This window comes from Dendrobates tinctorius, unplaced genomic scaffold (genome assembly GCF_039654945.1).
Source record: "Dendrobates tinctorius isolate UK_male_01 unplaced genomic scaffold, ASM3965494v1 ptg000038l, whole genome shotgun sequence".
NCBI classification, from domain to species: Eukaryota; Metazoa; Chordata; class Amphibia; order Anura; family Dendrobatidae; genus Dendrobates; species Dendrobates tinctorius.
The window spans coordinates 22,170,838-22,242,926 of record NW_027361706.1 but is presented as its reverse complement, the minus strand read 5'-3'; the positions used below and the strand labels follow the sequence as shown (position 1 = coordinate 22,242,926).

Sequence of the window (72,089 nt, the reverse complement as noted above, 5' to 3'; positions counted from 1 at the left end):
TTTAGCATCTGTTTTTTTAGTATGAAACTGGGTAGCAATTCCAACAGTCCGCTCTGCAGGCACATTAATAGCCAGTCAGATATTGAGCTTTTCCATCTGTATCTGGAAGACTTAGGGAAGAGTATTGTGATAACCAATAACCCAATTTATGCCACCGTCACCTATTTTTCATATCTGCACATGCCACATGGAGAAACCTTGTGCCTGATTGAGGGAATATAGTGCCAGCAGGGATGCAGAAGTAGTTATATAAAATAGTTCTTTCTTATTATTCTGCCATGTGATTTGGTACAAGACATTGTCACACATAATGTCTGCATTTGTTTTATAGGAACATAAGTGTCACTTCTGGATGGGACACAGCGGGGGGTGCAGCACAGTCCATCCAGTACAAGTACAGGGTCAGTCGCCATTTCCATCAGTAGCTGCCGCCAATTTTACATACAGAGCACCATTCTCATTGCTACATATCAGGTAAGAGAAGTTAGTTTCTCGTTACTACAAAGGTAAGGCACCAAACTTTCTCTCCAAAAAAAAGCTCTTTTACTCAAGTGATATTTTGGCCATATACGGCTTTGTCAAGCAAAAGTGTGAAAATAAAAGACAATTTCTCAGATTTATCAAAGCAATTTCGACAGAAGTCTGGTGTAAATTGCTTTGAAAAGTCACAAAGTTTTGCACAACTTGGAGTTGCACAAAAAATGTTGTGAATTTTGTCGTTTCCACACCAAGTTTCTCACAGCTCTGCCAAAATCTGCGGAACCTTGGCAGGGTGGTGCACAGCGGAGCGTATATCCACAGCTTGTCTATTTCATGATGAGCTATGTTGTTCTTTACACCAGAATTCTTACTCCAGTCAGAGACTGGAATAAGATATGTGGAAAGTCACACAAAGGCATCTCTTAATGAATCAGGAGCGTCTGACTCCAATACATCAACACATCCACCCTCATCATGACCAGGAAGAAAATCTCCAGTTTTGTTGAATTGGGGATTGTTTTTTTTCACATTTTGGCTTTACAATGTTATCAGTTTTTTGACATGTGACCCCCCAAAAAATCACTGTATATGATTTATTAATGTTTTTGATTGACTAAAGGAATTCATTTTGGTGAATAACTCTAGGATTGGTGTAGAAGAACCTCTTGCCCCAAGGACTAAATATCCGGTAAGTATATACCTTACAGACATTTACCTTTTATTATGTGGTAAGAGTTCTTTCTGGAATATATGTGTTGCAGAGATGAATTATGTGAGTTACGGTGCAGCATTGCTATATCAGGTACAAACACGGCATGTACGAACAGGTTATACCTATCACAAGGTGAGCGTTTATATTCTTGCAAATGTAATTTTTTCTAATTTCTATATCTTTTGTCACCAAATGAGCAATATGTTTTTTACTTTTTTTTCCACAAGAACACCAAAAGAAACCCAGAATCATTTCACCAACCATTGCATAAAGATTAATGAGAGGATTATTAATGTGGAGAAGAGGAGAGATGGGTGGAAGAAGCACCAAGCAACAAAACTGCAGTCCTGACCTTTGGTGATGTATATTAGCTGTATAATCACATTTTAAAATATTATATTGTAATAGACGGTTACTAGAGTTGAGCGACTTTGGTCGGATCGGGTTTCATGAAACAAAATGTGTTTCAGATGAAACTGGTCCGACTAGGGCAAAAAAAGTCGGAGTTTCGTCCGAAACACGACCCCAATGCAAGTCAATGGGGAATAAAAGTTGGCATTTAGCGGATGACATTCATCCACTCAATGCCGACTTTTAATCCCCATTGACTTGCATTGGGGTCAGGTTTCGGACGAAACTCCGACTTTTTTTTGCCCAAGTCGGACCAGTTTCATCTGAAACACATTTTGTTTCATGAAACCCGATCCGACCAAAGTCGCTCAACTCTAACTCTTACAACTTTTCATACTTTTATCTTTTCCTAAAAAATATAACAGCTTCTTCTTCACACCTCCTGAAGAAGCTGCAGCATAATGCGCGTAGGGGCGGCAGGCCAGGGCAGCGTGATTCCACACTTAATGTAAGTTGTTCAAAGATATTGGCACTGTATTACTGTGTTTATTTAAGCACCTTATGCACTTTATTTGGTAACAGCATATATTAGCACTTTATCCCCTGTTTCCTTACTGTAGGTTTACATACCCATATTGGATTAAATTCACATGGGGGATAACTTATGCTTATGCAGGCTTGAGCTATTGTGTTATACTATATTCAGGCTCGGACTGGCACACAGGGTAACAGGGGAATCCCCCGGTGGGCCCCTGTGCAGATCTGGACCCCCAACCCCACTATATACTTGGCATAATTCACTTGATTCACTCTGTACAGTAAAAAAAGCAGCATCTCATTCATTATCCACACTACACAGTTTATTATTATATAGAGATATAGGTAAATTTGTGAAGTAGGGTAAAGGTACTGTCACACTTAGCGATGTACCAGCGATCCCGACCAGCGATATGACGCGGTCAGGATTGCTGGTGCATCGCTAAGTGGTGGCTAGTGAGCTGCCACACAGGCAGATCTCACCAGCGACATCGCAGGGGTTGGGGGTCGCTACTTATTTCTGTCTCAATGCAGTAGTACTATTGAAGAAAGGATGAATTCTGCTTAGTCACGGATGACTCCATGATTAAGTGTACTATGAGCACCTGAAACGCGTAGATGTTATGAGCATGAAGGTTTATGTATGTCATCCATTTTTGTACTTACACACAGAATAAAGATGATTGCTTGTTCATGGAGCTGGATTCATCCTTTCTTCATTAACCATAAAACACATGAGTGGGAAAGGACGGATGGAAAGGGGTCTTTAACGCTGTAAAAATGGATATGGAATGGATTTATAGTTAAGACAATCCATTTAAGATACTAGTTAATTTATCATTGGCCATAAACCATCCCTATTTGTTCTTCATTTTCACCAAATCTAAGGCCTGACATTCACATTATTGCCAACTGAACGATACTTCAGCTGATTGTTCATCGGTCAGGCATCTATAGCAGGATACAGATGGAATGTTTACCTGTCACTATTGTTGGTCAAGAAGTGGAGAAGGTCAAGAGTTAGTGAGGGCCTTAAGTGAATTTTCCAGCTTGTAGCTTTAGTTATTTTGTCTGCCAAGAAAATAATAGGTTCATGTTGGTTCCTCTAAGGCAGGGTTCCCCAACTCCAGTCCGCAAGAGCCACCAACGGTTCATGTTTTCAGGATTTCCTTAGTATGGCCCAGGTGATAATTGCAGTACCTGCACAGGCAATAATTCCATCAATTGGGCAATACTAAGGAAATCCTGAAAACACGACCTGTTGGTGGTTCTTGAGGACTGGAGTTGGGGAACAAGGCTCTAGGGTATGTGCAGATGACGTCTTTTTCAGATGGAAACCTACCATGTCAAAATGAATTGTTGTGTACATGTTCCGTCTTTTTGAGCTTCTTTTAACGGCTTCAGGCTTTGAAAATTGTGAAACTGTTGGAAGAAGTGACCTGACCTTTTTTAGCTGGCTTCCTCTCCATCTTATATATGAAAAAAAAAATTCTGAAAAACACACAAAAAAATCCGTCAGAAATGGGGCTTCAGAGGAAAAACTGCCAGCGTCTAAAAGACACTATAAGCAACTACCCTTAAGAATCTCTGGAATCAGAGACAATGTTCATGATTTTAAATTAAATTAACTCCAGTGATTGGCAATAATAGTTGATATAAACAAATCTAGAACCCCTGAATATTTGGGAATTCTGTCCAGATGTGTTACGTAGTCCCTTCACGACCACTTGAACACAATGGAGAAAATGATGTTCAGAATCGATCTCCAAACATAAATTCGGCACGAATAGGGTACTATTAATCCAGAATACCCACTGAACCCCTGAACCCTCATGCATTTCTCACCCTCTGTTTTTAATTGGTACGTCTGCTGAACCCCGCTTAATCCAGAATACCCACTGAACCCCTGAACCGTCATGCATTTCTCACCCTCCGTGTTTAATTGGTATGTCTGCTGAACCCCGCTTAATCCAGAATACCCACTGAGCCCTCATGCATTTGTCACCCTCTGCTTTTAATTGGTATGTCTGCTAAACCCCGCTTAATCCAGAATACCTAATGAACCCCTGAACCCTCATGCATTTCTCACCCTCTGTGTTTAATTGGTATGTCTGCTGAACCCCGCTTAATCCAGAATACCCACTGAACCCCTGAACCCTCATGCATTTCTCAACCTCTGTTTTTAATTGGTACGTCTGCTGAACCCCGCTTAATCTAGAATACCCACTGAACCCCTGAACCGTCATGCATTTGTCACCCTCTGTGTTTAATTGGTATGTCTGCTGAACCCCGCTTAATCCAGAATACCCACTGAACCCCTGAACCCTCATGCATTTCTCAACCTCTGTTTTTAATTGGTACGTCTGCTGAACCCCGCTTAATCTAGAATACCCACTGAACCCCTGAACCCTCATGCATTTGTCACCCTCTGTGTTTAATTGGTATGTCTGCTGAACCCCGCTTAATCCAGAATACCCAATGAACCCCTGAACCCTCATGCATTTCTCACCCTCTGTTTTTAATTGGAAAGCTTACAGCCTGCAATGGCCATTCTGCCGCCTCACCACCATCTGAGCTGCCGCCTCATCACCACCGCCTGAGCTGCTGCACCCCTGACCTTCTGTCTCTTCCCCACTATCCCGTAGAATGTAAGTCCGCAAGGACAGGGTCCCCTCCCATCTGTACCCGTCTGTCATTGTAAATTTGTTTACTGTTAACGATATCTATAACTTTGTATGTAACCCCCTTCCCATGTAGAGCACCATGGAATTAATGGCGCTATATAAATAATAATAATAATAATAATAATAATAATAATATGGCACGAATATGGCAAATTCAGATTCCGCAGCCGATTCCGAACATATTCACTCAGTTCTATAACAACTTTGACCTGGATTTCTTTTCTTATGATTGAACCTGGATAATTGAAATGGACCCGGATGTCTGTGCTTAGCCATACTATTAACCTTTATTGTTGTTAATTGATTAGGTTAAGCTAAGTTAGAACCTTAGAATGTTTTTCAATAAAAAATATTTAAAAGTAAAAGTTTTTGAATCGAAATCAATCACTGCATCGCTTTTTATTGCACACAAATCCACCCAATGCTGTATAAGGCCATGTCCTAAATTGGCACCGCTCTTTTTCTGTGAGCTAGAGGCAAATCAGAATGAGTTGGTATTACTAATAGGGACAGTAACGCTCCCTTCTACCTCTCCTAGACCCCCCTCGTAATCAAAGAGAGAGAAGAATAACTTACGTACCCAACCTTTTTGGAATGGAAAGAAGATAACTAATACTGTGCGGCATTGTTGAAAAGTATGCCTAATGCAAATTACATGCCCGCTTGGCCAAAAGGCATCATTTGGTCACAGCTGCCAGTTCTTTTAACAGGGTTGTGTCTGCAAATGACAATCTGGCCAAGGGCATTATTATTAGCATCTGGAGTAGAGTTTTAATCAAAGTCCTGAAAAAGAGTTCAGTGTGCTGTGCAGCATGTGCTGCAAATAAGTGTGCCCGTAAAAGTGTCTAAAAGTGATCCGCCTTCCTCTTGTTACCTAAGTTAAGTAATTATTACACTACTGTTCAAAAGTTTAGAGTCACTTAGAAATTTCATTATTTTTGAAAAAAAAGCACAGATTTTTTTCCAATGAAGCTAACATTAAATGATTCAGAAATACACTCTATACATTGTTAATGTGGTAAATGACTATTCTATCTGCAAAAGTCTGGTTTGTAATGCAATATCTTCATAGGTGTATAGAGGCAAATTCCAACAACCATCACTCCAGTGTTCTTATGGTACTTTGTGTTTGCTGTGTAAGAAAGCTAATGGATGGTTAGAATACTTGCACAAGGGTATGTTAGCACAGCTGAAAACAGTTTGGCTGATTAGAGAAGCTATAAACCTGACCTTCTTTTGAGCTAGTTGAGAATCTGGAGCATTACATTTGTTGGTTCCATTAAACTCTCAAAATGGCCAGAAAAAAAGAGCTTTCATGTGAAACTCGACAGTCTATTCTTATTCTTAGAAATGAAGGCTATTCCATGCGAGAAATTGCCAAGAAACTGAAGATTTCCTACAACGTTGTGTACTACTCCCTTCAGAGGAGAGCACAAACAGGCTCTAATCCAAACATAAAGAGAAGTGGGAGGCCCCGCTGCACAACTGAGCAACAAGACAAGTACAATAGAGTCTGTAGTTTGAGAAATCGACGCCTCACAGGTCCTCAACTGGCAGCTTGATTAAATAGTACACGCAAAACGCCAGTGTCAACGTCTACAGTGAAGAGGCGACTCCGGGATGCTGGCCTACCGGGCAGAGTGGCAAAGAAAAAGCCATATCTGAGACTGGCTAATAAAAGGAAAAGATTAATATGGGCAAAAGAACACAGACATTGGACAGAGGAAGATTGGAAAAAGTGTTATGGACAGACGAATCCAAGTGTGAGGTGTTTGGATCACACAGAAGAACATTTGTGAGATGCAGAACAACTGAAAAGATGCTGGAAGAGTGCCTGACACCATCTGTCAAGCATGGTGGAGGTAATGTGATGGCCTGGGGTTGCTTTGGTGCTGGTAAAGTGGGAGATTTATACAAGGTAAAAAGGATTTTGAATAAGGAAGGCTATAACTCCATTTTGCAACGCCATGCCATACCCTGTGGACAGCGCTTAATTGGAGCCAATTTCATCCTACAACAGGATAATGACCCAAAGCACACCTCCAAATTATGCAAGAACTATTTAGGGAAGAAGCAGGCAGCTGGTATTCTATCTGTAATGGAGTGGCCAGCACAGTCACCAGATCTCAACCCCATTGAGCTGTTGTGGGAGCAGCTTGACCGTATGGTACGCAAAAAGTGCCCATCAAGCCAAACCAACTTGTGGGAAGGGCTTCTAGAAGCATGGGGTGACATTTCTCCAGATTACCTCAGCAAATTAACTGCTTGAATGCCAAAGGTCTGCAATGCTGGAATTGCTGCAAAGGGAGCATTCTCTGACGAAAGCAAAGTTTGAAGGAGAAAATTATTAATTCAAATAAAAATCTTTTTTTTCGAACCTTGTCAATGTCTGGACTAGATTTTAAATTCATTTGGCAACTCATTGGATTAATAAAAGTATGAGTTTTCATGGAAAGCACAAAATTGTCTGGGTGACCCCAAACTTTTGAACGGTAGTGTATATTTATCACCTGTCCTTATTTGTATGTCATGTAATTTTATCCTATGCGATATTGTGCTGTGTATCACCAGCAAAGTACTGTTGCTAGGTGGAAGAAACTGTTTACGCAAAATTTTGAAGGTCAACAGAATGAGGTACTGACAATATTTGTATAAGATTCTCAACTGTATCCTCAGACGTAAATGTGCAACAGGCTGCAGATGAGATCGCTGGGTAATGTGTCAACTTGGATCAGCTCAGCATGCAATCTCACTCCCTCTGTACCACCTTAAGAAGCATGAAAGAAGATGGCCCCATCAGAGGCTGTTGAAGCTGGTTGTGAAAAGGAGGCGCTGAAACGGTAGACTAACAGAGTCTAACATGAAAGGGTCTGCTGAAAGATAGTGCTTCCATAAAGATATGGTCATGAGTGGAGTGGTGACCAACACAGTGAGTGTGTGGTGGGATGATGGTGTCAGGAGGTGGTCACAAATGTCACTGCATTGTTCAATTTAATCTACTGACTCATGTAAGAGTGTTGAAACCATCAGGCTTATTGTCTCATGTAAGTTTGTATAACTATAAAGCTTATTGCCTCTCTGTAAGTAAAAGGTCTTCAAGGTGAAAAAAAAAGATAGCAAGAACCCAGAAACTAGGGCTCTTCTACTACAGGATAGAGACTTTTCTCTTGGTGATCTTTCAACCTTCCAAAGTCATTGGGTGATACACTTAATTGACATTACTGTCATGATGGAAGCGATATCCCTGTGGCCCCAACATAACCATGGGATGAGGGATACTCTTAGTGTCTAGCTACACATACAGATAGACAGATACACTAGATGTACAAAATTATTGCAGTACCTACACATTACACCTAGAGGTGCATTAATATGGCGTTGGTTTGATCTTTGCAGCTATATCAGATTCTACTCTTTTGGGAAAGCTTTCTACCAGATATTGGAGGGTGCAGTAGAGCATTTATGAGCTCAAACACTGATGTTGGCCGAGAAGGTCGGGCTCACTATCTCCATTCTGTTTTTTCTCAAATGTATTGGATAGAGTGAGGTCCAGGCTCTGTGCGACCAGTCATGTTCTTCCACACCAAACTCACTCACCGATGCCTTTATGGACCTTGCTTGACACACAGTCATGGGGAACAGAAAATTGCCTTTCGCAAACTGTTCCCATAAAGTTGGAAACTACAATTGTACAACATATCTTTGTATGCTGAAGCATGAAGATTTCCATTCTCTAGAAATAAGGAAAATAGTCCAAAATCTGAGAATCAATCTAAAAGCATCATCCATCCTTCATAAAAACATACAGCTGGCATAATGCAATCAAGAAGGTAATGCTCTTCAGGCGTTCATCAAACCCAGACTCATCCATCAGATGCTAGATAGAGAAGTGTGATTCATCACTCTAGAGAACATGTTTCCACGTCTCCAGAATCCAGTGATGGTGGCTTTACACCACTCCATCTGACACTTGGCATTCTGTTAGGTGATATAAGGCTTGTACGCCACTGCTCAATCATGGAAACCCATACCAAGTTTTGAGCTGATGATTATACTAGAGGAGATTTGGAGGTTATTGAATCAGCAGAGCATTGGTGACTTTTATGCGCTATGCCATGCACTGTAACTTTATGTGGTTTTTAGCAGGTGTTGCTGTGGTTCCCAAAAGCCTACATGTTTAATAATATCACACACAATTGATGGTGTAATCTTTAGGAGGAAAGAAATTTCATAACCTGACTTATTACATCCATGACATTCTTGTTCAGGACCACAACACTATTAGTTAGCTCTTTAAAATGACCTATTCTTTCACAAAATTATATAAAAGGCAGACGGCACAGCAGGGGCTGGATTGTATACCCATGTGGCAATGGAACTGAATGAAAAACATGAATTAAGTGATTAAGACATGTGTCCCACTACTTTTGTCCATATAGTGTATAGTATTGGTGTATACCAGGGACGGCGGTACATCAACTTATCAATGGCAGCCAAAAGTGGTGTTCATGTAAGAGTGGTGGAGCTGATGGTTTGCTCCCTGACACTTTGAGGGGTTGAATGTGTTTTATATTCATGCTTGTTGTCAAGGGTAACAACTACTGGGGCTGCTGTCTAGCCTAGGCAAAGTTAACTGTAATGGTCGGCCCAATTTGGGGAGGATAAACTGAGAGTTGGTGCCAAGTTCAGAAAGTGACAGTTCAGTGCATGACAGTAGTGGGAAGTGACAGTAGCAGTCCCACGCAGGGTCGGACTGGGGTATCTGGGGCCCACCAGGGGAATGTACTCTAGGGGCCCACCTTACAGTTATATGCAAATATCTGTCAGTCGTTATCCCCATTATAGTGGAGCATCAGCTGTAAAGCACAGGTGGCTCCTACACATCTACTGTGCGTCCCCATAACTGGGATGTATAATTACAGTAGCTTACATTAATGGGGTTCTTTGGCTAAAACAAGTTATCACCGATCCATGGGTGGACTCCACAGGATAGGTGATCACTTAGGTCCGACCATTAGAAACTGCACCGATGGAAGAATGAGGAAGTTTTATCCCTGATAGGACACTTATCCCCATTTTAAAATGAAGTGGCAGGTGGGATATCTGACCAAAGCTCCATTCATTCTCTTTGGGGCTTCTTAAAAAAAAAACATGTGCAGCCACTGAGGGAATGAATGGATCAGTGATCAAGTCAGACATGTCACTCCAGTCTAATGGGGATAAAAGCTCCACATTCTGCTGAATGGGTCCAAGTAGTTAAACCCTTGCCAATCAATACGTTATCACTTATCCTGTGGATAGGTGATCACACTTTATTCCACAGGAAACCCCCTGTAAGTGCATCTCTGCCGCAGTGTACAAAGTATTTAATCTCTAATGGAAATAAAGAATCTTCTCCTAATATCAGAGAGAACAAATGACCGCCATACACAACACAGTCCCCTATACCAAGACCAATACTACCATATACAGGGAAGAAATACCACCACACCATGACCAGACCACATAGTGACCGAATAAAACCATATACAAGGGACCAATACTGCCACACCATGACCGGACCACATAGTGACCGAATAATACTACATACAAGGGACAAATACCACCACCCCATTACAAGACGACATAGTAAACAAATAAAACTATATACAAGGGACCAATACCGCCACATCATGACCAGACCACATAGTGACCAAATAATACCACATACAAGGGACAAATACCGCCACACAATGACCAGAACACATATTACCACCATAGTGACCGAATAATATAACATATTACCAGCATATAGGGACCAAATAATACCATATACAGGAGAAATACAGCCACACCGTGACCAGACCACAAATTACCACCACATAGTGACCGAATACTACAATTCTGATTATGAATACAAACCACAATACTAACAGCACTGTTATTACCACCAGTGACATTATACACATGAGCTCTGTACATATTATACAGTATATAGTGTAAGTGTACGAGTAACACACTGACTCACCGGTGACGTTTGTAGTTGAAGTCTTTCATCTTCATCCAGTGCAGACTGCCATCACTTCTTCCAGCAAGAGCTCATCTCTGCAGAAAATAACAGTTATCTATAGCTGATCGCTTCCAGAGCACATTTCCCACTATTTTCTCCGACTTCTACACTATGTCAGATGAAGAAAAAAAGACATAGTGCCACCCTGCAAAGTAGCAGGACCCCTTTTGTTCTCCCCATGACAGTAACCTGAAAAGTAAAGTACAGCAGTAATAATGTCCCCTGATTGGCCCCTACAGTAATTATGTCCTCACTTGCCACCATAAACCAATCATGTATGTTCATTATCCTTACCTCCATACAGTAATTATGTCACAGCTTTAATTAATGTCCCCATCCTGGACCCCATTGTCCACTTTAATAAGGTCTCTATCCAGTAATAATGTCCTCATCCTGGGCCCGTGTCCATTTTAATAGCGTCCCCTCCCTGGGCCCCTATGTCCGCCTTTATGGCCACTACCTAGCCCAATCACAGAGGGTGGGATTCTTCTCACCTTCTTGCGTTCCCCAGCATCCTCTTTTGACTTCATATTCACCGTGGTTGCTAAAATGACTGCCGACTGGACCTGTGACAGGCCGTTCTGCTCTGTGACAGGCCGCGCGCTGGCGTCACATACCAGTAACATTGAAAGGCTGCCAGCCTATCAAAGGTTGCAGGAGTCATTTAACAAAACTGCTATGTGACATCGACGAATGGCCTGTCACAGAGCAGAACACCCTGTCACAGCTGCAGCTGGCATTCATCTGGATGTGCGTTGTCACCAGGGTCAGCTGCAGGTTTTCATGGGCCTCGGGCGACAGCGTATCAATGGGGTCCTTTAACACATGCCACGATTCCTGATGCACAGATAAAAAAAATGCAGATATAGTACAATATATGAGCACATCGTTTTCCATACAGTATAATAAGCAACCACATAGTCCGCCATACAGTATTATGGGCAACCACATAGTCTGCCTGTCAAAGACACCACACTACACTTGCTCATAGAGCCAGTGCACGTGTCCTGAGTACAGAAGCAGTGCTAAGAGTTACCTGGGGAGCAGGGCAGCAGAGGTGACAAAGCGTGCTTCAACTAATAGTGTCAGAGAAGCCAGAGAACTCAGATTATGGCAAAGCAGAAGTCATGCACGGTACAGACCAGCGAGGTACAGGAGGGATAAACAGATGGGAGGTCAGACAAAGCAAAAGGTCATACACAAGATATCAGTACAGTACCAGGGAGGAGACAGAGCGGATAATCAGGGCCAAGCAGAGATCAAAACCAAACAGACATAGGAGGTACCAGGCAGAATCCAAAGCGATATCCAGGGAACAGACCGAGTCATACACAGAGAATCAAGCAACCAGAACACAGCACTAACACACTCAGGGGTCACCACACTATGCCAAGGGCAAGAGTATAACTGACAGGGATGGGAGCATCCTGAGGCTATAAGAAGCCTCCCCCAGAACCAGGGAGAGGCCACAATCATAGCCCCAGGTGTGCAGGTAAGCCTGCATCGGGATCACAACCTTTAACCCCAGAAATGCCAGTCATCAGCACTGGTTCCAAACATTAACCCCACGTGTGCGAGTCAAACCCGCACTGAGATCATGACACTGCCATACAGTATTATGGGAAACCACATAATCCGCCATACAGTATTATGAGCACCCACATAGTCCGCCGTACAGTATTATGGGCACCTCATAGTCTGCCATACAGTATTATGGGCACCACATAATCCGCCATACAGTATTATGGGAAACCACATAGTCTTCCATACAGTATTATGGGAAACCACATAGTCTTCCATACAGTATTATGAGCATCCTCATAGTCCACCATACAGTATTATGGGCACCTCATAGTCCGCCATACAGTATTATGGGCAACTACATAGTCCACCATACTTTATTATGGGCAACCACATTGTCCGCCATACAGTATTATGGACAACCACATAGTCCGCCATACAGTATTATGGGCACCTCATAGTCCGCCATAGATTATTATGGGCCCCATATAATGCTCCTCCATACAGTATTATGCAGGGCTGTGGAGTCGGAGTCGTGGAGTCGGAGTCGGTGCTCATTTTGGTGGAGTCGGAGTTGGAGTCGGTATAAAATGGACCGACTCCGACTCCTAAAATATATAATAAATTGGGTAGAGTAGTTCAATGCAGAATGTGCTGAATATTTTTTCATAGGAATTTGGGAAAGTTATGAAATGTCCTATAAATGACTGTTGTATTCCTGATCTAAGGCTACATTCACACACAGCGTTTTTCCTGCGTTTTTTGAGGATATGTTTTTCAGTTGCAAAAGCAGATCAGCTTTTGGAAAAACCGCATCACCTGAAAGGTTTTTGAGCTCATAGATAATGTTTTCAATAGCAAAAGCAGATTAGAAATCTGCTCTATCTATATATCCATTTATCCATCTGTCTATCCATATCATATCTGTACCAAAAAGAATGAAAGCCGGATAGCACACAGACTAACACTCCTTTTTTTTAGCACAAGTCAGGGACACCTCATAGCTGCCCAAAAGGACTCCCAGGACAGGCATTGCTCGTCTTCAGTAACATATCAACATCAATTGATAGTTGGAATAAATGACTGCATTCATCACTACATCTTCTTAAGGTGCAGGCTTTATTTTCAAGCGTAGGGGTGTGCAGTATGAGGTTCTGCAGCAGCTGAGGTGTGCAGTATGAAATTCTGCGGAACAGCATGAGGTTCTGCCCCCCCTAGGTTTGATCCTGGCTACGCCCATAGTGTGAATGTAGCCTGAGGATCTAGGCTTTGTCTTAGCTGAGATAAGTCATAGTGTGTGCGTATATGTGTATATATATATATATATATATATATATATATACATACACACAGTACAGACCAAAAGTTTGGACACACCTTCTCATTCAAAGAGTTTTCTTTATTTTCATGACTATGAAAATTGTAGATTCACTCTGAAGGCATCAAGACTGTGAATTAACACATGTGGAATTATATAATTAGCAAAAAAGGGTGAAACAACTGAAAATATGTCTTATATTCTAGGTTCTTCAAAGTAGCCACCTTTTGCTTTGATTACTGCTTTGCACACTCTTGGCATTCTCTTGATGATGACCGGAAATGGTTTTCACTTCACAGGTGTGCCCTGTCAGGTTTAATAAGTGGGATTTTTTGCCTTATAAATGGGGTTGGGACCATCAGTTGTGTTGTGCTGAAGTCTGGTGGATACACAGGTGATAGTCCTACTGAATAGACTGTTAGAATTTGTATTATGGCAAGAAAAAAGCAGCTAAGTAAAGAAAAACGAGTGGCCATCATTACTTTAAGAAATGAAGGTCAGTCAGTTCGAAAAATTGGGAAAACTTTGAAAGTGTCCCCAAGTGCAGTGGCAAAAACCATCAAGCGCTACAAAGAAACTGGCTCTCATGAGGACCGCCCCAGGAAAGGAAGACCAAGAGTCACCTCTGCTGCAGAGGATAAGTTCATCCTAGTCACCAGCCTCAGAAATCGCAGGTTAACAGCAGCTCAGATTAGAGACCAGGTCAATGCCACACAGAGTTCTAGCAGCAGACACATCTCTACAAAAACTGTTAAGAGGAGACTTTGTGCAGCAGGCCTTCATGGTAAAATAGCTGCTAGGAAACCACTGCTAAGGATAGGCAACAAGCAGAAGAGACTTGTTTGGCTTAAAGAACACAAGGAATGGACATTAGACCAGTGGAAATCTGTGCTTTGGTCTGATGAGTCCAAATTTGAGATCTTTGGTACCAACCACCGTGTCTTTGGGCGACGCAGAAAAGGTGAACGGATGGACTCTACGTGCCTGGTTCCCACCGTGAAGCATGGAGGAGGAGGTGTGATAGTGTGGGGGTGCTTTGCTGGTGACACTGTTGGGGATTTATTCAAAATTGAAGGCATACTGAACCAGCATGGCTACCACAGCATCTTGCAGCGGCATGCTATTCCATCCGGTTTGTGTTTAGTTGGACCATCATTTATTTTTCAACAGAACAGTGACCCCAAACACACCTCCAGGCTGTGTAAGGGCTATTTGACCAAGAAGGAGAGTGATGGGGTGCTACACCAGATGACCTGGCCTCCACAGTCACCAGAACTGAACCCAATCGAGATGGTTTGGGGTGAGCTGGACCGCAGAGTGAAGGCAAAAGGGCCAACAAGTGCTAAGCATCTCTGGAAACTCCTTCAAGACTGTTGGAAGACCATTTCCGGTGACCACCTCTTGAAGCTCATCAAGAGAATGCCAAGCGTGTGCAAAGCAGTAATCAAAGCAAACGGTGGCTACTTTGAAGAACCTAGAATATAAGACATGTTTTCAGTTGTTTCACACTTTTTTGTTAATTATATAATTCCACATGTAATTCATAGTTTTGATGCCTTCAGAGTGAATCTACAATTTTCATAGTCATGAAAATAAAGAAAACTTTTTGAATGAGAAGGTGTGTCCAAGCTTTTGGTCTGTACTGTATATAGGTAATCGATATTATACAGTGTAATACATATTTACAATTTATTACAGTTTTTTGTGTTCTAAAGTTGTATTCCAATAAATAGATATTATGTTCTACCGAAATATCTTGATTATTGGATCATAGAAATGATCAAATGTCTGGTGTTCACATTGTACTACAATAAATTTTTCACTTAAATATAAGCAATATATGTGGGAGTCAGAGTCGGAGTCGGAGTCGTGGAGTCGGAGTCAGAGTTGGAGTCGGAGTCGGTGTAAGGGAAATTGAGGAGTCGGAGTTGCAGGTTTGGCTTACCGACTCCACAGCCTTGGTATTATGGGGCACCTGCTCCTTCATACAGTATTCTGGGCCCCCTGCTCTTCCATGCAGTACATTATGGCCCCTTGCTTCTCCATGCAGCACATTATGGCCCCCCTGCTCCTCCATGCAGCACATTATGGCCTCCCCTGCTCATCCATGCTGCACATTATGGCCTACCCTGCTCCTCCATGCAGCACATTATGGGCCCCCCTGCTTATCCATGCAGCACATTATGGGCCCCCTGCTCCTCCATGCAGCACATTATGGGCCCCCTTGCTCCTCCATGCAGCACATTATGGGCCCCCGCCCCCCTACTCCTCCATGCAGCATACTATGGCCTCCGCTGCTCCTCTAGTCAGCACATTATGGCCTCCCCTGCTCCTCCATGCAGCACATTATGGGCCCCCCTGCTCATCCATGCAGCACATTATGGGCCCCCCTGCTCCTCCATGCAGCACATTATGGGCCCCCTTGCTCCTCCATGCAGCACATTATGGGCCCCCCTGCTTCTCCATGCAACATACTATGGCCCCCCTGCAGCATACTATGGCCCCCCTGCAGCATACTATGGCCCCCCCTGCAGCATACTATGGCCCCCTTGCAGCATACTATGGGCCCCCCTGCTCCTCCATGCAGCACATTACGGGCCCCCTGCTCCTCCATGCAGCACATTATGGGCCCCCTTGCTCCTCCATGCAGCACACTATGGGCCCCCTGCTCCTCCATGCAGCATACTATGGCCCCCCTGCAGCATACTATGGGCCCCCATGCAGCATACTATGGACCCCCATGCAGCATACTATGGGCCCCCTGCAGCATAATATGGCCTCCCTGCAGCATACTATGGCCCCCCTGCAGCATACTATGGGTCCCCATGCAGCATACTATGGTCCCCCTGCTCCTCCATGCAGCACATTATGGGCCCCCCTGCTCCTCCATGCAGCATACTATGGCTCCCCTGTAGCATACTATAGCCCCCCTGCAGCATACTATACCCCCTGCAGCATACCATGCCCCACCTGCAGCATACTATGGCCCCTCGCAGCATACTATTCCCCCCGCAGCATACTATTGCCCCCCTGCAGCATACTATGGGCCTCCATGCAGCATACTATGGCCCCCCTGCAGCATACTATGGCCCCCCGCAGCATACTATGCCCCCCTGCAGCATACTATGGGTCCCCATGCAGCATACTATGGCCCCCCGCAGCATACTATGCCCCCCTGCAGCATACTATGGGTCCCCATGCAGCATACTATGGGCCCCCCTGCTCCTCCATGCAGCTCATTATGGGGCCCATGTAATGCTGCATACATGAAGAAAAAAAATCAAGTACTCACCTTTCCTGTTCCCACCGCAGGTCCTGTACACTCAGTGTCTCTCCCAACACTGCCACACTCAGGACACAGAGGCTAAGCACGAAGTGATAACGTCATAGCTCCCTCTGCCCTGAGACGTCGCAGAGTCAGAGGGCACTGAAGACACTGCAGCTGCCGGAACGAGGAGAGGTGAGTATTAGAAGGGGGCCCCGATGCCAGCGCTGGACCCCATGCTGCCTGTCCCACTCCCCGTTCGCCCAGGGCCCCCAGCGCCTACCTGGTTTGTCGGGTGTTGGTCCTGCCGGCCCTGGTCCTAGCGGTGGATCGGGACAGCGTGCATGCACCTGAGCGCGCCTCTGCCTAATCCGTTTTAAAGGGCCTGCGTCCTTAAATTTTTTTTTTCTTCCTCCTGCTCTCTGGGGCCCAGAGGCCTACTGGGCATTTCACCGGTATCCCGGTGGGCCAGTCCGACCCTGGTCCCATGCATTGGACTGCTAAGGACAACTTGGGCCTAATACTCGAGGCAGTGCATAGCCAAAAATACCCTTCAGTGTGATTCTGTTTACCAGCCTGGGGAACCTCAAATTTGACTTCAGGGGCCTTGGATGCACTCAGCCTGTTAAGTTACAGGGAAAGCTGGACTCAAACTCTATGAGGCGGGAGGTGATGCAATCCGGGTGCACTGCTAGTGGTGAAGAAAACTTCCTAGTGCTAGTGAAGATAGCCAGAGGAACACTCAACTTATATTGAGAATCAGGGCTGAAGTTGTGTCTAGTACCTGTGGGAAAGACGACAACTCGTTGGGCCTTATCCTATATGCCTGTTTGAAAAGACGGCTAATTATCCAAAAAAGTTTGATTGTTTTTACAAAACCTGAAAAAGGAGCTTGATCAGCTCTGAAACACGTAGCATTAATAAAGTTCACCCATATGATAATCCCCCAGTGGTACCTATTTGTTCCATACCTTTGGCAGCGCTATCCAGATCCCCCGGGTTCTCTCACTTCTAGTTTTTATTTCCGGATCCATGGATGGGATCCAGCAGGTGGAGCAGCAGCCATCGGAAAGACGTTATTGCCAATCCCAGTGTTGTGCCTGGAGCCGCACAACTTTCCCACGTGAGCCACTGCGATTGGTGTTGTCCCATTTGACCTACGCTAGGAGCGCTTTCTGACTTTTTCTTTCACTCTTGTGATTAGTGGGGGTCGTGATGTCAGACTCTCAGCTAGCATACATTAGTGGTATATACTGTGAAGAATTGACAAGTGTTGTTCATGGGTTAAACCTTTCAGTAATTTGCTTTTTTGACAACATGATTGTCCATATTTAATGGTTTTCTGCTATATTAACTAACGATGGTCACATATCGACTACTAAAGTCTAGTGGAGCAACTGTGGCAGACTGATAGGTTTGTGGCGTTCTGTGCTTCTAAAAATACAATACACTGAAAGCAGAAGGTCATCCTTCAACTCATTCCTGTCATTTTATTACATACCATAGTGTATTATCAGCCTGTGATGACTGAGAGCAAGACATTTAGAGGAGTTAGCATTTCCTTCCTGGCTCTTTTGAACATTAGATAAGTCTCAAGTATTGGAGTAATTGAGTCGTACAACTTGCATCATTACTGACCTTGAGCGGCAACATTCAGCAAAGGTAAGGCAAATGGGAGGTCCGATGAATTAGAACATCATTTAATCATAGTCATTAAGCTATTTTTTCATTACTTTTCATTTTTACTTAACAGATGACTTTTACAGAATCTGATATATAGTTATGCCAATTTAATGGAAACTGCCCCAGTGTGCCTGTGTGGATGGCTCGTTGCAAGCAGCAAACAAAATAGTTTCCTATTAAATGACAGCAAGCAGAGATGCTGAAAAAAGTTGAGAATTTGATGCAGAAAATTTATTGTAAAATAATCATTATCATAACTTATCATTATATAAATAACTTTTAGTTGCTGAAACTGTAATACTCGCTCTACGCAATATAATATTGGGCTTTAAATATATATCTGAACCTGAATTGTAAATATTGGTATCTTGATGTGGTTATGAAAACCAGATTTTATCATATAATTGAATATATTCCGCAACAATATCGGAATTAAATAAAGGACAGATCAAAATTAAAGCTGCCAATATTTATTTTTGTTTGGTAGCACCCATGCTCTTTCTAAATGTGGATCTAACAAACAATAATTTGCCTAGAAATGTACATTCAGATTTGGAAAGAATTAGTTTTAGTAAATCAGGGCCGATGCCACACGTCAGTGGTGGATACATAAGGGTCTAAATTTTCTCATTCTATTTTATGCTCTATTCATCTTCTCATTTTCTTTTTCTTCTTTTGTGAGTTTTTCCATCAACCTTTTATCTTTTATAAGAATCTAAACCTAAAAAAAAAATGATCTGGAATATAAATTGGTATGCTTGCAGAATATAAGCATGTTCACATGGGCCATTAAGCAGACAAAACTTCAGACATGAACAAAATGAACATATACCCTGATGTAGGCAAATAAGTAAAAGCAAAAATGCATACAAATAAATAGGGTATTTAGTAAATACTGTTTTTGATTTAACCCCTTAATGACAGCCAATACATCTTTTTCCTGACCTGAGATATAAGGGAATATCATCCCCATACAGGTGACAATCCAGCAGCTGATAGCTGTACACTATAGCTTACAACTTGCTGTATCACAAACGATCAGTGTTGGCACCGTCCATATCTGTTTAGCCCCTTAGTTGCTGCTGTCAAAAGTGACTACATTGGAAAAATGGCTAAAAGATTGTAGGAGCTTCCGCTTTAACCCCTTCCTGCCATCCGACGTACTATCCCGTCCATGGGACCTGGGCCCCTATGCCCATGGACGGGACAGTACGTCTCAGCGATCAGCGGCGCCCACGTGGTGAGCGCCGCTGATCGCGGCCGGGTGTCAGCTGATTATCACAGCTGACACCCGGCACAATGTGTCAAGGGCGGTCACGGACCGCCCCCGACACGTTAACCCCTTGCACACCGCGATCAAACATGATCGCGGTGTACCGGGAGTTAAAGGGAAGCATCGGCAGGGAGGGGGCTCCCTCCGTGCTTCCCTGAGCCCCCCACGGCAGCGCAATGTGCAGCGCTGCTGCAGGGGGCTCCTTTCCTGCAGGCCCCCGAATCCAAGATGGCGACGGGGCCTTCGGGGGCCTGCAGGAAGCTGGCTTCCTCAGTGCCTGCAAAGCGCAGGCATGAGGAAGCCTTCGGCACTGCCTGTGACAGATCGCTGATCTGTCACAGTGATCTGTGATATGACAGATCAGCGATCTGTCACAGGACAGTGATGTCCCACCTGGGACTATGTAATAAAGTAATAAAAAAAAGTGTAAAAATAATTTAAAAAAAATCGCCAAATAAATTAGTAAAAAAAAAAAAATATTCCCCAATAAATTCATTTTTTGAAAAAAAAAAACAAAAAACAATAAAAGTACACATATTAGGTATCGCCGCGTCCGTAACGACCCCTTAAAAAATAAAAATAAAAAACTAAGCAAAAAATAATGATTTATTATCATACCGCCAAACAAAAAGTGTAATAACGCGCGATCAAAAAGACGCATATAAATATCCATGGTACCGCTGAAAACGTCATCTTGTCCCGCAAAAAAACGAGCCACCACACAGCATCATCAGCGAAAAAATAAAAAAGTTATAGCTCGCAGAATAAAGTGATGCAAAAATAATTATTTTTTATATAAAAGTTTTCATTGCATAAAACCGACAAAACATAAAAAAACGACCTAAATGAGGTATCGCTGTAACCATACTGACCCGAAGAATAAAACCGCTTTATCAATTTTACCGCACGCGGAACGGTGTAAACGCACTCCCCCAAAAGAAATTCATGAAACGCTGGTTTTTGTTCATTCTGCGCCCCAAAAATCGGAATAAAAAGCGATCAAAAAATGTCACGTGCCCGAAAATGGTACCGATAAAAACGTCAACTCGTCCCGCAAAAAATAAAACCTCACACGACTCAGTGGGTCAAAATACGGAAAAATTATAGCTCTCAATATGTGGTGATGCAAAAACTATTTTTACAATAAAAAGCGTCTTTTAGCGTGTGACAGCTGCCAAACATAAAAACCGCCATAAATAGTAAATCAAACCCCCCGTTATCACCCCCTTAGTTAGGGAAAAACAATAAAATAAAAAAAATGTATTTATTTCCATTTTTCCATTAGGGTTAGGGTTAGGGCTAGGGTTAGGGTTAGGGCTAGGGTTAGGGCTAGGGTTAGGGCTTGGGTTAGGGCTAGGGTTAGGGCTGAGATTAGGGTTAGGCGTGTGTTGGGGTTCGGGTTGGAGTTAGAATTGGGGGTTTCCACTGTTTGGGCACATCAGGGGCTCTCCAAATGCAACATTGCGTCTGATCTCAATTCCAGCCAATTCTGAGTTGAAAAAGTCATATGGTGCTCCTTACCTTCCAAGCTCTGCCCTGCGCCCAAACAGTGTTTTACCCCCACATGTAGGGTATCAGCCTACTCAGGACAAATTGCAAAACAATTTTTGGGGTCCAATTTCTCCTGTTACCCTTAGGAAAATAAAAAATTGGGGGCAAAAATATCATTTTTGTGGAAAAAAATGATTTTTTTATTTTCACGTCCGAGCGTTATAAACTTCTGTGAAGCACTTGGGGGTTCAAAGTGCTCACCACACATCTAGATAAGTTCCGTGGGTGGGTCTAGTGTCCAAAATGGGGTCACTTGTGGGGAGTTTCAATAGTTTAGGTACATCAGCGGCTCTCCAAATGCACATGACACCCGCAGACCATTCCATCAAAGTCTGCATTCCAAAACGTCACTACTTCCCTTCCGAGCCCCGACGTGTGTCCATACAGTAGTTTTCTCCCACATATGGGGTGTCAGCGTACTCATGACAAATTGGACAACAACTTTTGGGGTTCAATTTCTCCTGTTACCCTTGGGAAAATAAAAAAATTGGGGACTAATTGATCATGTTTGTGGAAAAAATGCGATTTTTTTATTTTCATGCCCTGGCATTATAAACTTCTGTGAAGCCCTTGGGGGTTCAAAGTGCTCACCTCACATCTAGATAAGTTCCTTAGGGGGTCTAGTTTTCAAAATGGGGTCATTTGTGGGGGGTTTCCACTGTTTAGGTACATTAGGGGCTCTCCAAAGGCAACATGACACCCGCTGACCATTCCATCAATGTCTGCATTCCTAAACATCACTACTTCCCTTCTGAGTCCTGACGTGTGTCCATACAGTAGTTTTCTCCCACATATGGGGTATCAGCGTACTCAGTACAAATTGGACAACAACTTTTGGGGTCCAATTTCTCCTGGTACCTTTGGGAAAATAAAAAAATGGTGACTAAAAGATCATGTTTGTGGAAAAAATACGAATTTTTTATTTTCACGCCCGGGCGTTATAAACTTCTGTGAAGCACTGGGGGGTTCAAAGTGCTCACCACACATCTAGATAAGTTCCTTGGGGGGTCTAGTTTACAAAATGGTGTCATTTGTGGGGGGTTTCCACTGTTTAGGTACATCAGGGGTTTTCCAATCGCGACATGGTGTCCGATCTCAATTCCAGCCAAAAACGTCAAATGGCACTGCTTCCCTTCCGAGCTCTGCCATGCGCCCAAATAGTGGTTTACCCCCACATGTGGGGTATCAGCGTACTCAGGACAAATTGTACAATAACTTTTAGGGTGTTGTTACCCTTGGGAAAATAAAAATTGGGGTGAAAAGATCATTTTTGTGGAAACAATATGATTTTTTAATTGTACCGCTGTACGTTCTAAACTTCTGTAAAGCCCTTGTGGGTTCAAAGTTCTCACCACATATCTAGATAAGTTCCTTGGGGGGTCTAGTTTCCAAAATGGGGTCACTTGTAGGGGGTTTCCACTGTTTAGGTACATCAGGTACTCTCCAAACGTGACATGGCGTCCGATCTGAATTCCAGTCAATTTTGCATTGAAAAAGTCAAACGGCGCTCCTTCCATTCTGAGCTCTGCCATGCGCCGAAACAGTCGTTCCCCCCCACAAATCAGGTATCAGCATACTCAGGACAAATTGTACAATAACTTTTGCAGTCCAATTTCTCCTGTTACCCTTGGTAAAATAAAAAAAATTGAACCTGAAGTATTTTTTTTGTGAAAAAAAGTTAGATGTTCATTTCTTTTTAAATATTCAAAAAAATTCCTGTGACGCACCTAATGGGTTAATAAACTTCTTGAATGTGGTTTTGAGCACCTTAAGGGGTGCAGTTTTTAGAATGGTGTCACTTTTGGGTATTTTCTATCATATAGACCCCTCAAAGTGGCTTCAAATGTGATGTGGTCCTAAAAATAAAATGGTGTTGTAAAAATGAGAAATCGCTGGTCAACTTTTAACCCTTATAACTTCCAAACAAAAAAAAATGTTGGTTCCAAAATTGTGCTGATGTAAAGTAAACATGTGGGAAATGTTAGTTATCAAGTTTTTTGTGTGCCGTATCTCTGTGATTTAAGGGCATAAAAATTCAAAGTTGGAAAATTGCGAAATTTTCAAAATTTTTGCCAAATTTCTGTTTTTTTCACAAATAAACGCAAGTTATTTGAATGAAATTTTACCACTAACATGAAGTACAATATGTCACGAGAAAACAATGTCAGAATCACCGGGATCCATGGAAGCGTTCCAGAGTTATGACCTCATAAAGGTACAGTGGTCAGAATTGTAAAAATTGGCCCGGTCATGAACGTGCAAACCACCCTTGGGGGTGAAGGGGTTAATCTAATTGACACACCAAGATCATGATTGTGTGGTCCTGATGTTTGCCATAGCAGTTCGTGGCCAAATAGCGGCCTTAGAGTCTGCCGGCTATAGTGGTCAGTTCAGAAGTTAGGGTACCGTTACACCTAGCGATGCACCAGCGATCCCGACCAGCGATATGACGCGGTCAGGATCGCTGGTGCATCGCTAGGTGGTCGCTAGTGAGCTAGCGACATCGCTGGGGACGGGGGTCACTACTTACCTGTCAGACGCGGCGATCCTGCGTCCTCCCGCCCGGCTCCATGCGTCGCTCGTCGTCACAGCAGGAAGCCCCGTAGGAAGTGACCGACGAGGAATGGTCCAAGAGCTTCTTGCGCGATCAGCGATTACCAGCGGGGGAGCCGGTCGGAGGTAAGTATCACATGCAGCGATATCGCTAGCAATATCGCTGCAACGTCACAAAATCGGTGACTTTACAGCGATATTGCTAGCGATATCGCAGTGTGTAACGGGGGCTTTAGTGACATTTAGGGGGTAAACAAACACTTTTTCATTCCGGCTATACCACTTTGCATTAATTCCTGAAAATCACCTGATGGGTTAATAAACTACCTGACAGCAGTTTTCAATATGTCGAGGGGTGCTGTTTTTGAAATGGTATCACTTTTTGGGGTTTTCCAATATATAGGACCCCCAAAGTCACTTCAAACCTGGATAGGTCCCTCAAAAAATAAATTTTGTAACTTTCCTTGAATAAAATGAAAAATTACTGCTACATTTTTAAACCTCCTAAAAGCCTAACAAAATAAATTAGCATTTTAAAAATGGTGCTGATGTACAGCAGGCATGAGGGAAATGTTATTTATTAATGATTTTGTGTGGAATGACTATCTGGATTAAACGAATAATTATTCAAAGTTTGAAAATTGCAATTTTTTTACATTTTTGTCAAGTTTCTGATATTTTTTTTATAAATAAACACAAAACATATCAACCTAAATTTACCATTATCATAAATTATAATGAGCCACGAAAAAACATTCTCAAAATCAATGGGATTTGTTGAAGCGTTCCAGAGTTATCACCACATAAAGTGATATTGGTCAGAATTTTAAAAATTGGCTCCGTCACTAAGGGGTTAAAAAAAAGCCAAAAAGCCATCCACCACCGTCAAGGTGTACCCAAATTTGGAATGGGCCTAACCTCTAGTATTAAAACCTTACCATGCATCATAGTGGACCACAATTGTCCAAATATCAGAAAATGGCACTTCCAAATGCATTCATCAATCTAGAGGACAGCTGTTAAAGAAGAAGCAAGCAGGCGAAATGCGCATCGGGGCGCAGGGGCTCACCACCACCAAAGTCGCACACTTCACCCTTATATACCCTGTATACCGATTATTTACTCCCTATTTGTGACTATTCTATGCCTCTTCCACATTGATATATTATATGCACAGCAACAAATTCAGGTTCCCAATAGGTTAATTTGAACTTTTCTGTGGTTGGTGTCCCCTATTGGGGTATGTTGACAGTGATTGTGTACAAGTAGCATTTTTATGGATTTTATTATGTTTCAAAATAAAATAATTTATTTTAAATAGTACATGGTTTTCTTCTTGTGTGGTGATAGCTTTAACAGCTGTCCTCTAGATTGATGCATTCATCATAGTGACCTCAGTGTGCTTAAGGGCCGAGCAGCCCTTATTCACACTGACATGTCTACAACATATGGTAAGGTTGTAATACTAGAGTTTAGGACCATCTCGTATTTGTGTACACCTTGACGCTGATGGAATGGCTTTTACCCTTTTTTTTTTTTATATATAAAAAATGGTTTTACTAAGTACCCTATTTATTTATATGCACTATTGCTTTTACTTATCTACTTACTGCAGGGTATTGATAGGGAAACCCTGATTCTATGGGGTCCCTTCATACACTCTTAGGGTCTTACTCTCCATACTTCTATGATATTAACTGTCAGAGGAGAGATCAACTCTCACCTAATCTTTGTTATTCTTGACTCTCACCTCTATACCTCTTATGATTCATGTAACTGAAGGACATATCACGAGTTCCACGTAGACCTAATGTAGATAATGAGTACATAGTCTTAGAACCAGATGAACCACCATAGATAAAGGGGCTATGAACCCATATTAAGACAGGTTAATGAGGCTAATGTTAGGGTATTGTATAACCAATACCTGTTTACACCTTTTTCTGGAAATTCCCGAATGTATCTAATAATTAACAGCCGGAGACAATATGATTGGTTACCGAATATGAATACGATTGGTTGGGACCATTTATGCTTACTGTTGAATAATCAACTGTCCAATAGAATATGATGATGTAATATAACCGCCTACTCAAAAGAGTATATAAACTTGATCTGATTAAAACAGCCGTGTGGCATTTGCAGATACATAACCTGCCTCTGTCCACCACTACTTGAGTAGGCCTCAAACCAATAACCTGGCAACCCTCTAGTATATCGATCTCCCATTGAGAGATAAAGATCAAATCAGAAACCCATCAGTATACAGTATGTACATTTTGTTTCTGTCTTAAGTTTTAACTCTTATAAGGAAGTTAAAACTTTATTCTTAAGTTGCTAATGGTATTTAGATAGGGACCATTTGCACACTGAGGAGTTAGCTTTGATGTCATGTTGTTTCAAAAGGTTGACTTTATAGGGGTTGATGATATGGATCTTCCTGCAAACAGACATACAGTTTCGTCCTGTGATTGACAGGAGTACAGGAGCTGTAAAATACAGACAGCTGACATCCGTCTCTTTAATACAGCAATTATTATAGAAGGGATCAAATTATCACATTGTTGGGTCCCATAGTGGATTTATTTTGCAAAAGTGTTTTTTTTTTAATTCAGCTATATGGTATTATAACACATATAATAATGTTAACATATTATTTAAAAACAGTGTAAGACATAAAAAATCGCAGAATTTGTTTTTCTATCCCCCAATAAAAATTAATAATTTATTTGTATCCTAAAATGGCTCTATTAACCCCTTAGTGACCAAGCCATTTCTGACCTTAATGACCAAGCCAATTTTTACAAATCTGACCACTGTAACTTTATGAGGTTATGGCTCTGGAACGCTTCAAGGGATCCCACTGATTCTGAGACTGTTTATTTGTGACCTTGAACCCAAACACAACCCTAACCCCAACACAACCCTAACCCTAACACAACCCTAACCACAGCTCTAACCTCAACCCTAACCCTAGCCCCTATCCTAACCCTAACTGCAAAAAATGGAAAAAGTAAAAAAAAAATAATTTTATTATTATTATCTAACTAAGGGGGTGACAAAGAGCGGTTGACTTACTATTTTTGTTATTGTGATCACTGTGACAGGATCTATCACAGTGATCAAAATTAACCAATAGGAAAAATCTCCTATTGAGTGCTGGGCACTGAGCATGTGCCCGCCATTTTCTTCCAGGATGATGACATGGAGGGTCACGGCCAGGGGATGGAACAGGAGGGTCCAGGGATAGCAGAGGTACTGGGGGAGCTTGGGGGCCGCAATTTCTCTCTACTCTCATATGCTAGATTATATTAGAGGAAAATCTGGCTTTTTTGTGATCGCTGTTATTCGGTAAATAACGGCGATCACTTCACTGGGGACGGTAAAAACTGACCCAAATCATGTTCTCCGGGGTCTCAGTTATACCCAGTAGCATAGACCCTGGAGATTTTCCAACGCTGGGGGGAGCTATACACTTATTTCTCAGTACCGTTAAAAAGCGGCGCTGAGGAATAAGGCCCCTTAACTGCCGCCGTTCAAAGGCATATCGGTGGTCGTTAAGGAGTTAAATAAAATAGTCACTAATTCCATAAAAATCAAGCCCGTACATGGATAAATTGCTGGAAAAATAAGGAAGGGATGACTCTTGGAATATGCCAACCTGAAAATTAACTATACAGTGGAAAAATGCTTCCAATATTTTTACGCTGTTAAATTCTCAGTGTGGGTCCAGGTCCTTAGGCCCCCAAGACTTTCTATTGAATCAGTACATCATTCTAAGGTCACTTTCAGAAGTTTAGTATTTGGTCAGGATTTTACATTAGTATTTGTAAAATAAAACTGGAAGTGGTGAAAAATGTAGAAGTTGTGCACATGTTTCTATTATCCTTTTCCTTACAAATCCTGATGTAAACTACTGACCAAATACATGAACGTAGCCTAAGAGAGAGACGCATACTCTTTCCCTAAACTGCGTGCTTTAGGGCAGTCTTAGGAGCGATCTGTGGGGTTCTCACGATTCAACCATTCTCCTTTCTCAAAAAAGTAATAAATAAATGATCAATAAATTATATGTAGCACAAAATGTTATTATTCAAAAATTACACTCATTCTTTTAAAAAAAAGCTATTAGAGCTACTGAAAAGGCAAAAAATGGCTCTTTGAAATCAGCAATGCTAAAAAATATTAAAATTTATAAGTACTGTATGGTACAACAACCTTAACATAATGCTTACCTAGCAATGGCAATAGGAATGCAGTCCGTCTCTGGTAAAGGTCATTTGAACGTTCACTCACCCTAAATGAACTTGTATTATGAGATTTAGTGGCCTGTTAAGACAGCTTTTATTTGATCGCGGAATGATCTAATTTGAAAAGGACATTTCGTTTCAATTAAGACTCCATAACAGTTCCTAATGAAGTTGACAAAATCAATTTTATGGGAGATATTTCTCAGACAGACTATTAATTCAAACTTGGGTTTAGAAGTTCTTCAAAAGTTGCATTGTTTAATTAGAAAGGAGTCGGAGAGATATGAAGCAGATAATATAATCTACGGCGTTCTCCCTACCCACCTGTTTTTTATAACTCAAAGATCCATTAACGTGAAATTCGCCACATTTTTAAATCTGACACAATGAATATTTGAGAATTCACTTCTGCAATAATGAGACAAAATTATAATGATCTTTACGCAATATGGAGAAAGTACTCTGTTTCTTAAAGCAGCAGCAGCAATGATAATATAGAATGATGCTATCGACCCTATTTCCTCAATACACAGGGAAAGTATTACACCATATTTCACACTTATCCTACAACTACTACACCTGACCAAACACACATCTACAAGGACTGACGTTGTCACGTATACGCGCCAAACGCCAGGATGCCAGAAGCGGAGCTGCACCTGCAGGGGATCGTATGAGAGGAAAGTATGAAAAACGTTTGTTATTTTTTAATAAAATGAATTATATGGGCTTGGGGAGGAGCAAATGATGATGAATTGTGGGTGTGGGATGGCGTACGTTGTATGATGATGTATTGAGGTGGATACAAATAATGCTAAATCGGGGGTGGGTGACAGCAAATGATGCATTGAGGGTGGGGAACGGGGGACAGCAAATGATGAATATAGGGTGGGAGACTGGGAACAGTAAATGGTGACTTGAGAATGGAGGGAGGGGATAGCAATTAATAATGAATAGAGGGTGGGGGTTTGGTAGAGCAAATAATGATATATTGAGGGTGGGGTACAGCAAGGGATAATGAACAGAGGGTGCGGAGAGCCAATGATTAATTGAGACTGGGGTATGGGGGACAGCAAATGATAATGAATTGTGAATGGGAAGAGTAAATGATGACATATTGAGACTGAGGGATGGGGGGACAGAAAATGATGATGAATTGAGCGTGAGGGAGAGTAAATGATGAATTAAGCAAGGGGAGATAAATGATGCTGTGTTGAGGATGAGCGAGACCAAATTATGATGAATCGAGGGTAGGGGTGGGACAGAGAGAGGACATGACATAATGAACTAGGGCGGAGGGGGGCATGTAAATATAATGAATCAGGGAGCAGGAGGTACAGAGTGGGGGGCATTGAGGATGCAGGAGTGTGACTGGTGTTAAATTGGTGGAAAGAGTACAGATGCTAATTAATCTATATATTTATTGGGTGGGGAAAGTGGCTATGTATAGTTAGTGGGTGCACAGTGGTGGATTACAATGTATATTTGGAATGGTTGGTTGCATAATAACTAATTATATATTAATGGTGTATTCAGCTGCGTAGTGCAGAAGTTGGCAAAAAAGTGGGGAATGTGCTCTGGAAGCGGCACTCTAGATAATTGTGTGCTATTTTCTGCAGAGACGAGTCCTGGGTGAAAGAAGTGATGGCGGTCTGTGTTTGATGAAGAAGAAAAGCGAAGATGAAGCACTTCAACTAGAGATGTCACCTGTGAGTCAGTGTTTTACCTATACTCTTATACTAAATACGGTATACTATATACAGAGCTCCTGTGTATAATGTCAATGATGATCACTGTATTACTTGTACACTACAGTTTAAACAGAGCTCCTGTGTATAATGTCACTGATGATCCCTGTATTATCTGTACACTGACACTATATACAGAGCTCCTGTGTATAATGTCACTGGTGATCCCTGTATTACCTGCACACTATACACAGAGCTCCTGTGCATAACTGCACTTACGGTAATATTAGGATTATGTTCTTTTTTATTAATAATCAGTATTATAATAGTTGGTCACTATGGGGTGGTAATATGTGATCTGGTCATGGCAGTATTTGTACCTTCCATGTGGTGTTAATTATACACTATCTGGTGGTAATATATGGTCTGGTCATGGTGTGGTGGTATTTGTTCCTTTTATGTGGTAATATTTGGTCCCTATGTGTGCTAATATGTGGTCTGGTCATGGTGTGATGGTATTTCTCCCTTGTACATGTTATTATTCGGGAAGCAGGAAAGCAAAAAACAGAAACGCAAAAATGAAAATGGGCTGTGGCGTGAAGGGGTTAATAGTTTATTTTTTATCAATTAACAAAATGCAAAGTGATTGAACAAAAGTGAAATCTAAATTAAATCAATATTTGGTGTGACTACCCTTTGCTTTCAAAACAGCTTAAAAAAATCAATTCTTTTAGGTACACTTGCATACAGTTTTTGAAGGAACTCGGCAGGGAAATAGTACCAAACATCTTGGAGAATTAGGCTGGGTTCACACGTAGCAGAACTCTTGCGGAAATTACCGTGAGAATTCCGGAATTCCATTCCATGGGAAAATCGCATTTTAAATTCCCGCGATTTTCCCGTGGAAAAACTATCATTTTGCAAGCGTAATTAGCTTGCAGAATTGCTAGCGTTTTTCAAGCGATCTGGAGCATCGCTTGGAGAACTGATTGACAGGTTGGTCACACTCGTCAAACATAGTGTTTGATGAGTGTGACCAACTTTTTACTATTGAGGCCGCCTATGCGGCTTCAATAGTAAAAGATAGAATGTAAAAAATAATAATAAAAAAAATATTGTTATTCTCACCTTCCGACGTCCTGCGCAGCCTTCCCGCCTCTCTCCACGCTCCTGGTCCCAGTAATCCTTTGCGACAATTACCGTGATGACGTCTGGTCTCGCAGTCATTCGCGATGACGTCGCTCGAATAACCGCAAGACTTCGCGATCCCGCGAGAACGGACGTCATAGCTCGCAAAGGCTTACTGTGACCGGGAGCATGGAGAGAGGCGGGATGGCTGCGTGGGACGTCGGAAGGTGAGAATAACAATATTTTTTATTTTAAATTCTATTTTTTACAGGGATATGGTACCCAAAGCCCGGAGGACAGTCTCCTCTCCTCCGGACCGTGGGTAGCATCCGCAACTGTTCTGCTTACTTTTCACATGGTGGGCACAGCCACATGCGGAAAGTAAGCAGAACAATGCATTCCTATGAGTGCGGGATCGCCGCTATTCCACAAAATTAATGAGCATGCTGCGTTTTTTACCGCGACGCGATTCCGCCGCGGTAAAAACCGCAGCATTAGCACAGCATTGCGGAATCCCATAGGAATGCATGGGATGCTTATTTTTCGCGACAAAATTGCGCGGTTAAAACCGCAGCGGAAACGCGAAAAAAACGCCACGTGTGAATTCAGCCTTAACCACAAATCTTTCTGACTCTGCATATAATCCCAGAAAGACTGGATGATGTTGAGATCAGGGCTCTGTGGGGACCATATCATCACTTGCAAAGCTCCTTGTTCTTTTTGCTAAGGATAGTCCTTAAGGACATTGGCTATATGTTTGGGTTCATTGTCCTTCTGCAGAATAAATATGGAGTTAATCAGATGCCTCACTGATGGTTTTGCATGATAGGTAAGTATCTGCCTGTATTTTTCAAAATTGAAGACATCAATATTCTTATAGCCAAATTTTCAATTTCACCTGATGAAAATCAGCCCCAAACTTGCAGTGAACATCAACCCCAAGGCTGACTACTTAGTCACGGTTCTCAATGTTGCCCTTTTTTGGTGTTTATAATGCTGAGACAAACAAGCAGATACTTATCCATCATGTAATACCTTTTAAACAGGAAACACAAGGCTCTTGTTCTGGTGTTTTGTGGGGTGTCAGCCATGAGACCCCTAGCTAAATTATAATTATAACCATCCTGTCAATAGGTGCTAAATGTTGTTAGTGAGCAAACCCTTTTTAAGCCTTTTGGGCAGCTCAGTGCCCAGTGTGAAAACACCCATTTTCTTAATTTATTAATACATGGAAAAATGTAAAATAAAAACATGGCAACACGTAAAAATCAAACATAAAAAAATAAAAAACAGACAAAAATGCAAACAGCTTAATTTAATTAATAAATAAAAAATCTCAGTTATAATATGTAACCTCGCGCCCTGACTGGTTGGAAGGGGCGTGACTAAGTAGCTACTTTGGTGTTCACTGGAGCCTCTGATGGTGAGGTCAGGCTTGAGCAGCAGGTAGCTGCCAGGTACAACTCCAGGGTGGTGTCTGGCTGTGGGTGCTGATCCCACTGGGGGACTGGACACTGATAGCCAGTGCGGGCAGGTACTGACAGGCATGACTGGTACTCTGACAGGCACGGCTGGCACTCTGGCAGGACAGGCGGGCATGGCTGGCACTCTGGCAGGACAGGCAGGCATGAATGGCAATTGTTATGATTGAGTCACCGTAGGAGGCAGACACAAAAATAGAAGCTACGTCCAGAGAAGTTGGCAACTATCAGATTGCAGACCCCTGAACCTATCAACACAACTAGCAGTAGCCATGGGGGGTTCCTACGATGCCCTAGACCCCTCGATCACAGCCGGAGCACTAAATAGCCTAAAGACAGAAAAGGAAATCTAAACTGCCCCAGAGCAGACCCCAAAGTAAAAGGCAGCCCCCAACATATAATGACGGTGAAGCAAGATGAAAAAACACTCACACAGACAGAAAGATAGGCTGAGCAAACGACGGGGCCCAAGCTAGCTAAACAGAACAGGAAAGGAAGGTTGCTGTCTGCAATCTGCCAAAACCCTATCAAAGACATAAGCCAACAAGCTGATATGAAAAAGACCCTGAAGCAGCTAGGCTTCAAAAACTAAATCAGCACTCATGTATTTTCAAAAGACAGAGCTAAAGGAATTCAGCACACCCCAGCAGGGAATGGCTGAAATCCAGAAAAACAAAGCAAAACAAAGTCTAAGCACAAATGCAAAAAGCCAAGCAGAAAATTTAGCTTTAGAGGAGCAGGAATTCAGACTGGTCTCCAAGGATCCCACAGAGAAATCACCTGCAGGGCAGAAGGGTGTCGGCAGCCTTATATCCAGTCAGTAACTCCACTCAGCCAGTCATCATGATCAGACTCAGGTGTTTGATAATCAGGCTCACTACCTTTCTTTACCAGAAGAGGGAGTTCCTCGGGCCTCAGTAGTGAAGGGGAAAATGAACTCACAACAGTACCTCCCCCTTGAGGAGGGGTCACCGAACCCTCAACCACACCACCAGGGCGATCAGGGTGAGCCCGATGAAAGGCACGCACCAATCTTTTGGCATGAATATCAGAGGCAGAGACCCAGAAATTATCCTCCTGACCATAACCCTTCCACTTAACCAAATACTGGAGCCTCCGTCTAGCCAGACGGGAATCCAGTACTTTCTCTACCTCATATTCCATGTTACCTTCAACCAATACAGGGTCTGGAGGTGCCACCCCCGGAACAACAGGTTCAACAAACCTCTTCAACAAAGATTTATGGAACACATTATGGATTTTAAATGTGACAGGAAGAGCCAAACGAAAAGAGACCGGATTAATAATCTCCAAAATCTTGTAAGGTCCAATAAATCTAGGCTTAAACTTAGGAGAAGCCACCTTCATAGCAATATTTTTTGATGATAACCACACCATATCACCAACCTTAAACTGGGGACCAATGGTCCTATGTCGGTTGGAAAACCGCTGGGCCTTTTCCTGGGAGAGAGATAACTTATCCACCACTTGGTCCCAGATCTGGTGCATTCTCTCCACCACAGTGTCAACACCTGGGCAGGCAGAGGGCTCCACCTGCCCTGAAGAAAATCGAGGATGAAACCCAAAGTTACAAAAAAAAGGTGACATCAAAGTGGCAGAACTAGCTCTATTATTTAAAGCAAATTCGGCCAAGGGCAAAAATGAAACCCAATCATCCTGATCAGCAGAAATAAAACATCTCAAATATGACTCCAAGGTCTGGTTTGTTCTCTCTGTCTGCCCATTGGTCTGAGGGTGAAAAGCAGAGGAGAAGGACAACTGAATTCCCAGCTTGGAACAGAAAGTTCTCCAAAATCTAGACACAAACTGGACTCCTCTGTCAGATACAATGTTCTCAGGAATCCCGTGCAAGCGAACCACCTGTTGTAAAAACAGGGGCACCAACTCAGAGGAAGATGGCAACTTAGGGAGTGGTACAAGATGAACCATCTTAGAGAACCTATCACAAATCACCCAAATAACAGTCATCCTTTGAGAGACAGGCATATCAGAGATGAAATCCATTGAAATATGGGTCCATTGCCTCTTGGGAACAGGCAAAGGCATCAACAACCCACTAGAGCGAGAACACGATTTAGACCGGGAGCACGTCCCACAGGACTGCACAAAATTCCTGACATCACGAGACAAGGAGGGCCACCAAAAAGACCGACTCACCAGATCTCTAGTACCACAAATACCTGGATGACCAGCCAAAGCAGAGCAATGAACTTCAGACATCACTCTCTTCTTCCACTGGTCAGGAACATACAACTTTCCACTGGGACAACGCTCAGGTTTGTCCTCCTGGAACTCTTCCAGAGCACGTCTCAAATCGGGCGAGATGGCAGAAAGAACTACCCCTTCGCCTAAGATGGTAGCAGGCTTGGTCACCACTGGAGAATCAGCAAAGAAGCTCCTAGAGAGGGTGTCTGCCTTGACATTCTTAGTTCCAGGAAGAAAAGAAACCACAAAATCAAAACGTGTAAAAAACAAGGCCCACCTAGCCTGTCTAGGGTTCAAGCGCTTAGCCGACTCTAGGTAAATTAAATTCTTGTGGTCAGTGAGGACCACGACTTGATGCTTAGCTCCCTCCAACCAATGTCTCCACTCCTCAAATGCCCATTTCATGGCCAACAGTTCCCGATTCCCCACATCATAGTTACGTTCAGATGGAGAGAACTTTCGGGAAAAGAAAGCACAGGGATTCATTTTAGATGTTACAGGATCCTTTTGGGACAAAACAGCTCCTGCACCAATCTCAGAAGCATCCACCTCTACCTGGAACCGAAGTGAGACATCAGGTTGCCGCAAAACAGGGGCAGAGGTGAATCTTCGCTTCAGCTCCTGAAAGGAAGAAACAGCATCCGGAGACCAATTTAACACATCAGCACCCTTCTTAGTCAAATCAGTCAATGGCTTGGCAATACTAGAAAATTTTGCTATAAATTTCTGATAAAAATTAGCAAAACCCAAAAACTTCTGGAGGGCCTTCAAAGAAGTGGGCTGAACCCAATCGTAAATGGCCTGTACCTTGGCCGGGTCCATTTCAATAGTTGACGGGGACAAAATAAATCCCAAAAAAGAAATCCTCTGTACTCCAAAAAGGCATTTAGATCCTTTGACATACAGGGAATTCTCCCTCAAGATCCGGAACACAGTCCGAATATGTTCCACATGAGAATCCCAATCCTTGGAGAAAATCAAAATATCATCCAGATAGATAATCAAAAATTTATCGACAAAATCTCGGAAAATATCATTCATGGAGCACTGGAAGACAGAAGGGGCATTAGTGAGCCCAAAAGGCATCACCAGGTACTCAAAATGTCCCTCCGGAGTATTAAACGCCATCTTCCATTCATCCCCATGATTAATGCGAATAAGATTATACGCCCCCATGAGGTCAAGCTTGGTAAACCAGCAAGCACCTTTAACTCTGGAGAATAGATCAGAAATCAGGGGTAACGGATACTGATATTTAACAGTAATTTTGTTGAGGGCACGATAATCAATACAAGGTCTTAATGATCCATCCTTTTTGGCTACAAAAAAAAACCCGGCACCTAAGGGTGACGAGGATGGTCTAATATGACCCTTCTCCAACGCCTCCTTAATATAGGATCGCATAGCCTCGTGCTCGGGTACAGATAAATTGAAGAGCCGACCCTTGGGAAATTTACACCCCGGGCTCAGTTCAATTGCACAGTCATAACTCCTATGAGGAGGCAGAGACGCAGACTCATTCTCACTAAATACATCATAAAAGTCCGCCAAATAATCAGGAACATCATGCGACTGAGGAGAGGTGGAAAACACCGGAGCCTCACTAAAGGCACACCGACAACCCCAACTCACCACAGACACAGATTTCCAATCCAAAACTGGATTATGAATTTGTAACCAGGGAAACCCCAGAACAATAGTATCATGCAGATTATGCAACACCAAAAATCTGCAATTTTCTTGATGGTCTGGGGCGACCCGCATTACCACCTGGGTCCAAAACTGAGGTTTATTTTTAGCCAAAGGAGTAGCATCAATCCCCCTCAAAGGGATAGGCGTCTGCAGAGGTGTCATTGGAAATCCACAACGTTTAGCAAAATCCAAGTCCATTAGGTTTAGGGCTGCTCCCGAATCCACAAAAGCCTTGGCGGAAAATGTGGACAGGGAGCAGATCAGAGTAATAGCCAGAAGAAACTTAGGTTGAACACCACCAACAGAAAACGTGTGTGCAAAGCGTTTCTCTCGTTTAGGACAGACAGAAATAATATGAGAGGCATCTCCACAGAAAAAACACAACTTATTATGCCTTCTGAACTCCTGACGCTGCTCTCTGGAAAAAACTCTATCACATTGCATAGGTTCAGACATTTGTTCAACAGGTGGCAACACCTCTCGTGCAGCTCTGCGTTCGCGCAAACGCCGATCAACCTGAATGGCTAATGACATAGAATTGTCAAGACCAGAGGGAACAGGAAATCCCACCATAGTATCTTTTACGGCTTCTGACAACCCCTTCCGAAAGAGAGCAGCCAAGGCATTATCATTCCAGGTAGTAAGTACTGCCCACTTTCGGAATTTTTGACAGTACAATTCTGCAGAATCACGACCCTGGTTCAATGCCAGCAGGGTCTTTTCAGCCTGATCAATGGCATTAGGTTCGTCATACAACAACCCCAAGGCCTGAAAAAATGCGTTCACATTAGTCAGAATAGGATCATCTGGTTTCAAAGAAAACGCCCAATCCTGGGGATCGCCACGCAGCAAAGAGATGACAATTTTAACCTGCTGCGCGGAGCTCTCTGATGAGTTAGGCTTCAAGGCAAAAAATAATTTACAATTATTGTTGAAATTCAAAAATTTAGACCGATCCCCAAAAAATACATCAGGTGTAGGAATCTTTGGTTCAGCAGCATGTGAATGAGCAAGGTAGGCGGAAATTCCCCGCACTTCCGCAGCGAGCTGCTCCACATGATCAGACAATTGCTTTATCTCCATTGAGAGAAAAAAAAAATTCCCCCTATGGCCTCAGAGATATAGAGGAAAAAATATACACTTTTTTTTATTTTTTTTTTTTATACAATTCTTTCCTGCTATTGAGTACCCTAGGATCTGCGGTATGGCGGGTGATTCTGTTATGATTGAGTCACCATAGGAGGCAGACACAAAAATAGAAGCTACGTCCAGAAAACCAGAGAAGTTGGCAACTATCAGATTGCAGACCCCTGAACCTATCAACACAACTAGCAGTAGCCGTGGGGGGTTCCTACGATGCCCTAGACCCCTCGATCACAGCCGGAGCGCTAAATAGCCTAAAGACAGAAAAGGAAATCTAAACTGCCCCAGAGTAGACCCCAAAGTAAAAGGCAGCCCCCAACATATAATGACGGCGAAGCAAGATGAAAAAACACTTACACAGACAGAAAGATAGGCTGAGCAAACGACGGGGCCCAAGCTAGCTAAACAGAACAGGAAAGGAAGGTTGCTGTCTGCAATCTGCCAAAACCCTATCAAAGACATAAGCCAACAAGCTGATATGAAAAAGACCCTGAAGCAGCTAGGCTTCAAAAACTAAATCAGCACTCTGGTATTTTCAGAAGACAGAGCTAAAGGAATTCAGCACACCCCAGCAGGGAATGGCAGAAATCCAGAAAAACAAAGCAAAACAAAGTCTAAGCACAAATGCAAAAAGCCGAGCAGAAAACTTAGCTTTAGAGGAGCAGGAATTCAGACTGGTCTCCAAGGATCCCACAGAGAAATCACCCGCAGGGCAGAAGGGCGTCGGCAGCCTATATCCAGTCAGTAACTCCACTCAGCCAGTCATCATGATCAGACTCAGGTGTTTGATGATCAGACTCAGGTGTTTGATAATCAGGCTCACTACCTTTCTTTACCAGAAGAGGGAGTTCCTCGGGCCTCAGTAGTGAAGGGGAAAATGAACTCACAACAGGCAATCTTGCAGGATAGGTGGGCACGGCTGGCACTCTGGCAGAACAGGTAGGCATGGCTGGCACTCTGGCAGGACAGGCGGGCACGGCTGGCACTCTGGCTGGACAGGCAAGCATGGCTGAGAGACTGACAGACAGGCACAGACGGGTACGAGTGGTATGTGGGAACAGGTAGGAAGCTGTTCACACGGGAGGTGCGAGAACTGGTTCAGGAAAGATGAAAATATAGACAGGTATGAGGGAACAGGTTTGGACCTGTTCACATTGAAGAAGCTGGTACTGACTAGGAACTAGTACAGACGGGTAGGACAAGGATCCACAAGATACGGAATGGAAGTAGAGCAGAACCGCAGGGTTGCAGAACAGAGAGGAACCGCAAGGCTGCTGAGAGGAGTTGCAGCAAGAGGTTCTGCAGCAGCAGGAGCGGAGCAAAGTGGAACCACAAGGTATGCGGAGTGGAACTGCAGCAAGAGGTTCTGCAGCAGCAGGAGCTGAACAAGCGGAACCGCAAGGAATTCAGAGAGGAGCTGCAGCAAGAGGTTCTGCAGCAGCAGGTGCGGAGCAAAGCAGAACCGCAAGAGTATGGAGCAAAAGGTGGAACTGCAAGAGTGCGGAGCACAGGCAGAGCTGCAAGAGTTGCAGAGCACAGGCAGAGCCACAAGAGTGTGGAGCACAGGCAGACAGAGTGGACACAAGGATAGACACAGCAGGCAAAGGAACCACAGACAAGGAGACCAACAGACAGAGGTTAGGACAGAGTTCAGACAAGGTCAGGAACAGGATAAGATACAGGAATAGGACACAGTACACACAAGGACAGACATGGGAACAAATACTGGATAAAGACACAGGCCTGAGTATGCAGCCCTCAGGTAGGCAGAGACATAAGTCACAAGCATACGGAAACAGATCTGGGTATGAAGCCCCCAGAGAAGGCAGAAACAGGTCAGGTCCTGGCACCTCAGCAGCAAGCCACTGACTGAGGGAAATAGTTGCTCAGGCATCCTCCTATGGGCGAGGATGCCTTAATACCAGAGGCCGCTTGGCAATTGGCTGGGAACACCTTAGGCAGGTGCACACTGATTCTACAAGAACCAGAGTGTGCCGGCACCGTTTCCCTATGCACACAGCCAGGAATTATGCAGAGAGCAGACAGGAGGCAAGAGGCATACAGCATGGAGCTGGCAGCAGACAGAACTCACAACATGGTACGGAGTAGTGACTAAGTCTGGTGGAGGATGGGAGGCCATGCAGTGATGCTGGCAGTGTTGTTACATAATAGACATATTGGCAGTAGTTTTACTTTATTAGACCTATGGCTGTAGAAATATTAAGGCAACATCATAACTAGGTGGAATCCGTAAAATACTCATCCAAATATAAGACATATACCTTTTTCATAAAATTATGTTAATACAGATAGGTTGCAGCCCTCCCAGATACCCATGGTACAATTAAAGCCCTCCATTAAGCTATGGTCTCTCCGCTCCCTTTTCTCAAGGTAAAACTCTAATTTAGCTGCAGCCTGTGTAATGTGCACAACCCTAATTTGCAATTCTTAGAGACATTTCCACAATTAAGTTTCAGTTTAAATATTTAATTTCTCATCTCAGCTTCCCAATGGAAATTATCTTAACTGGATATGGCATTAAAGTTACTGACTTTAATTTACCAGACTAGTGACACCTTCTGACTACGAAATCATGCCGAGTTTCACCTCATACATGCTCTACGTTTGTATGAAATTCATGAAACATCATTTCCATTTTCCCTACTACATTAGTTTTACACATTGCAAAAATGTTGGTGTTATTTGTTTTCATTTTTTTTACGGCAAAAAAATCCACTTTTATTAGATGTTCCGAGTCAGTTGGAGACTATGAAATACACTAAAATAGTATGTTTATCTGCGTGGTTTTGGTAGTGTGTGTATTTCCTTATCCTATACCGTTTGGTTGGTTGCTCCTGTTCCCTTGTTTTCCACTTTGTTGTTTCTTAGTTGTTTTTGTTTGATTGCAGTTTACTTTCATCCCAGTCTGTTACCCCTGTCTGTCCGGTTTGTGCTATCCGTTTGACGTCAGTCCCATACCTCCCTGTGTGGGTGAGGGTAAAGTTTCTGTGTGCATTCAGCAGCTTAGCAAGGTTGGAGACCCAGGCCTTTCTACCTTCAAGAGTACCCCTGGGACAGGGATAGTGAGGGTTCCAGCTCCAGGGACAGTTGCAAACTCTTTCTCCCTTACTTCATACTGGCACATTGTGACATAAGGTTCCTGTACACATCAGACAAAATATTACCAAAACCACCAATTGTGGCAAGATCGGAGGACCATCTAATGTGTATGGACTCTCCTCCGAAAAATTAAGTTGAAGGAGAGAAGTGTTCATCCAGTTGAATTTCAACAGCCAATCCTTTTGTTCAGCGCAGAGATAAGCAGAGTTGAGCACTCCTGTGTATGGGAGAGTAGGGAGAAATATCTATCTGCTAAACAATTGTTTGATCGACAGCTGTCTACAGTCATGGCCAAAAGTTTAGAGAATGACACAAATATTAATTTTTACAAAGTCTACTGCTTCATTTTTTCTAATGGCAATTTGCATATACTCCAGAATGTTATAAAGAGTGATCAGCTTAACAGCAATTACTTGCAAAGTCAATATTTGCCTAGAAAATTTACTTTATCCCCCAAAACACATTTCAACATCATTGCAGCCCTGCCTTAAAAGGACCAGCTAACATCGTTTCAGTGATTGCTCCATTAACACAGGTGTGGGTGTTGATGAGGACAGGGCTGGAGATCAATCTGTCATGATTAAGTAAGAATGACACCACTGGACACTTTAAAAGGAGGCTGGTGCTTGGCATCATTGTTTCTCTTCTGTTAACCATGGTTATCTCTAAAGAAACACATGCAGTCATCATTGCACTGCACAAAAATGGCCTAACAGGGAAGAGTATCGCAGCTAGAAAGATTGCACCTCAGTCAACAATCTATCGCATCATCAAGAACTTCAAGGAGAGAGGCTTCCTTGTTGCCAAAAAGACTCCAGGGCGCCCAAGAAAGACCAGCAAGCGCCTGGACCGTCTCTTAAAAGTGTTTCAGCTGCGGGATCGGGCTACCAGCAGTGCAGAGCTTGCTCAGGAATGGCAGCAGGCAGGTGTGAGTGCATCTGCACGCACTGTGAGGCGGAGACTCTTGGAGCAAGGCCTGGTCTCAAGGAGGGCAGCAAAGAAGCCACTTATCTCCAGAAAAAACATCATGGACAGACTGATATTCTGCAAGAGGTACAGGGAATGGACTGCTGAGGACTGGGGTAAAGTCATTTTCTCTGATGAATCCCCTTTTCGATTGTTTGGGACATCTGGAAAACGGCTTATTCGGAGAAGACCAAGTGAGCGCTACCACCAGTCTTGTCTCATGCCAACTGTCCAGCATCCTGAAACCATTCATGTGTGGGGTTGCTTCTCAGCCAAGGGAATGGGCTCTCTCCCAGTCTTGCCTAAAAACACAGCCATGAATAAAGAATGGTACCAGAATGTCCTCCAAGAGCAACTTCTCCCAACCGTCCAAGAGCAGTTTGGCGATCAACAATGCCTTTTTCAACATGATGGAGCACCTTGCCATAAAGCAAAGGTGATAACTAAATGGCTCAGGGAACAAAACATAGAGATTTTGGGACCATGGCCTGGAAACTCCCCAGATCTTAATCCCATTGAGAACTTGTGGTCAATCATCAAGAGACGGGTGGACAAACAAAAACCTTCAAATTCAGACAAAATAAAAGCATTGATTTTGCAAGAATGGACTGCTATCAGTCAGGATTTGATCCAGAAGTTGATTGAGAGCATGCCAGGGAGAATTGCTGAGGTCCTGAAGAAGAAGGGTCAACACTGCAAATATTGACTTGCTGCATTAACTCATTCTAACTGTCAATATAACCTTTTGTTACTCATAATATCATTGCAATTATATTTCTGTATGTTATCTGTCAGATAATACTCAGTTTCTTCCTGAAAATGATTGCAAACACAAATTCTTTGGTATTATTATCTTCATTTCATTTGTCTTAAATGAAAAAACACAAAAAGAATTGTCCTAAAGCCAAATTGGATATAATTCCACACCAAACATGAAAAAGAGGGTGGACAAAAGTATTGGCACTGTTCGAAAAATCATGTGATGCTTCTCTAATTTGTGTAATTAACAGCACCTGTAACTTACCTGTGGCACCTAACAGGTGTTGGCAATTACTAAATCACACTTGCAGCCAGTTGACATGGATTAAAGTTGACTCAACCTCTGTCCTGTGACCTTGTGTATACCACATTGAGCATGGAGAAAAGAAAGAAGACCGAAGAACTGTCTGAGGACTTGAGAAACCAAATTGTGAGGAAGCATGAGCAATCTCAAGGCTACAAGTCCATCTCCAAAGACCTGAATGTTCCTGTGTCTACCGTGCGCAGTGTCATCAAGAAGTTTAAAGCCCATGGCACTGTGGCTAACCTCCCTAGATGTGGACGGAAAAGAAAAATTGACAAGAGATTTCAACGCAAGATTGTGCGGATGTTGGATAAAGAACCTCGACTAACATCCAAACAAGTTGAAGCTGCCCTGCAGTCCAAGGGTACAAGAGTGTCAACCCGTACTATCCGTCGGCATCTGAATGAAAAGGGACTGTATGGTAGGAGATCCAGGAACACCCCACTTCTTACCCCGAGACATAAAAAAGCCAGGCTGGAGTTTGCCAAAACTTACCTGAAAAAGCCTAAAACGTTTTGGAAGAATGTTCTCTGGTCAGATGAGACAAAAGTAGAGCTTTTTGGGCAAAGGCATCAACATAGAGTTTACAGGAGAAAAAAAGAGGCATTCAAAGAAAAGAACACGGTCAGTCAAACATGGCGGAGGTTCCCTGATGTTTTGGGGTTGCTTTGCTGCCTCTGGCACTGGACTGCTTGACCGTGTGCATGGCATTATGAAGTCTGAAGACTACCAACAAATTTTGCAGCATAATGTAGGGCCCAGTGTGAGAAAGCTGGGTCTCCCTCAGAGGTCATGGGTCTTCCAGCAGGACAATGACCCAAAACACACTTCAAAAACCACTAGAAAATAGTTTGAGAGAAAACACTGGAGATTTCTAAGGTGGCCAGCAATGAGTCCAGACCTGAATCCCATAGAACACCTGTGGAGAGATCTAAAAATGGCAGTTTGGAGAAGGCACCCTTCAAATATCAGGGACCTGGAGCAGTTTGCCAAAGAAGAATGGTCTAAACAGAGCATTGTAAGAAACTCATTGATGGTTACCGGAAGCGGTTGGTCGCAGTTATTTTGGCTAAAGGTTGTGCAACCAAGTATTAGGCTGAGGGTGCCAATACTTTTGTCTGGCCCATTTTTGGAGTTTTGTGTGAAATGATCAATGTTTTGCTTTTTGCTTCATTCTCTTTTGTGTTTTTTCATTTAAGACAAATTAAATGAAGATAATAATACCAAAGAATTTGTGTTTGCAATCATTTTCAGGAAGAAACTGAGTATTATCTGACAAAATTGCAGGGAGTCAATACTTTTGGTCACAACTGTACATGGAGGCAAAGTGGATATTTGCTAAGCAATGATCATATTTTTGTATTTTTTTTTCTATTAAACTGCCATTCAAATTCTACCATTATTTTATGGTTCTGAAATCTGCAATTGACCGCAGTGACATAAGTCATCATTAGAGATGAGCTAAACTTTTGAAATCCAAATTCGCCAGCTTGAATTAATTTATTTGAAGTTTAATTTGCAGCAAATCAATTCGCAGTAAAGCGCAAGTACTCCAATTGTCCTGAAAAGTCATTTACAGCACTACGAAGTTCTAATAGGAATGTACGGAAGCCTTTTGAAGTTCTTTAACACAGCCTCATTCAGAAGTCCATTTTTCTGACGTATAAAAAAAAATAAATGATTATTTTATCAGACTTTGATCAGAGTGTTGGTCCGAGTGTCATCAGTTTTTCTTGCACGTGGAGAAAAATTTTTTTATGTCTCCTCGATTTATCATGGACAAAAAAAAAAATTGTGGACGTGTGAATGGCTCCATAAACTATCACGGGTAGGAGTACTATCTGTGAAAACCATGGATATCACTCATATACGAAAAACGGATGTCTGAATGAGGCCTTAGGAATATCAAAGTGACGTCTTGTGAGGCTGATGCAAATTTCTGATTTGTATAAAACGTCACTGCGCAATTTTTGATGATTTGCAAAGTCCGGAAAATTGAATAAAATTCAACCTAAATTCAATTTGCACCCTGACCCCCTGCTCTTCCTCCCACACAGCTAACGATATCAGGGGCGATTGACAAAACTGTCTGAAAAAAAATCTGTATTGCTGCCCAATCACAGAACAGCTTTCATTTAGTATTCTACTCTTGGAAAATGAAAGCTGCACTGTGATTGGTTGCTGTGGGCTTAAACATTAGCTAGATGTGCAGAACGGTTGTCATGTGTGACCTTTCTTTGGAGTCTTTGCATGCTGCATTGTTTGGCACGTGTGTAGCACTCTAGGCCTAATTTAATTTTAGTGGTATCCGCTATTCCTTTTTCCCCCATTATAATGATTGTGTCACTGATTTATAATTCTCTGCCATTAGACAGGAGCTAGAGAAAGAGAATCTGCCAAAGGCATCATGGGATGGGAAATGTAGTCTGCGTGAGGGGAGCAATATGAAAGGGAAAGAAGGAATCAAAATGGGAAATAATAAAAAAATGGCACATAACGTAAAACAAGTATACACAAGGCGTATACCAAAACCTCTACATAAGGCTAGGTAACGTTGCCATGCTAAAACACAGGTCAGTCATGCCCGCAAATTGCAGATATTGCAGGCTCCATAGTGTGCGAGCGCTATTCACATGCAGTAGCCTGGTCCGTACAAGGGACCCGACTTCCGCAGGCGGCTGTGATTTCCTTCCCAGTGATATTCGTTTGTTCATTTTTGTTTGATAAAAAAATTCTCACACAGAAAAAAACGTTTATGGTAAAAAATTGTTTCTTTTACTGAACTCATTGAGCTAGCGGGCGAGTCTGATCTGAGGAAATTAGTGCACAGGGAGGAGTCAGACGGCTGTATAACTTGGAAGAGGATCGCAATGCTCGGACTGGCCGGCCACTCTCCCGACCCGAGGTGTGACAGCTGAATAGAAATACAGTACATGCTGTCATGCTGTCATGCTACTGTCAGGAGAGCCGATGGCCAGTCCGAGCATTGCGCTGCGATCCTCGTCCAACTTATAATGCCGTCTGAGTCTCCCCATATTGCGATTTATTTTAACACACAGAACATGGGTCTGTTTGTAAAAGAACTAAGTTAAACTATCCCATTTACTTGCATTATTCCATGTGTTGTCTGTTTGCTATCCATTTTGCATAAAGACAGCAGAAGGATGTAACATATGCATGTCTGTACCAGTCCTTAAAGTGAATATGTCACCAGGGTTTTGCTACCGTTATCTGAGAGCAGTATGATGTAAGGACAGAGATCCTGATTCCAGTAATGTGTCACTTAGGCTGGTTTCAGACTAGCGCATTTTACATGCAGCGGACACGCCGCTAAGCCCCGCCCCCAGCCCGCTCTGTCCAGTCATTTCCTCCTACTATCGCACACGGCTGCATGCGATCTGCGCACCCTATCTTTAGCATAGGGTGCGCAGACCGTGCGCTGGCCGTGCGCTAGTAGGATTTTTGCGTGCGCTGCGCACTTTTGAAGGTGTGCCGTGCGTGCCGAACGGACCATGTTGCATTTTGGTGCACTCGGCGCACCTTCAAAAGTGCGCAGCGCACGCAAAAATCCTACTAGCGCATGGCCAGCGCACGGTCTGCGCACCCTATGCTAAAGATAGGGTGCGCAGATCGCATGCAGCCGTGTGCGATAGTAGGAGGAAATGACCGGACGGGGCGGGCAGGGGGCGGGGCTTAGTGGCGCCGTGCGCTGCCTGTAAATTGCGCTAGTCTGAAACCAGCCTTACTGAGTTGCTTCCTGCAGTTTTGATAAAATCACAGTTTTATCTACCAGTTCTCTGAATGCTCAGCTCTGTATAACACCACCCACACCACTGATTGGCAGCTTTCCGTGGTGAGGGCGGGGTTATACAGAGCTCAATATGGAGGACTACATGGCAGCAGGCTTAGTTGTCATCAAATAATTTTATGAAAACTACAGCAAGCAGTCCAGCTCAGTTTTCCATGTATTTTTCATTCATTTTTAACTGAATTATTGCTAAATGTCAATGCAAAGGAAAGTTTAGACCACGAACCTTCTTCAGTTTTCAAAAAGGATGAGGATATTAGACTGAACAGATGCAAACTGTTTTAATTTTAAAGACTATGGGAATCGGATAGCAATGGATGCTCAACCGTTGCGTCATCCTTTTAAGGTGTTCAGAGACACCTCTAGTAAAAAATGGATCCATTAAAAAGGAGCAAGAAGGGATGCCGACAGATACTAAATGGAAGCAAAAGTTTTTACATTGATTCATTTGATTTATTTGATTAAAAAAAACGTACACTTTGGGTTCAGTTTGGTATCTATTTACATCCATTTTGATGAATGAGCAATTGAAGTTGGATGCGTCAAGTTTATTAGGACACTTGAATTTGGGATATCTTTGATGTACACTAGTCAAGGACTGAAGAATATCCCTATCATAAATTATGCCACTTTTTTGGAGTAAATTATGATCATCAGCCGCCCTCCGTCATCTTTCCTGCTCAGCTTCACACATTTTTCAAAAAAGTCGGAAAAGCGGGCATAAAAACTTATAGTACCAAATAATTTTTTTTTTTCAATTATGAGTCACTCAAAATTTTTTCAACATTTCAAACTGTTTAACCCAGATCGCCGCCATTAGTCGGTGGCGGGGGGGGGGTCTGATCAGTGTCTCCAGCCATGGGCGATGCTATTGCAGCATCTGCCATGGCTGGATTGTAATATTTCACCAAATTTCATTGATGAAATATTACAAATGGCTCTGATTAGCTGTTTCACTTTTAACAGCCAATCAGAGCGATCGTAGGCAAGTGGGGGCTAAGCCACCCCCCCGGGGTAAACTATAAAGGGTCCTCTGTGTGCGGGTCGGGTGACCTTTCAGTGACCCCGGTCACCCGACCCCCAGGGGGGCAATCAATTCATGACGCCACATAGGCGTCATGGGTCGGATTGGCACCGACTTTCATGACGCCTACGTGGCGTCAAAGGTCAAGAAGGGGTTAAAGTACCAATTTTTTTTTTTTGCAATTATGAGTCGCTCAAAAATTTTGCAACATTTCAAACGGTTTAACCCAGATTTGTTGTCCTGTCTCCCTAGAAAAGTCTGCAGTCACTCTGTGTAACTGCAAACTTCTGATTTGTTACAGCGTGCCCACTGTCAGGATTTTCCAGTAATGCTAGCGAGTGCAGGCAGTTACATCTTTGCAAGTGTGTAATTTGCATTCTTCTGTATACATTCTCCTAGATGGGCTTGGCCTTGCTCAATTCACCTGGTCATCTAGTCGCAAGCATACTTATGGTCACGTGACCGCCTACTCTCGGCAGCAATACCGGACAATCCTGACAGTCTGCGGTGCGCACGCTGTCAGGATTCAGGAATCTGTAGTCACATAGAGTAACTTTATTATGAAGCTGTAGGTATATGGAGTGAAATTTAAACAATTTGTAAGTATAATTCAATAAATAAAAGCCTAAAGAAACGAACTGAAATATAAGTTGGTATAAATGCAATGTGTAGGCACATGCTCACAATGGCCACTAAACAGAAAAAACCTAAGATAAAAACAAAATGATCAAATACCCTGCAGTAAATAAATAAATAAATAGCAATAGTGCATGTTAGGGTACTTAGTTAACATAATTTTGATGAAAAAAGCAAAAAAGCCATCCCACCGTGTCAAGGTGACCCTATTCAGGACAGTCCCAGCCTCTAGTATTAAATCCTTACCGTATGAAGAACTTCTAAATGTCATTAAGGGCTGAGCAGGACCAAGATTATGAATAGGGTCACCTTGACGCGGTGGGATGGCGTGAACTTTTTTAATCAAAATTATGTTAACGAAGCTCCCTATTTTATTTTCCTGCACTATTACTATTTAACGCAGGGTGTTTGCTCATTTTGTTCTTATCTTAGGTTTTGATCATTTAATAAATGCATAAAAATAGTAAGAGAAAATAAATGACCTTTCTCTCATAATTCAAAGCTCCCAGCGTAGCATCCCGGTGACCGCAAAACAAGCGGCACCAATATGATAGCCACTAAATCCTACATTGTTTAATCCAAGGTGACCCCGTCTATTGAGTGCCAAAACCGGCTAACATTTCTTCAGCTCCTATATGTATTCAGTAATGCAAACACCTAGCTAATGGCAGCACGAATAAATAAATTATTATTTTTTTTTTCCAATTTCCAGGCAGTTTCATTGCAGCTGCAGAACTGTTAGCCTGGCACAAAGTAGAGATAAACTGTATGGGCAGGTAGATAAATTAGGATCCTCAGATGAAAAATTGATACTGAAGTTGAAAATGAATTAATGCCAGATACGACTCAGCAACTAAAAGATAATCTATAGCAATAATGTTTTGCTGCAAGGTGTTTGGAAAATAATGTATTGGGGATAATTCACTGCCCAGGAGAAGGAGCAATTCGAATTATGTGACAAGGGAGTACAAGGAAATATGGAGCCATTGAAAGGCTCTGCAGATCCCAGGCTGGCCTGATAAATGTACTGTGTTAGTGTATCACGACATTCCATCCTTGCTGAATATCGGCACCACAGGCACTAGAATTATGTGCCGCCTTCACAAGCATCCTTCAACAGCACAGCACCGGCTGCCCATATCTGACGAATGATTCCATTACAAGCAATGCATTATTCTTCACTTGACTAAACAAACAGAGCTCAAGCTTCTGGGTGCGCTGCGAAATACAAAGCCCAATGCGGAGACGTGCAGCATAAATTCTGCAAATTTTCCATCCAGATCTGCAGGTGGAAAAAACCACAGGGTGTTACAGCACCATCAACGTGGAAGAGATTTTAATAAATTTCATCCATGGGCTGTAGAGAAATAAATTGATATGTGTCGGGGATCATAAATCCGCCGTATGTCATTTCTTATTACGCATTTGGTCGCTGATTTTCCCTACTGAGTTTATTAGGGAAGTCCAAAAATCCTCATTCAAATTCGCCATAAAAAAAGACACATTTTTTTCCGTTGCAAAAAAGAAGCTCAAAAATGTCAGACAGCAAAAGTGAATTTTTCATTGAATGGAAAAGGCACAATGTAATACTCCAAAATTTGTATAATATGCTGATCATAATACTGGTGTTTGCTTAAGCAGCAAAAGGAAACCAAGGCACAAATTCAAAGGGGTTATCCAGGGCTCAGGACTCAGGTCTGCAGTCATTATGTAACTTCGATCTTCTGAATGCTTACAATATACACAGAGCACACTGTCAGGATTCTCCGGAGTTGGGGGTTAAGTGCCTGCACGTTTGCGATTTGCATTCTTCTGGCCTCATTCCGACTACACATGTCTGGCCTCGCTCAATTCACTTGTATTGAGTGGAGCCACACATGTCTAGTTGGGATGTGGCTGGGAGTATAGATATAACATACTTGCGGTCACAAGCCTGACTGCTTCCAGTGTTGGCACCAAAGAATCCTGACAACGCACATACCGCGTGCTGTGAGGATTCACAAGTCTGCAGTCACAGAGAGTATACCATACTGTATAAATAGTTTACAATTAGAGGCGACACATGGTCCTGAATGTCTACAGAGCGGTGTAGTCTGCAGCCTATAATCAGTGGTATAAGAAAATAAATTATTCTGACGCTTAACTTTGATGAAAATCTCCAACATAATGTGAACAGAGTCTTAGATGTGTATGGAAATGTCAGCCCGCATGGCAAAAATGTCAAGAGGTGAACAGTACAGAGATGCACCACATTACTTGTGCACTAGTTTCATTATAGGGAATCGGTCACTAGGCTTTGCTACCCCATGTGAGAGCAGCATATTGTAGGGGCAGAGATCCTGATTCCAGCGATGTATCACTTGCTCTGCTGCGGTTTTGATAAACTGTTTTATCTGCTGCAGATCTACCAGTTCCCTTAACTCTGAGCTCTATATAACCCCGCCCACACCTTTGATTGGCAGCTTTCTGTACATACTGTGCATAGGCAGAAAGCAGCCAATCAGTTGTGGGGGCAGGGTTATACAGAGCTCATTGTTATGTAGGACTACATGGCAGCAGGTTTACTAGTCCTCTAGTGATAATCTCCTGCTGATAAATCAGTGATTTTATGAAAATTACAGCAAGAAGCCCAGTAAGTCACATATCACTGGAATCAGGGTCTCTGTCTCTTCATTATGCGGCTCTCAGATTAGGTGGCAAAAACCTGGTGACGGATTCCATTTTAATCTTTCTTATAATATTTTATAGAAATAATCAAAGGTGACTTGTCTAATGTAAAATATTTCTTATAATGCAATTATTCTAAATTTTACTTGAGGTTTATTTTTATAGGAATATTTCATGCTATATGTATATATATACATTGCTATAATCTTTATAAATGGTAATGTGTTTTGTTTTCCAGACTTAAATGGCGTGGTGGAAAATCTCTATATCCTTCCAGTTGGTTATTTTGGTTCAATTTAGTAACTGCAACATTGATCCATGCCCAACACCTTGCATCTGTTTTCCGTTGCAAACAAGAGGATTAATAGTTAATTGCAGCTCAAGGCATCTCAAAGATGTACCAGATCTCCCAGTGGACACTGTACGGCTTTATTTGCAAAATAACCTAATAACATCTGTTTCATCTGGAGCTCTTGATCACTTGGTCAGCCTCCAAGAAGTCGATATGTCTGGAAATCCTTGGAATTGTGATTGTCAAATACTGTATTTCAAAAGCTGGCTTGACTCCATACCCGTTCAGCGAAACCCAGCAAATATAAAATGTGCAACCCCAAATACGGTATCAACGAAACCATTCCAGAACCTCACTGGGAATGATATGACTCCATGTGGAAGAACATGGCCAATTAAGTGCAAAAAGTTCTTTATAAGAGACCTGTATATGATTGGCCTTGCTGTGTTGGTTCTAATTTTGATGTCCTATGTGGTCAGGATGGCAAGAAAACTGGCTTGTTGTGTTGCAGTCACTACCAGCTCTCATCACAAAAAAACCTTAAATGAAAGCTACAAGTCAAAGTAATACAAGGCTTATCTCCAATGGTGGATTATCATGAGTACATATATGATCAAAGTCATACCAAGGGGATTCTGAATACTACCCCTTTTATCAATCAATCACATATAGTAGCATGAGAATGAAGGTCATTAAATATACAGTATATTTCAATGCACTTATGGGGGACACCAATAAAAAATGTTATTTTTGGATGGCATAATAATTTGAATATGCAATTCTCGGATAGATTAATTATTTCCATCTTCTATTAAGCCTATTAAATGTCATAAATTAGGTTGGCTATGCAACAGTATTTCATTTTATATTCTACACTTAAAAAATGAAAGTTTGAAAAAAATGAAAAGCAGTTCAGTAAATATGCCCCATCATTTGTGATTATATATTTTAATAAGTAGTGATGTATTAGGTGAGATATAGGATACACTGAGTCTCCGCTGTATACATCCCAAAGGATACACTGAGACTTTGCTGAATACATCCCTTAGGATACAATGAGAATCTGCTGTATACATCACATAGAATACACTTAGATTCTGCTGTATACATCCCAAAGGGTGCACTGAGACTTTGCTGAATATATCCCATAGGATACACTGAGAATCTGCTATATACATCACATAGGATACACTGGGACACTGCTGTATACATCACATAGGATACACTGGGACACTGCTGTATACATCACATAGGATACACTGGGACACTGCTGTATACATCACAAAGGATAAACTGAGACTCTGCTGTATACATCACATACAATAAACTGAGATTCTGCTGCATATGTCACAAAGGATACATTGAGATTTCTGTATGTACATCACATAGGTTATTATTGATGCTTTTCTTCATAGATCACATAGGATACACTGAGACTGCTGCATATACATCAAGTAGGATACACTGAGACTGATGTAGACAGTGAATAGGATGCACCGAGACTCTGCTGTTTGCTTCACATCAGGAGCGGACACAGACAGAAGAGGGATCCTGTGCAAGCACAGTATAAGGGCACTCTGCAGTCCACTGAGACTGCTGTATATATATGTCACATAGGATATACTGAGATTTCTGTTTATACAGTACATACTATGCACTGAGACCACAATTTACATTATATTGGATACACTGAGGCTGCTCTATACTACACAAATGATAAACTAATATGAGTCTACTGCATATACATCACAAAGATTATACTGATGCTTTTCTAAATATACGATAGAATAGAATACACAGAAACTGCTGTATATATATATATATATATATATCATATAAGATAAGCCAAAACTCTGCCGCATACATAACATAGGATACACTGGGATAGCTGTATGTACATCACATAGGATACACTGAGACCCTGTGCAAGAACAGTATATTTGCCCTTTGCAGTCCACTGAGACTGCTGTAAAAATATCACGTAGGATATACATCACAAAGGATGCACTGAGACTCTGCTGCATACATCACATAGGATACACTGAGATCACTGAATACATCATATAAGATACACTGAGACTGCTGTATACAACACAAATGGTATTCTAATATAACTGCCGCATATACATCAAATAGATTTTACTAATGCTTTGCTATATCGTGTAGAATACATTGAGACTACTATATATGCATCACATAATATACACTAAGACTGCTGTGTACATCACATAGGACATACTGATTTTGCTGTCTACATACATAATATACCTTGAGACTGCTGTATACATCACAATTGATATATTGAAACTGATGTATGCATCACATCAGGAGTGGACACACACAGAAGAGGAGCCCAGTGCAACAACAGCATATTTGTAGTGCAGTAGCACACTACAATGCTAGACCAACTTAATGAGATTCCATCCCTCTGTGGAATCATGTTTAACCCCTTTACCCCCAAGGGTGGTTTGCACGTTCGTGATTGGGCCAATTTTTACAATTCTGACCACTGTCCCTTTATGAAGTAAAACCTCTGAAACGCTTCCATGGATCCCAGTGATTCTGACCTTATTTTCTCATGACATATTGTACTTCATGTTAGTGGTAAAATTTCATTGATATAACTTGCATTTATTTGTGAAAAAAATGGAAATTTGGCGAAAATTTTGAAAATTTTGCAATTTGCCAAATTTGAATTTTTATGCCCTAAATCACAGAGATATGGCACACAAAAAACTTAATAAATAACATTTCCCACATGTTTACTTTACATCAGCACAATTTGAGAACCCAAATTTTTTTTGTTAGGAAGTTATAAGGGTTAAAATTTGACCAGCGATTTCTCATTTTTACAACACCATTTTATTTTTAGGGACCACATCACATTTGAAGTCACTTTGAGGGGTCTATATAATAGAAAATACCCAAAAGTGGCACCATTCTAAAAACTGCACCCCTCAAAGTGCTCAAAACCACATTCAAGAAGTTTATTAACCCTTCAGGTGCTTCACATGAATTTTTTAGATATGTGGTTAGACCTTTGCACCCCCAAGGGCTTCACAGAAGTTTATAACGTACAGCCGTACAATTAAAAAATCATATTTTTTCCACAAAAATGATCTTTTGACCCCCATTTTTTATTTTCCCAAGGGTAACAGGACCCCAAAAGTTATTGTGCAATGTATCCTGAGTACGCTAATACCCCATATGTGGGGGTAAACGACTTTTGGGCACATGGCAGAGCTCAGAAGGGAAGCAGCCCCTTTTGACTTTTTTGGCTGGAATTGAGATCGGACGCCATGTCGCATTTGGAAAGCCCCTGATGTGCCAAAACAGTGGAAACCCTCCACAAATGACACCATTTTGGAAACTAGACCCCCCAAGGAACTTATCTAGATGTGTGGTGAGAACTCCCAAGATGTCACAGAAGTTTATAACGTACAGCAGTACAATTAAAAATCATATTTTTTTCCACAAAAATGATCTTTTCACCCCCAATTTTTATTTTGCCAAGGGTAACAGGACCCCAAAAGTTATTGTGAAATTTGTTCTGAGTACGCTGATACCCCACATTTGGGGGTAAACCACTAATTAGGTGCATGGCAGAGCTCGGAAAGGAAGCAGCACAACTGACACCATTTTCAAAACTAGACCCCCCAAGGAACTTATCTAGATGTGTGGTGAGCACTTTGAACCCCCAAGGGCTTCACAGAAGTTTATAACACCCGGGCGTGAAAATAAAAAAATCATTTTTTTTCCCCAAAAACATGATCTTTTCGTCCCCAATTTTTTTATTTTCTCAAGGGTAACAGGAGAAATTGGACCCCAAAAGTTGGTGTCCAATTTGTCCTGAGTACACTGATATAACATATGTGGGAGAAAGCTACTGTATGGGCACTGTGACGGCCGTCTGCGAAACTGGGCTGCAGTGGGGACAGCACCCCGAGTAACCCCGAGACCCTTAACCCCTATACAGGGATCTGGAATTGTAGCAAGGCCCAGGAGGTAGCTGTCTAGATTAGCAGTGGACCAGAGCAGGACGGCCACCAAGGGGTCAAAACTAAAACCCGTAATCAAGGTCAGGATGCAGGAGTCTGAGACCAGGGTGCCGCAGAGGCACAAAATCAGCAGACAGAAGGAGAGTCAAAAGTCCAGGCCAGGGTCAGTAAAACCAGGAGGGCAGCGAGGTACAGAATCAGCAGGCAGAAGGAGAGTCAGGAATCCAAGCAAAGGTCAGTGTCAAAAAGTCGGAAGAGAGGCGGAGGTACAAAAACGGCAGGCAATAGAATGGTCAAGAATCCAGGCTGAGGTCAGAGTATACACTATAGAAATTCACACAGTAACACGCAGGGGAACCAAGAATATATCCGGCGGCTTGCAAGACCAGTCCCCAGGTATTTGAGGGATCAGGTCCTCCCTCACAGGTTCCCGGCCCGATGATGTAACCAGGACCGCCCCCGGACCAGGCCAGATGGACATGCAGTAAGCCCTACATGACTGACAGAGGGGCGGAGCCTGCGCCCACCAGATGCCTGTGCAGGAGCCCCCTCTCTGCCACCACCCTCACCCTGGAGCGAACCACGGCGCCTCCCAGTGGCTGAGGCAGGAATAGCCGTCCCTGAGTCCGACGGCGATGTGAAGGTCCGGCGCCCCCGAGTGGCCGAGACCGGAACTGCAGGCCCTGAGTCTGGCAGTGACGTCCGGCACCTCCTAGTGGCCGACGCCGGAACAGCAGGCCCTGAGTCTGGCTGCGACGTGACAGTACCCCCCCTTCTAAGAGGGGCCTCCGGACCCTCAAAACCCGGTTTGTCCGGGTGAAGGAGGTGAAATCTTCTAATTAACCCCTTGGCATGGATGTCACCAGCGGGGACCCAGGACCTCTCCTCTGGGCCGTAGCCCTTCCAATGCACTAAGTATTGCACGGACCCTCTCACTAAACGGGAATCAAGGATACCTTGGACTTCGTACTCCAAGGTACCCTTGACCAAAACTGGAGGAGGAGGGGACTGGACAGGTTGAATTGGGGAGCGGTACGTTTTTAGGAGGGATTTGTGGAAAACGTTGGGTATTTTGAAGGACTGAGGGAGCTTTAAGCGAAAGGCTACCGGGTTAATTACCTCCAAAATCTCATAGGGACCAATAAATCTGGGGCCCAGTTTGGCAGACGGTACCTTAAGTTTAATGTTCTTGGTAGACAGCCAAACTTTGTCCCCAACTCCCAGGTGCGGCCCCTTGGACCGCCGTTTATTTGCCGCCGAAGCCTGTCTGACTTGGGAGCCTTTCAAGTTTGAGTTCACCTCTGACCAGATGGTCCTTAAGTGATGTATGGATTTCTCTACCCCCGGGAGGTCCGACATCTTAGCCGAAAATGAACCAAAATGTGGGTGTAAACCAAGATTACAGAAGAACGGGGTGGTTTTGATGGATTCTTGGTATTGGTTATTTAGGGCGAATTCGGCTAACGGGAGATGTTCCACCCAATCAGATTGATGTTCCGAAACATAACAGCGGAGATACTGCTCTAGGCCCTGGTTAGTGCGCTCAGTTTGACCATTGGTCTCAGGGTGGTAAGCAGAGGAGAAGGATAATTCAACGCCAATCCGTTTGCAGAACGCCCTCCAGAATTTAGAAACGAACTGGGTTCCTCGGTCGGACACGATATTCACCGGGGCGCCATGCAGTCGTATTACATGAATAACGAACAATTTACTCAGCGTTTCTGCATTAGGTAGTCCAGACAGGGGAACAAAATGGCACTGCTTACTGAACCTGTCTACCACCACCCAGATACATGTCTTCCCTTCTGAGGGTGGTAGGTCAGTAATGAAGTCCATGGAGATGTGGGTCCATGGACTCTCTGGGGCAGGCAAGGACTGGAGCCAGCCGGCAGGCCGATTATGGGGGGACTTAGCACGAGCACAAGTTTCGCAAGCCAGTACGTAATGCTTGCAGTCCTTAACCACCGTCGGCCACCAAAAATTCCTGGTCACTAGTCTGGCTGTATTATTAACACCAGGATGGCCTGCCAGGACAGAGTCATGCGACTCTTTCATAACTTGTAGACGCAGCGGGGCCGGAACGAACAATTTCTGGGGGGGCGTCGTGTCCGGGACTTGTTCTGAGGATCTACGGATCTCCTCCAGAAGGTCCAGAGACACGGCCGACACGACGATCCCATTGGCCAGTATTGGGACTGGTTCCAAGTCCTCAGCCTGTGAGGGGCAGAAACTTCGAGAGAGGGCATCAGCCCTTACATTTTTCGTCCCTGGACGAAACGTGATCACAAAGTTAAACCTTGAGAAAAATAAGGCCCACCTGGCCTGCCTAGGATTCAGTCTTTTAGCTGACTCCAAGTAGGTCAGGTTCTTGTGATCTGTGATCACGGTAACCTTGTGTTTAGCACCTTCGAGAAAGTGGCGCCATTCTTCGAAGGCCCACTTTATGGCCAACAATTCCCGATTCCCTATATCATAATTTTTCTCAGTAGGGGAGAATTTTCGGGAAAAGAAGGCACATGGGCGGAGTTGAGTGAGAGAGGCAGTGCCTTGGGAAAGCACTGCACCTACCCCAACCTCAGAGGCATCAACCTCTACCACAAAGGGGCGATCTAGATCAGGCTGAATTAATATTGGGTTGGCAGAAAAACACTCCTTTAAAACAGAAAATGCCTGAAGTGCCTCTGGCTTCCAATTAACCACGTCAGCCCCCTTCCGGGTCAGATCCGTGAGCGGTTTGGCGATCTCAGAGAAGCCTTTGATGAATTTACGGTAGTAATTAGTAAATCCCAAGAATCGCTGCTGCGCTTTTAGAGTTTTAGGTTGTACCCATTCTCTAATGGGTCGGATCTTGGCAGGATCCATGCGAAACCCCTTAGCATAAATCATGTACCCCAAAAATTGTACCTCCTCAGCCATAAAAACACATTTCTCCAACTTGGCGTATAGAGAATGTTCTCTAAGTCTCTGGAGTACAGAACGGACATGTTGCACGTGTGTAAGAACATCAGCGGAGTAAATCAGGATGTCATCCAAATAAACCACTACATATACCCCACAAATATCCCTGAATATATCATTCACAAAGTGTTGGAACACGGCGGGCGCGTTACTCAATCCAAACGGCATCACAAGGTACTCAAAATGACCAAGAGGTGTGTTAAAGGCTGTTTTCCACTCATCCCCATTTCTTATGCAAACCAGATTGTAAGCCCCCCGGAGATCAAGCTTAGTGAACCAACGGGCTCCTAGTAGCTGATTAAACAGATCAGGGATGAGTGGAAGCGGATACTGATTTTTCACAGTAATCGCGTTCAGCTCACGATAATCAATACACGGTCTGAGTCCACCATCTTTTTTTTCTACAAAGAAAAACCCAGCCCCTACAGGTGAAGTGGAGGGTCTAATAAAACCTTTTTGCAAGCTGTCCGCTATGTAGTCCTTCATGGCTACACGCTCAGGACCAGAGAGGTTAAATATTCTCCCCTTAGGGAGACGAGCACTTGGAACCAAGTCTATAGGACAGTCATACTCTCTATGAGGCGGTAATTTCTCAGACTCCACTATGGAAAAGACGTCCTCTTAGTCCCTTAATGCGTATGGTATAAAGGGTGTTTTAATTTTAATTTGGTTCACTGACAGCGACATACAGTGATTCTGACACTGTGGACTCCAGCGCACGATATCCCCTTGGTGCCAGTCAATAATAGGATTATGCTGGCGCAACCATGGCATACCTAACACAACTGCATGTGATAAATTGGAAATAACAAAAAATGACATATGTTCTGTGGGTAATGCCCCCACTGACATAACAATCTCTGTAGTAACAAATTCCACTCCACCCTGGATAATGGATGTACCATTAATCGCCGTGGTTTGAATAGGGGCATTAAGCCTTAAAAGAGGTACACCGAGTTTCCTTGCAAGCAAAAAATCTATGAAGTTGCCTGCGGAACCACAATCCACATAGGCCTTCACACACAAAGATTTCTTTGAAAATAAGAGAGAAACGGGTAACAAAAGTTTAGCCGCATTTGCGGGCAATACCTGAGCCTCTGGGACAGCACGACCAGAGCTGCCCAGAGGCAGACGTCCCAGGAATGTGGATTTCTGACGCTCAGCATTTCCCTTGAAGCCTCCAGGCTGCAGCATGATGGTATAGGAAGATGGGAGTATTCCTTCAGACTGTGCACTGGAGCAGGTGTAGGCCAGGTAATCAGCTCAGGGATAAAAAAAAAATCAGGAGACTGCTTTTATATATGATGGAAATATACACAAAAAGCAGTTCTTTTTTGGGCCGGATATAATGTGGAGGCCGTCTGCGAATCTGGGCTGCAGTGGGGACAGCACCCCGAGTAACCCCGAGACCCTTAACCCCTATACAGGGATCTGGAATTGTAGCAAGGCCCAGGAGGTAGCTGTCTAGATTAGCAGTGGACCAGAGCAGGACGGCCACCAAGGGGTCAAAACTAAAACCCGTAATCAAGGTCAGGATGCAGGAGTCTGAGACCAGGGCGCCGCAGAGGCACAAAATCAGCAGACAGAAGGAGAGTCAAAAGTCCAGGCCAGGGTCAGTAAAACCAGGAGGGCAGCGAGGTACAGAATCAGCAGGGAGAAGGAGAGTCAGGAATCCAAGCAAAGGTCAGCGTCAAAAAGTCGGAAGAGAGGCGGAGGTACAAAAACGGCAGGCAATAGAATGGTCAAGAATCCAGGCTGAGGTCAGAGTATACACTATAGAAATTCACACAGTAACACGCAGGGGAACCAAGAATATATCCGGCGGCTTGCAAGACCAGTCCCCAGGTATTTGAGGGATCAGGTCCTCCCTCACAGGTTCCCGGCCCGATGATGTAACCAGGACCGCCCCCGGACCAGGCCAGATGGACATGCAGTAAGCCCTACATGACTGACAGAGGGGCGGAGCCTGCGCCTACCAGATGCCTGTGCAGGAGCCCCCTCTCTGCCACCACCCTCACCCTGGAGCGAACCACGGCGCCTCCCAGTGGCTGAGGCAGGAATAGCCGTCCCTGAGTCCGACGGCGATGTGACGGGTGGCGCCCCCGAGTGGCCGAGACCGGAACTGCAGGCCCTGAGTCTGGCAGTGACGTCCGGCGCCTCCTAGTGGCCGACGCCGGAACAGCAGGCCCTGAGTCCGACGGCGACGTGACGGTCCGGCGCCCCCGAGTGGCCGAGACCGGAACTGCAGGCCCTGAGTCTGGCAGTGACGTCCGGCGCCTCCTAGTGGCCGACACCGGAACAGCAGGCCCTGAGTCTGGCTGCGACATGACAGGCACCTGTTGGGGCTCGGAAGGGAAGTAGTGACGTTTTGGAATGCAGACTTTGATGGAATGGTCTGCGGTGTCATGTTGCCTTTGGAGAGCCCCTGAGGTGCCTAAACTATGGAAACCCCCCTCAAGTGACCCCATTTTCGAAAACTAGACTCGCCAAGGAACTTATCTAGATGTGTGGTGAGCACTTTGAACCCCCAAGTGCTTCACAGAAGTTTATAACGCAGGGGCGTGAAAATAAAAAAATCATATTTTTTTCCACAAACATGATCTTTTTGTCCCCATTTTTTTAATTTTCCCAAAGGTAACAAGAGAAATTGGACCCCAAAAGTTGTTGTCCAATTTGTCCTGAGTACGTTGATACCCCATATGTGGGGGTAAACCACTGTTTGGGCGCATGGCAGAGCTTGGAAGGGAAGGAGCACCATTTGACTTTTTCAACGCAGAATTGACTGCAATTGAGATCAGATGCCAAGTTGCGTCTGGAGAGCACCTGATGTGCCTAAACAGTGGAAACCCCCCAATTCTAACTCCAACCCTAACCCCAAAAAACCCAAACCGTAATCTCAGCCCTAACCCTAGCCCTAACCCTAATGGGAAAATGAAAATAAATACATTTTTTTATTTTATTATTTTTCACTAACTAAGGGGGTGATAAAGGGGGGTTTGATTTACTATTTATGGCGGGTTTTATGTTTGGCAGCTATCATACGCTAAAAGACGCTTTTTATTGTAAAAATAGTTTTTGCATCACCACATTTTGAGAGCTATAATTTTTCCATATTTTGACCCACCGAGTCATGTGAGGTCTTATTTTTTGCGGGACGAGTTGACGTTTTTATTGGTACCATTTTCGGGCATGTGGCATTTTTTGATTGCTTTTTATTCCGATTTTTGGGATGAACAAAACCAGCATTTCATGAATTTCTTTTGGGGGGTGCATTTACACCGTTCCGCGTGTGGTAAAATTGATAAAGCGGTTTTATTCTTTGGGTCAGTACGGTTACAGCGATAGCTCATTTATGTTTTTTTGTTTGTTTTGGTGGTTTTATGCAATGAAAACAATTTCATATAAAAAATCATTATTTTTGCATCGCTTTATTCTGTGAGCTATAACTTTTTTATTTTTTCACTGATGATGCTGTGAGGTGGCTCGTTTTTGCGGGACAAGATGACGTTTTCAGCGGTACCATGGTTATTTATATCCGTCTTTTTGATCGCACGTTATTGCACTTTTTGTTTGGTGGAATGATGATAAAGCATTGTTTTTTATTTTTATTTTTTAAGGGGTTCACTAAAAGGGTTAACTAGTGGGACAGTTTTATAGGGAGGGTCGTTACGGACGCGGTGATACTAAATATGTGTACTTTTATTGTTTTGTTTTGTTTATTTCCAAGCAATGAATTTATTAGGGAACATTTATTTTTAATTTATTTAGAGATTTTTTATAAATTATTTCCACACTTTTTTTTTTTTAACTTTATTTTATTGTCCCAGGGGGGACATTACTGTAATGTGTCAGATCGCTGATCTGACAGTTTGGACAGCACTCTGTCAGATCAGTGATCTGACAGGTGCTGCACAGTTTTCCTCAGTGCCTGCTCTCTGCAGGCACTGAGGAAGCTGCCTCCCTGCAGGACCCCAAAGGCCCCCGTGGCCATCTTGGATCTGGCAGTCTGCAGGGAAGGAGGCCCCCAGAGCAGCGCAGCACGTCTCGCTGCTCCGGGGGTCTCAGGGAAGCACGGAGGGAGCCCCATCCCTGCTGATGCTTCCCTAATCCCCCGGTACACTGCAATCATGTTTGATCGCAGTGTGCCAGGGGTTAACGTGCCGGGGGTGGTCCGTGACTGCCCCTGACACATAGTGCCAGGTGTCAGCTGTAATAATCAGCTGACAAACGGCCGCGATCAGTGGCACCCCCCGCCGGGAGCACCGCTAATCACTTAGACGTACTATCCCATACCCGGTCATAGGGGCCCGGGTACCGAGGACGGGATAGTACGTCTCATGTCAGAAAGGGGTTAAAAGGTCACCTGATGCTTCAGCTAACTGTTGGTGATACAGGTCCTTTGGAAACCAACCATGCTGAATAAAGGATCTTTCTGGTGCAGTGGTGCTTCAGCTGTATGCTGTGATCAGGTGCCTTACTCTGCTGTTCGGTGCATTGCAGCATAGAAAGCTAAGTGTTGTTTGTCTTACCTTGTCTGTTATTTTCCCATGATGTTGTATTAGTGCAGCGGTAGGACCAGTGTCCGCACTTACCAACTCCCTATTGAGGGATAGGTGCAGGGCAAGTGAGGGCTAAGGTATCCTGCTCGGCGCCGGTTTGAAAAAAGCCATATACGGACATCAGGATAGACAAGGGCACGGCCTCAGGAGAGTGCAGGAGGTGTTCATTTCCCCGTTCCCTGTCGCAGGGCCCACCGTTGTAATTGTGTCCCCGATGTTCCCTTGTTTGTTTGCTGTTTGGTGACCACACGATTGCTGGGTCATGTCACACAGGGCCAGTCACTTTGTGACAACATCCCAGTCAAATCTGCACTCTGATATCGTGCTCCTTCCTTTCTGAACTTTGCACTGTACCTGAAAAGTAGGTTCTGACCACATATGGGGTACTGCGGTACCGAGGAGAAATTGCTTGACAAATTTTTTGGTCCAGTTTCTCTTATTAGTCCTTGTGAAAATTAAAAACTTGGGAAAAAAATAAATCTTTTGGGGTCACATTCAACATAGTGTCTGCAAGCTATTCCAGCCAAATTTACACTCCAAAAATTATACAGCACTTCTTCGCCTTCTGAACCCTGGCATGTGCCCTTACAGTAATTTTCGATCACATAAAGGGTATCATTGTTCTCAGGAGAAATTTCACAGCAATCTGTGATGTCCATTTCCATCTTTTACTCTTGCAAAGATTAAAAATTAAAAATGTGGGGCTTAATCAAAATTTAGTAAAGAAAATGAAGTTTTAATTTCTTTTTTCCAGGTTGAATTAATTCCTGTGAAGCACATAAAAAGTTAATAAACTTTCTGAGTGCACTATTGAATATTTAGAGGGGCACAGATTTTAAAATGTGGTATTCTTTGCCAGTTTTCTCACATCTAGACCCTTCAAAGTCACTTCAAAACTGAAGTGGTCCCTAAAAACAGGTTTGTTAAATTTCATTGAAACAATGAAAAATTGCTGATAAACTTTTACCCCTTCAAACAAATTAACCAAAAAAAGTCATTTCAAGAATGATGCTGACGTAAAGTAGACGAGGTAAACTTACAGGTGCTTCTCACAAAATTAGAAAATCAACAAAAAGTTAAATTATTTCAGTTCTTCAATACAAAAAGTGAAACTCACATATTATATAGAGTCATTACAAACAAAGTGATATATTTCAAGTGTTTATTTCTTTTAATGTTGATAATAATAATAATAATACATTCCGCAGCACTTTACATTTCAGAGGGGACTTGTACAGACGATAGACATTACAGCATAACAATAGTCACATAGATGATAACAGATACCAAGAGGAATGAGGGCCCTGCTCACAAGCTTACAATCTATGAGGAAAAAGGTAGACACGAAAGGTGGGTGGTAACAATTGCCCTGATTGTTTGGACCAGCCATAATGTTAAGTGTGTAACAGTACAGACTCAGAGGGTTAATGGATGCATAAAACATGTGGGAACATGATGCGGGGAACCTGGTTATGGTAAAACTTTTGACTGTGCCACACAGGGATAGATTAGGTTAATGTGTTGAGGCGGTAGGCCAGTCTGAATAAGTGCGTTTTTAGGGCATGCTTAAAATTGTAGGGATTGGGGACTAATCGTATTGACCTGGGAAGTGCATTCCAAAGACTTGGCGCAGCACGTTTATTGTCTTGGAGACGGGAGTGGGAGGTTCTGATTATTGAGGATGCTAACCACAGGTCATCAGCAGAACGAAGGGCGCGGGTAGGGTGGTATACTGAAACAAGGGAGGAGATGTAGGGTGCTGCTGAGCCATGGAGAGCTTTGTGGGTGAGGGTAATAAGTTTGTACTGGATTCTGGAGTGGATGGGTAGCCAGTGTAATGACTGGCACAAGGTAGAGGCACCGAGGTATCGATTGGTGAGGAATATGATCCTGGCTGCAGCATTCAAGACAGATTGGATCGGGGAGAGTTTGGTAAGAGAGAGACCGATTAGAAGAGAGTTACAATAGTCCAGACGAGAATGAATAAGAGAAGCAGTAAGAGTTTTTGCGGAGTCAAAAGTAAGAAAAGGTCGAATTGTAGAAATCTTTTTGAGATGCAGATAACAAGAGCGAGCCAGTGATCGGATGTGGGGGGCAAAGGAAAGCTCGGAGTCAAGTATGACCCCAAGACAGCGGGCATGTGGCTGGGGAGTAATAGTGGAACCATACACGGAAATGGCAATGTCGGGTATAGGTACATTAGTAGCGGGAGGAAACACAAGGAGCTCAGTATTTGACAGGTTCAGTTTCAGATATAGTGAGGACATGATGTTAGACACAGCGTTTAGACAATCGCTGGTGTTTTCTAGAAAGGCAGGCGTGATGTCAGGTGAAGAAGCGCAAAATTGGTTGTCATCAGCATAGAGATGATACTGGAAACCAAATTTACTGATTGTTTGACCAATAGGGGCAGTGTACAAAGAGAAGAGGAGGGGGGCTAGGACTTATCTTTGAGGAACCCCAACAGTAAGGGGAAGATGAGAGGAGGAGGAACCAGCAAAAGATACAGTAAAGGAGCGGTCAGAGAGATAGGAGTGTTCTGTCCCTACATGAGGCAAATGGAGGTGTAGTTGATTGGGTCTGGGAGAGATTCCTACCTTCCGTTTCCTCAATGCAGGGCAGACAGGACCATGTTGCTCCAGCGTCCGGAGAGATGATGCACACCAATGCTTGTGAAGTCCAGACTTGTTTATTTGGCGATCTGGACATACAGAGTATGATTGGTAATGCAGTAAGTTCTCCAGACATGCAGATGTAACGACCAAGGTGACACAGCAAATTGTGAAGCAAGTTGTGCAGCGCTTGTGCAGTAAATGTGATTCAGCAAAGTGTGTGCAGCAAGTTGGTAGCAAGTTGATTCAGCAAATTGGTCAAAAACTGATTCCTTTCACAGCCCGTACAGGCGTGTCTCTTCCGGGTGAAGTGAAACTAAGAATGGCAGCTAACAGGAAGAGAAGGAGTGACCTGACCCTGAAGTGCAAGGCATGTGCTAGAAATAATTAGCTGCAGGCTGCTATACGGAAAAAGACCAGCAGGTGGCAGCAGACCAAATGCAAGACTACACAGCATGGAAAATAGCACAATCTATGAAACCATATAATCATAACTTTAGACGGAACAGCACACTCCCCGTCTGAAATTCCATAAGGGATTTCACTATATTGTTTGTTTTTTAAATAAAGTTCAATAACCTGGAAAATAAACAGAAATATGCATGCAATAATAACTCTAAAACGAGGTAGATGACAGACAGTTCCTGAGACAATCCAAAGAAAACCCATCTTCGGATCGGAGAAGCCACACTAGGCCAAACTGTCTCCGACCCAACGGTAATCCAATGGACGAAGTACTAGGGCAGTGTTCTGTTCGTGGTTCATCCTACCGGAATGTACTGGGTAGTGGTTTGTGTCAGATGTGCCAACCGTGACAGTCTTTGTCTCCACGTGAGTTGTGATAAGATTTTGCAATGTGAACTAACCTTGCTATAGTCTTGACAAGATTCATCCAACTGGAGAAGCATTCAAAGCGCTGGCAACTGAGGCTGGAGGTTGGTTTAGTGTTCGTCGCCAAAGCCCTGACCTCGGAGCGGACTTCTGGATTGCCATCCGGATCCTGGATACTGAAGACTTCCTGGACACTGTAGCGTACCACCATGTGAGTGGACGGGGATTACCCACTTTGCAGGTCTTGGAGGTAAACACTGGCACATTCAAAGTTAAAACGATTCCTTTCGGTTTATTTGCTCCATAAACCTCACAATAACAAAACACGGTTTCCAGCCTTCACAGCAGTCAAAAGTAACTTAAGCAGTCCTTAGCTGAGCTGTGTTCCCTCAGGTCCTGTGCACACAGGCCAGCGCAATGTCCATAGCAGAGCTCTATCTGCAGCCGCAGACACAAGAAGGCTTCTCCTTCCTTAGAACACAGACCACTCTGTAGTGTCCCACCGGGACACATGGAAGTCTGTCCACACTCTGACAGACTCCCTCACACTCTCTCACATGTGCTAAACACCTCAATTACATAGCCGTGTAACCACACCCATAGGTGAGGTATGGATCACATGAGCTGGTCACATGGTCAGGGCCTCACCACAGGTCCTGAACATACACATGTCTTCAGGCAAAATGGGGTACAGTCCGCACCCTCATCCAAAGGTGAGGCATTATGGGTAGCCAGACCCTCCCATCTCTCATAGCTACCCGCAACCCGGACCCAGTGCACTAAATGACATCTTTAGTGCTCATGTACACTATAGACAAAATACTCCGGGCTGCATCGCAGGGAGCATCCATCCATGTGACATATACCTCCCATTAACCACGCGATCACCCGTCACACCACATAATCCCTCCCTCTGCCTAAAGCCGTGGGGCTTGGCACTTTCTATTACTCAACCAGAGATCCCTCTCGGTCATCTCTGCCAGTCAAATCGTCTATCAAAGTCAATCCCTGCTACTAAACCCTTCAGTGCCAGGCGTCCATTATCCACCTCTGTCTCGTTCTTTGATAAAGATGGGCCCATGTCAGACCACCCGCATCCCCGGCGGTCAGTATGGTGTTGCGACTCCCTTGCCCCCATACCTCTTGTCTGGACTGACTCTTTGTCACCATGTCTTCTACAGGGTCTCCCGCCTAGGTCACTCAGCTCTGAGCTAACTGAGGCATCACTACTTCCTCTTCCATCAGGCCACCTACTGTCATCTCTCTGCTGGCCATTTCTCCTAAGGTCTATATGGTCCCGAGAGCAGCCCTTCCATTTATCTCTATGTACTCTCTTATTTCCAGCTTGAGGACTTCCAGTCTTAAGCGAACCTCTTCGCCTTTCTATACCGTGAGTTGAAGGTGGCGGCCATCTTCTTTCAACTTCCTGCAGCTCTCTGTTGATCTGCTCCCTCTCAAGTCTTAGCTGCTCTACTTCTTTCAGGTATGACACGCGATACTCCAGGAGCATCCGGATATTCCCCAGGCTCTCCATGGACCTGACAATGAGGAATGGAACCATCCCATCTTCACCCATGTCCTGGGCTTCGTCATCAGCCGGAATCCTCACTCTCATCACGTCAGACCTGTTCACCATCTCCTGCATCACTTTCCCAAACCTTCCAATGACTTTCCTCACCAGACCTCCGGGCACTTGAATGATGTCTTCTGCAATGCCCCACTGACTTTGAACTTTCCTCGCACACTCTAGATCAAGCGGCTTCTTTTTCTTCAACAGGATCATCTGCTTTGTGCGGAGGCATTGTAGATGCATATCCCTCAGGATTGCAACCCACTTCCTTGTGACTTCCTTAGTTGACAGTATGACCAACTGCTTCGTCTCTGGTGCCCAGATCATGCTACATGCTTCTATAGCCTTCCTAAAGGCCTCATGCACATCCTCAATGGCACATGCTTTTCACATGTCTTCGGGTACCTCTATTATACACTTAAAAAGCGAAGTCTCCCCTTCTTGGACATACTGTTGGACCTCCTCGTCCTGAGCGTTAGCGCAGTTTTCCAAGACATCGGCATCCCTTGTATGGCCATCTGCGTGGCACTTCCCCAGCTGGATTTCTTGCTCCGTGGAGGCCCCTTCTTTGGTCAGCCTCTCCAGCTCACTCTCCTTCAGTGTGAGCAGCTCAGGAGAGCGCAACAGTTTGATTTCCTGGTCTTCTATGGATTTCTGAAGCTGGGCCTTAGTCTCCTTTATCTTGAGCTCTTGAAGAACTCCATCTCGCTCCTCTGCCAAGCAGCGACGCTCATCCTCTCTCTGGAGAATCTCCTGTTGATGCTTCTCTTGGGTCTCTCTGAGCACTTCTATATCTTCCAACAGGTCTTGTTCATGGTTTTACACGCTGACAGATGACCTCTGAGCTCAGAGACTTCCTTCTCCAGCTCATCCACTCTGTGTTCAGTCACTTGTCTCAGGACCCTTTCTCGCTCGACTGTCTCTTTAAGCAGCTCTACCTCACGGTCCTGCTCTCGTTTGGCCAGCATGTGTCGCACCATCAGCTCTTTAATTAGACTTTCACATGGGCTCTCTTGCCCACCTACACTCTGCCTCTTCAGATCTCCACCTGTTCCTGCATCCTCCTCTATGGTTTCAGCGAGCCTACTACAGATCTGTTTTAATTCCAGCCCATCGCTAACTCCCTCTGTGCTGGAGTTTGTCCGAGACAAAGTGACCTCCTTACTACACACTCTTTCCCTTGTGTTCGAGTCACAGTCTGAATTGGAGTCACCCCCACTCACCCTGTCATCCTGGAACAGCAAGTCCCTACTCACACAGGAGTCGGACCCCTTTCCTGGAGGTACCTTGTTTCCCATGGTCACACGTTTGGTCACCCCAGCCAAATCCCCGAAGACCCACACTTTCTCTCAGTCACCCGAAACTCTAGACTATCGACCTTAGGTGGTGCCACCTCCTCCTTTGAGCCACCCCACACTTCATCAACTTCCCATGCATCATCAAACAAGACAAAGTCCCGACCCCTCTCAAAGTTTGGTGCTATACTGCCACCTTGGCACTCAACGCTTTTGGACCCCTCAATCATTACTCTGTCCACAGTATAGTCCACAGTGACCCCATGTTTGCAGCGAACCTTGACATTTTTCTCGGTCAGACAGAAAACGAGAAGAGTTCCTGTCAGGGTCACCTGACTCTTTGAGTCCAGCCATCCAGAGACTCCTTCCCGCTGTAGCATCACGGTACACACCTGCGGCTTGTCATCAGTCGGAAAGTCTATGCCGCACTCAGAATAGGTAAGACATAAACACCGCTATTCCCCAGACATGTCCACTGAGGTAACCAGTGCCGCCCCTTTTGAAATCTCCGCCTATTTTTGGGCCATTATCCCCTTTTGGGACTCCGCCTCCCTCTGTGACTCCACCCCTTTTTGGGCCACTATCCCCTTTTGGGACTCCGCCTCCCTCTGTGACTCTACCATTTTTTGGGCCACCACCCCTTTTCGGGATTTCCCCATGTCCCCTCTAGAGGCCTGTACACATCAGTCTATCTGCCCCAACAGTACACTTAGGACTTTCCTGGCTTGTACTGGCCCTTTAAGAGTTTGTTTGACCTGGTTCACACTGTCTTCCTTTGATATGTCACCGCTCCTGTTGCAGTCACAAACCACTGGCTCCTCTGGATGCCGCTCACAAGCTGCTGCTACTGCCACTGCAGCTCCTGATGCTGCAGAACCTCTTGCTGCAACTTGTAACTGCAGCTCCTGCTACCACAGACTTTGTGGACCCGCCGATCCTCCGCAAGCTTCGTAACCCCGCCGAGTTACAGCCAGACGTTTGTCACTTTCGTGACCCCACTGAGCCACAGCAAGCTGCTTTGCAAAAAAACCTTTGTGACCCCTCTGAGCCACAGCAATCACCTTCAGGTTTTGCACAGGAAAAGAGGAAAAAGAAAAAAAACACATGCACAGTCACTCACTGACCCCGGTCAGTACAACACGGACTCTTGTCCGTTACCTGCTAGTGTTGACAACACAGGTTCCCGGGTACCTCTCATCCACAGAGGCACCCTATAGCGACTTCTCAAATAGTCTTTCCCTGACCCCGGTCAGCATACCACAGACTCCTGTCTGTTACCTGTTGGTGACGCCACACAGGTTCCTGGACGCCTCTTCTCCTCAGAGGTATCCCACAAATATCAAAACAGTCACTTGCTCTGACCTCGGTCAGTATTACTCATGATTTTCCAGACCGTCTGCTCTCCTGGCTCAGAGCGGCCAGTACGGCAACATGTGCTTCTTGGAACCGCTGCCCGCAGTCTGTCACCAATTGTAGCGTTCCACCATGTGAGTGGACGGGGATTACCCACTTTGCAGGTCTTGGAGGTAAACACTGGCACATTCAGAGTTAAAATGATTCCTTTCGGTTTATTTGCTCCATAAACCTCACAGTAACCAAATACGGTTTCCAGCCTTCACAGCAGTCAAAAGTAACATAAGCAGTCCTTAGCTGGGCTGTGTTCCCTCAGGTCCTGTGCACACAGGCCAGGGCAATGTCCATAGCAGAGCTCTATCTGCAGCCGCAGACACAGGAAGGCTTCTCCTTCCTTAGAACACAGACCACTCTGTAGTGTCCCACCTGGACACATGGAACTCTGTCCACACTCTGACAGACTCCCTCACACTCTCTCACATGTGCTAAACACCTCAATTACATAGCCGTGTAACCACACCCATAGGTGTGGTATGGATCACATGAGCTGGTCACATGGTCAGGACCTCACCACAGGTCCTGAACATACACATATCTTCAGGCAAAATGGGGTGCAGTCCGCACCCTCACCCAAAGGTGAGGCAATATGGGTAGCCAAACCCTCCCATCTCTCATAGCTACCCGCAACCTGGACCCAGTGCACTAAATGACATCTTTAGTGCTCATGTACACTATAGACAAAATACTACGGGTTGCATCGCAGGGAGCATCCATCCATGTGACATATACCTCCCATTAACCACGCGACCACCCGTCACACCACAACACGTTCACTTCCCTTCTGTTCCACAGAAACTTAGGACCTGAAAGCCAAGAAGAGTTAGCAAAGGACCTTATAGACATAGGTCTCGTGGCATAGTCAGGTGGATTAAGTTCAGATGGGATATAGTGCCATTGTTCAGGCTTGGAAGACCTCCTTTTTCTCTCGATGCGGTTACTGACGTACACGTAGAAGTGCCTTGTTTGGTTGTAGATGTAACCTAAGACAACCTTACTGTCACTGTAGTATTGCACAAGAGTCAGTGATAAGCGGTCATAGAGGAGCGCTTAGGAAGCAACCCAGGGGCAGACAAAAATGTTAGGTCTCCACCGCAGTTCCAGCCGAAAACCTCCAATGGAGGATAGGAGCAATGAGAAAATGGAAACAGTCTTAGGAGCGCAGGAAAGAGACTCAGACAAGAGATGGGGTTAAACCACAACGCGTTTCGACGGAGGATCCGTCTTCATCAGGTGGATCTTCCATCGAAACGCGTTGTGGTTTAACCCCATCTCTTGTCTGAGTCTCTTTCCTGTGCTCCTAAGACCGTTTCCATTTTCTCATCACTGTAGTATTGCACGTCATCTATGTTGGTGTCCAGCTCGTGCTGTATAAAGTCTTCGAGTTCTACTGCAAGCACGGTTGCACGGAGTTCAAGCCTGGGAATAGTGTGGTCAGGCTTGGGAGCCAACTTAGCCTTGCCGAAGACGAACCCAACGTGATCTTGATTGTCGGGTCCCGTCACCTTCAGATAGGCAACTGCTGCATTGGCCTCCGTGGATGCATCCGAGAACACATGGAGTTCCTTCCTAGTGCTAGCAGAAAGTGCGGTTCTGGCGTAGCATCTCGGTATGTGGATCTCATCCAAGGCACACAAAGACTGCTTCCAGGTTTCCCATTTTGGTTCCTTCTCAGGAGGGAGTGGGGCATCCCAG

At 43.8% G+C, this 72,089-nt stretch overlaps 1 protein-coding gene across 1 annotated transcript; it reads left to right on the top strand.

Moving 5' to 3' along the window:
* Nucleotides 1–18,490: 18,490 nt before the first annotated feature.
* LOC141088371 (platelet glycoprotein IX-like) lies at nucleotides 18,491–51,999 on the top strand. Its single transcript, XM_073574393.1, has 2 exons — nucleotides 18,491–18,579; nucleotides 51,108–51,999. Exon 2 carries the CDS (start codon nucleotides 51,114–51,116, stop codon nucleotides 51,726–51,728), a length of 615 nt encoding a protein of 204 aa, XP_073430494.1. The 5' UTR covers nucleotides 18,491–18,579; nucleotides 51,108–51,113; the 3' UTR covers nucleotides 51,729–51,999.
* Nucleotides 52,000–72,089: the final 20,090 nt, after the last annotated feature.

Coding starts and splice junctions, on each gene's coding strand:
- LOC141088371 (XM_073574393.1), top strand. CDS start 51,114: ATGGCGTGGTGGAAAATCTCTATATCCTTCCAGTTGGTTATTTTGGTT.